The 72,089-nt window shown below is 41.7% G+C and overlaps 2 protein-coding genes across 3 annotated transcripts; both read left to right on the plus strand.

Moving 5' to 3' along the window:
- Positions 1–25,882: 25,882 nt before the first annotated feature.
- Positions 25,883–51,715, plus strand: LOC136679263 (macrophage mannose receptor 1-like). Of its 2 annotated transcripts, XM_066657699.1 has the most exons (3): positions 25,883–26,015; positions 49,794–50,180; positions 51,263–51,715. In XM_066657699.1, exons 2-3 carry the CDS (start codon positions 49,838–49,840, stop codon positions 51,589–51,591), a joined length of 672 nt encoding a protein of 223 aa, XP_066513796.1. In that variant the 5' UTR covers positions 25,883–26,015; positions 49,794–49,837; the 3' UTR covers positions 51,592–51,715. The 2 variants fall into 2 exon arrangements, with proteins under 2 accessions (XP_066513796.1, XP_066513795.1); XM_066657698.1 differs by lacking the exon at positions 25,883–26,015 and having other exon boundaries at positions 46,587–50,180.
- Positions 51,716–54,263: 2,548 nt separating this feature from the next.
- On the plus strand, positions 54,264–56,852 carry LOC136678507 (C-type mannose receptor 2-like). Its single transcript, XM_066656555.1, has 5 exons — positions 54,264–54,268; positions 54,611–54,732; positions 55,350–55,700; positions 55,800–56,138; positions 56,261–56,852. Exons 1-5 carry the CDS (start codon positions 54,264–54,266, stop codon positions 56,563–56,565), a joined length of 1,122 nt encoding a protein of 373 aa, XP_066512652.1. The 3' UTR covers positions 56,566–56,852.
- Positions 56,853–72,089: the final 15,237 nt, after the last annotated feature.

The following is a 72,089-nucleotide window of genomic DNA, read 5'->3' on the forward strand; positions in this document are numbered from 1 at the left end:
TGTGACAAAACAACACAGTCATGATCATCTTCACCCTCATTACAAGTATCAGACAATGCAGTCATCATTAATGACGAGGGATTAGTGATCTGTGCCCTTTGCGGGCAAATGTTAGGAGCTGAGAGTGCAGAGAGCCAGTTACCCCATCTCTGAGTAGTAACTGTAATTACACAAGCTGAAGACAATAGAGATTTAACAGCATGTGGACAACGCACTGTGAGTGACTGTGATAAGACCACTGGAGTACACATAGTAATGGCTAAATATGTTGCTTGCACGGCACGCAAACATGGACCAAACCCAGTTGTATTTATATCCAATTTAGCTGAACAGTACTTTACAGGCTGTAACTGACCACCATGATCTTGCATGAGGCAAGCTGTCATAAAACCATCATTTTCATGAACATACAATGTGAAGGGCACATCGGGTTGAACAAAACCTAATGCTGGGGCAGATGTCAGAGCATCCTTAAGCTCTTTAATTGCTATTTCAGCCGTGTTGGAAACCTGAACATTATCTGTTTCTTTGGGGCTTCCCTTCAACATATCATATAATGGCTGAGCAATTTGAGCATAATTTTCAGTCCATGGACGACAATAATTGCACAAGCCCAAGAATGACCTAAGCCCTTTGATGGTGGTTGGTACAGGGAGTGCACGCACTGCAGAAGCACGGTCAGGAAGAATGGACCTTTGTCCAGCAGTTACTTACTGCCCTAAATAATGCACTGAAGGTGTGGCTAACTGTGCTTTGGCCAGACTAGCTTTGTGACCATGTGCACTGAGATGTGTTAGTAATGCCACAAGTTCATTGATGTGCACTTCCTTATTAGGTGAAGCAAGCATGACATCATCAATGTATTGAACTAGTGTGGAATTTTTAACAGGACATTGTGGTTCTGCCAAATGCCGCCTTAGTGCCTGGTGATAAATAGTTGGACTATTGTGTAGGCCCTGTGTAGACCACTGAAACATTTCACCATCAAAAGAAAATGCCAACCATGGTCGACTGTCTGGGTGAAGTGGAACAGGCCAAAATCCATTAGACATATCAATAACAGAGAAGACTGTGTGTGTGTTTGGCACTCCATCAAAAATGCTGCTAGGATCTGCAACCATAGGTGTTGTACGATCTATGCACGTGTTAGAAATGCGATAATCTACTGTGAGACGCCATGCCCCTGAAGCCTCTTTTACAGGCCAAATTGGTGCGCATGACTCACTCTGTGCCTTAATTAATATACCTTTATCAACCAATTCTTGTATAATTGGTCGAACACCTTCAATTGCTTCCCTGGCTAGCGGATATTGCTTAGTCACAGGTGGAGGTTTTCCTGTGAGCTTTACTGGTTCAATGTCCAACAGTCCACATTCATCCTTGTTTTTTGACCAGATAGGATGATCTTTAATTTGAGGATCAAACACTTGAACTGGATGGACAGATAGCCTAGGATTCCCAGCTCCAAACTCCAATTGCATTTTCAATTGAGAAATGGCATCAATACCCAAAATTGGAGGTGACTTAATTGGAGCTACTATGAGGGAGAGAGAAACAGATTTAGGACCAAACCTTAAACACACAGGCTCTGTTTGATATGTATTGTAGCTTCCACCTGTTACACCTGTAATCACAGTACCAGTATTAACCAAAGACAGTTTGAATTTTTTAGCCATTGCAGTGGGTAGTAACATAGCTTGTGCTCCAGTGTCAATCAAAAAATCACATTCATTATCATTCACAGTGGTTCTCAAATACAATCTATTGTCATTATTTTGGAGAATTGGCTCCAAATACACTCTCACAGCTGATATCTCTAGTTTAAATGTTCTGACTCTGTTGAAAGAGCAGAAATCCGAGTGGGGGCAGCCAGCTGAGTAGCCTGTTGTATAAGTTTTAACAGCTGTCCTGCTACCTCTGGGGTGAGAGGACTATCTGACTGAGACTGTAATTCTTCTGGACTAGACTTGTATTTATAATTTTGCCATCTCCTCTTTTTACAATCTCGTTTCAAATGTCCCTTTTCCCCACAAAAGTGACACACGTTGTTATGTTTATTCTGGAGGACCTGACTACTTGTCAGCTGGGGAACAGTTTGCAAAACAGAGGCAACATGTAGTTTAACATGGGCATCTCTCTCGTATGCTGTTAAACACTCAGACAACTCGGTCAGTGTAATAGTGCGCCAGTTGGGCTTCAACAGTGGCAAAACCTTCCTCATTTCCTGAGATAAGCCATCAGCCCACTGGGCCACTGACACCCGAGAATTCAGAACGTCTGCTAGTGATACAAACTCTGAACTTCCCCCATGGAGCAAAAACACCTCAGCAAACCTCTGTGTGTACGGACTCACAGGCTCATTTTTCCCCTGATGACATTCCACAACTTTTTGCCAGCAAACAGTAGACCCTAAACTGTTTCTAAGTACTGTAAGCAACCCCATATTACAGTCCTGCACTGCTTTTCTAGATTTCAACTTATCTATCTGTGTCTCATAATATTCCTCCATGACTTCAATCTCAACTGGCAGGAGTATTTGTGAGCACACAGATATGATGTCTAATGGATGGAGAGAGTACAGTTTGATTTTACGTGTCATTTGTGTTAAGAAAGGACCAGTGCCCATTTCCTAGGGTGCTTAAACTCTTTAGACAGGCGATCTATCTGTTCTGGATTTAGTGGGTTGTTTAACTGAAATTTTATCCTCCCCCTCTCTAGATTTTACTTGTTTTACTGCAACTGGAGCAGCTTCTAACATTGTTAGATCATAACTTTCTTCATCAGTGCTGTCACTAGAATCTGAGCTGGAAGACTTCTCTTCTAGACTTTGAAATTTTGTAAGAGATGGATACAGCTTCACCACCTTTTTTGCAGCTAATTCCTGAAGGTCCCTTTTCTCTTTTACAAGTTTATCTACTTTAACTTGTAGTGCATTGAGAGTGCGTTGAGTGTGTTCACATGTGTTCTGTGCACTAATAGCTGCACGTTTATGATTAGCACACTCCTGTAACAGTTGTGCATTTTGTTCCTTCTGTTCATTCATTAGTAAAGAATGCCACTGTCTGAACACCTGAACACACTCCTCAAGGTCCTTCTTTTTCACACATTTTGCTAAGACTGTAAAACACTGCTCCTGATTCCAGTCTGACTCTACTGGAATATTAAATTTCTTACATATCTTAGCCTTCCTTTTGGAGCATAATTTGTCTAACATTTTTGTCAGACCAGCCTCAAATGAAGCTCTGTCTACAAATGATGTTGTCATGTTAACATCTGATGTAGACATTTTAACACAAAACACAAATTAAACAAACAAACACACCCTAGAGAAAATTCCGTTTTACCCTTGCGTCTATGTGACCAGGAACTCTAGTGCACCCTTGTATCTTTCAACTAGGGAAAGTTTAAGCACACCTCTATGGGCACGAGAAACACTCTGTCCCACCGTGTCTTCTGTCTTAAGGAAACACACTTAAGAATATTGCAGTGTCGCAACAGACCTTTGGCATATAATTCCTGCACCTGTTGTCCTAATGAAACACAATTAGGAAAAATACCTGCACGTAGCAAAAGACTGGAAACTGGATTTGATCACATTCAAATCCCACTAAATCCTAATAAACCCAATTAGGAGCGACTGTGTGCTAAGGCCAGGAAAACACCCTGCCTCACTTCTTAGACTAGTACTAAGAAGCCAAAAACTATACAAAGACAAAACATAGACTCTCTTAATTTAACAGCTCTTCTTCTCCATAAATGGACTCATAAGGTTCTAGTGGCTCACCGCTTGCATGTAGTTGGTTGTCGTCAGAGGGAGAATCACCACCCCATCCGGATTTAGGGAGCTGATTCTGCTTCTGGGATGATCTGTAGCACAACTTCAGTTGTCTTCTTGGTGAGCAGTCAAAACCGTCATAAAGAGCCACCAGGAGTGTTCGGAAACCAACTGTTGTAAACTTGTCTTCTGGTGGTTTCAAAGTGAAGAGAGGAGACCAGTCTGGATATAATGCTGTTTATTGAACGCTCTGGTTGATCCTCAGACTTATCTCAGAATGATCTGGTCACAGGCTGAATCTCAGACTGATCTAATGGTTTGTTAGAGGCACACATCTTTATACCCATTTTACAACTTCACACATGGATTGATCTTTACCTAAAACAGGATCTGGAAGCACCAGGAACTGTCGTAACACATCACTGTCGTGAACAAGCCATAAACAACCTAGGCCATAAACATCATCTGAGTTCCTGGTGCACTGTCGTAAAGTTATCAATCAGTTCTTATCAAAGGTGTTTAAAACAGGGAATGTGTGATCTCTAAAACAGTCCAAAATGTTATAGGAGAAATGGTACAATTAAGATCCAAAGGGAAAAAAACAATACAACATTATTCAAGAGTGAGTAACTTTAATCAGACATAAAAATGAGTTAGGGTTTCCTCAATGTCCTTTACAGTTTTAAACAACTGGAGCACCGGCAAAGTGTGTTTATTTACAACTTACTATCTCCGTGTTGAGGTATTGTTCTGTTTAAACAAAACGTGACGAATAACGACGTGGGACAGACGTGACGTTCAGTCAAAAAAAGGGCTGTGTCTCTTTACAATTGCTCCAACAAGATATGATGTTTTGCTCATGCACAGTCCAAATCGGTCAATCTAAAATGGAGCTTGTCGTTTCTATTTACATTTTTTCACAAACTCAGTTTCCCGTGTAGAGGTCAAGTTTAGCAGATTTAAAATTCCAAGGTCACGACTCTTCCCCACATAGACATCAAATAAACAATAAATAAATTAATAATAATAACAACTGTTATGGTGAGTTTGATGTGCTCTCTCCGTGTCCGCGTGGGTTTCCTCCGGGTGACTGTCTGTAAGGAGTGTGGTGTGTTCTCCCTGTGTCTGTGGGTTTCCTCCGGGTGATTGTCTGTGAGGAGAGTGTGGTGTGTTCTCTCTTGAATTTCCCTTGGGGATCAATAAAGTAAGTATCTATCTATCTATCTATCTATCTATCTATCTATCTATCTATCTACCTATCTATCTATCTCTCTATCTCTCTCTCTCTCTCTCTCTCTCTCTCTCTCTCTCTCTCTCTCTGTCTGTATGGGTTTTTTTCCGGGTGACTGTCTGTGAGGAGTGTGGTGTGTTCTCTCTGTGTCTGTGTGGGTTTCCTCCGGGTGACTGTCTTTGAGGAGTGTGGTGTGTTCTCCCTGTTTCTGCATGGGTTTCCTCTGGGTACTCCGGTTTCCTCCTACGCTCGAAAAATATACATTGGTGGAATGTGTGTGTGTGTTGCCCTGCGACGGACTGGCATCCTCTCCTTTGTGTATTCCCACCTTGCACCCAATGATTCCAGGTAGGCTCTGGACCCACTGCGACCCTGAACTGGATAAGCGCTTACAGATAATGAATGAATGAATGAATGAATGAAGAACTGTTTTTTTTCTATCTTTATTCTTTATTTAAGCTTGCATTTTACGTTGAGAACCCTCATTTAATCTGAAAGTCAAATTTAAAATAACCCTAGGAGATAGTGGTGAGTTGAGCTTTAGAGCAGCAGTTCACAATGAATAATAACTGTTTTATTGCTAGCAACATGCTCAGAATATTCAGGTTCTACTTAAATCTATAAAATCCCCATTTTGGTCATTTTTATCCTAGTTATCAATTTACTAAAGACACAGTGCACAAAAGAAGAATAAACTGCAGGCAAATACAATCAAAATACATGTTACACCTACACCTGTCATTTCAGTTCTGCTTCATTAACTAGAGAGCACTTTTACAGACTTTTCATCTGCAGACCAGAGAATGTTCAAGACTTTCCACCTCATTGAGAAGATGATGAATCAGTCTGAGGCTCGAGCGGCGTGCAGAACAAACTACACTGACCTGGTCACTGTGTATAGTGATAAAGACAATACTGCACTTAGTGATCTGGCCAAGAAGTTAACTGAGGGATATTGGAATGGTCTGAACTGCAATCAGCCCAGTTTTAAATGGTTTAATGGTAATGATGTTAAATTCAGTGATCTGACATGGGACTGTGGGGCAGGGCTCTGCTGTGCTGCTGTGAAGGTGGATGGGTCATGGGAAAGTCGTAATTGCACAGAGAAGAAAGCTTTCATGTGCTGTGAACAAGGTAATTACTGACTGTTAATTGTATGAACTGTATATTAATATACTCACTGATATTTCTGATAAAAATCAAGCTCTAATTCTGAGTGTCACTTTTATAAGCATCAGTTTCTGAAGCTTCTGAACAGTGACTGTGATACAGTGGTAGGAACAGCTGTGCAATAGTGTAATAAACTGATCTGCAGTTTGAAACATCAGTGTGGACTGGTCACACAGCAGTTCTCAGATATGAATTATGGTGATTGTATATCATTGCTGTCCAATATAAATTATGTATCTCTAAAACTAGTAATTTACAGTCGACGTCATGAGTGTTTCTAGCCTCTTTTTTAAGTTTTGAGTCCAAGCACCTGTAAAAATATGAGGAAAATGTCTTTTTTATTGTTATCTCTCATAAATTAAAAAAAATAGTGTGCACGCACACACACTCGAGTGCAGGTTTTCTGACGACTTGTGCTACTTGTCGAAATGTGCTACTATGCAGCTCTGCGAATGCTCAGACCCAAAATATTCATGCTTTTTATGTGATAAATCTTTTTTTAGTCTGTGTTATAGTCTGTGAGTCTGTCATATCCCCAGAATCTGCATATGATCTTCATAATATTGATAACAGATTATTAGAATCAGGGTGTGATTTGAAAAAGACTAGCCCACAGCAGCTCAGTATTTTAGGAAAAAATGCTATAAGTTGATATTAATCTATTTATTTGTCTGTTATTAGTTTAAAATACTCATTATTTGTGTTATTTTTGTCAGTTGTTTGGCAGCAGAAAGAGGGAAATTGTGAGAAGAATGGACAGCAAAAAGCAGGTGAGAAAGTTGACAGTTAAAGTTAGTGAAGAGCACATTAGTGATAAAGCCATGACAGCTTTTGTTTTCCACGTGTCTGTGTGGGTTTCCTCCGGGTGACTGTCTGTGAGGAGTATGGTGTGTTCTCCCTGTGTCTGCGTGGGTTTCCTCCAGGTGCTCCGGTTTCTTCCAATGCTCCAAAAACACATGTTGGTAGGTGGGTTGGAGACTCAAAGGTTTCCATAGGTGTGAGTGTATGATTGAATGTGTGTGTGTGTTGCCTGTGAAGGACTGGCGCCCCCTCCAGGGTTTGTTTCTGCCTTGTGCCCAGTGATTCTAGGCTCCCGACCCACCGCAATCCTGAACTGGATAAGGGTTACAAATAATGAATGAATGAATGAATAATCCTGCTGTATAATATGTGAAGATGGCCTAATTGTCCAAGATAAAACTGGACTGTGTGAGTGAATGTGTGTGTGAATGTGTGTGTTGCCTGTGAAGGACTTCTAGTATTTCTGCCTTGCGCCATGTGATTCCAAGTAGGCTCCGGACCCACCGCGACCCTGAACTGGATAAGGGTTACAGATAATGAATGAATGAATGAATGAATGAATGAATGAATGAATGAAGAACTAGATGCTTCTCTCCACGACTCTGCTGTAAAAACAAACCCCTACACAGCTCTACAACTAACTACAAATAACAAATACAGCAGAAGAGTCGGTTACCAAACAGTGAACTTTGGACAGAGCCCCTTCTTCAGCAGCACTGCTGTGTCTGATCCTCTCCTACCAGTGCAGCACACACTAACACACCACAACAGTGGCAGAGTCACCACAGCGCTGAGCATGATCCTCCACCTAAATCACACCTGCTCTGTGGGGGTCCTGAAGAACAGGGTGAAAGGGGATAAACTAAGGGGGCAGAGCAACAGGTGGACTCCATCACTCAACACAACACACAACCTGCTGCTGAATGTGTGGCAAAACAGCGCGGTCTAAAATCAAATCAAATCAAATCAAATTTATTTATATAGCGCTTTTCACAACTGATGTTGTCACAAAGCAGCTTCACAGAATTCCAGTAAGACAAAGATTTGACATGAAATGTAAAAACAAATGTAAAACCCTCAAGTGAGCAAGCCAGGGGCGACAGTGGCAAGGAAAAACTCCCCCAGCTGAGGAAGAAACCTTGGGAGGAACCAAGGCTCACAAGGGGTGACCCATCCTCCTCTAGTAAATCTACTGGTGATAATAGTTAGTAGTCCATAAGAACTTCAGTGTATGGACAGCTTCGAGGCACTTGGTCGTTGCTGGAGAGTGGGCAGCTGGTCTGGAGCGTGGGCAGCTGGTCTGGAGCGTGGAGGAGGGTCTCGACAGTCATCCATCAGTGTCCAGACAGACAGGTGGGAAGTTGTTTACTCGGAAAGATGTAAAGGGATGGAATTAGTTTTGAACTGTTTTGTGTTTGTAAAGTAGAAAATATGAAAATTTCCAGAGTGTGGCTAATGACTCCGGCAGATATGACTATGACAGCTTCAACTAAAAGGAGAGAACCAGGAGGACACACAGACACGGGAGCATCCTGAAACACTGGCATCCCTCCGCTCCACCGTCAACAAACCTGAGTGATCGCGAGAAGCAGCGGGACGACAGCACCAGCGTCTCAGTTTACTATAATTCCCTGTGTCCATGGACCCCCCGGATCTGCCGCCTTTATCTATGGGGGAGTATTAGCTACCAAAAGATAAACTAAACAAATGTGTTTTTAGCCTAGATTTGAAGATTGCGACTGTGTCTGAGTCCCGAACATTTTCTGGAAGATCATTCCAGAGTCTGGGGGCTTTATAAGAAAAGGCTCTTCCCCCAGCTGAGGCCTTCTGAATTCTGGGAACAATTAAAAATCCAGTATTCTGTGATCTGAGTGAACGTGGAGGCTCATAATAGGAAATTGTATCTTGAAGATATTCAGGAGCAAGCCCATGTAGAGCTTTATATGTTAATAACAAAATTTTGTAGTCAATGCGGAATTTAACAGGCAGCCAATGAAGTGATGATAAAACTGGGCTGATATGTTCAAATTTTCTAGTTTTAGTGAGGACCCTAGCTGCAGCATTTTGAACTAGTTGAAGTTTTCTTAAATTGCTGCTGGTGCATCCTGACAGTAGTGCGTTACAGTAGTCAAGCCTTGAAGTAATAAAGGCATGTACTAATGTTTCTGCGTCCTGAGGGGATAAGGCATTTCTAATATTAGCAATATTGCGAAGATGTAAAAAAGCTGTCCTAGTGATACTACCTATGTGTTGATCAAATGATAAATCCGGGTCAATTATGACACCAAGATTTTTTGCTGCTGAACCAGGTTTAACTGGAAAGTCAGCTAGATTTAAAATTAAATCTGATAATTTATTTCTTGCCACTTTTGGACCCAAAAGCAGGACCTCTGTTTTGTTTCTGTTTAGAAGGAGGAAGTTACGCAACATCCAGCCTTTCACGTCTTTTACACAGTCCTCTATTTTCTTTAATCTGTGTTTGTCATCGGGCTTGGCTGAAATATACAATTGTGTGTCGTCTGCGTAACAGTGAAAGTTAATGTCATGGTTTCTTATAACTGTGCCTAGCGGTAACATGTATAATGTAAATAATAATGGTCCTAAAATAGAGCCTTGTGGAATTCCAAATCTTACTTTAGAATAATTTGAATTTAAATTGTTTACTTTTACGAATTGATAACGTTCCGTTAAGTAAGATTTGAACCATAATAGGGCTGTCCCTGTGATTCCAACCATGTTTTCTAACCTTTCTATGAGAATATTGTGGTCTATTGTATCGAAGGCTGCGCTTAGGTCAAGAAGCACCAACAGGGATACGTGGCCTTGATCAGAGGCAAGAAGAAGATCATTTGTTATCTTGACTAGGGCTGTCTCTGTACTATGATGTTGCCTGAATCCAGATTGGAATTTTTCATATATATCATTCTTATGTAGATATGAACTAAGTTGTTGGGCCACAGCTCTTTCTAAGATATTGGACAGAAATGGCAAATTAGAAATAGGCCTGTAATTAGACAGTGTACTAGCATCAAGATTTGGTTTCTTGATCATAGGTTTAATAACTGCTAGTTTAAAAGCTTTGGGTACATGGCCCAGACTAAGGGATGAGTTTACTATATTTAAAAGAGGATCAATAATAGCTGGTAGTACTTCTTTGAGCAACTTTGTGGGAATTGCATCAAGTGTGCAAGTTGTACAGTTTGTGGAGGTGATAATCTTCTCTAGTTCTAATTGTGGGAGTGGGTAAAAGGTTTCAAGTCTTTCTTTTACAGTTATATTATGTTTTATATCATTCACATCGGGTGGCAGCCAGGATGGATTTGATCCTGTGGCTTGAGTTTGTTGTCTAATATTCTCAATTTTATTATTAAAAAAGTCCATAAAATCTTTACTGGTGAGAGTTGCTGGAATTAGTTGTTCAGAACCTGCTTGATTTTTTGTAATTCTAGAAAACACACTAAACAGTGCTCTCGGATTATTTTTATTATTGGAGATCAGCGAGGCCAGATATGCTGAGCGAGCTTTAGTGAGGGCATTTCTATACTCTATAAGGCTGTCCTTCCAGGCAGAATGGAACACTTCAAGCTTGGTTGATCGCCATTTCCGTTCTAGTTTTCGTAATGTTTGTTTTAAAGTACGGGTCTTATCATTATACCAGGGTGCGAGCTTTTTCTGTCTTATACTTTTATGTTTAAGTGGTGCTACCTTTTCTAAAGTAGATCAACAGGTATTTTCTAGGTAATCAGTTAGTACATCTAGGTCCATTGGGTCTGATGGAGTTGGAACTGGGGTCGATAGTTCTGGTAGGTTTTCTATAAATTGTAGGGCGGTAGATGGTTTTATTATACGCCTTGTAGAATAGCGAGGGTTCTTACATATATTATGGCTAAAACGTAGCTCATATGAAATTAAGTAATGATCGGAGATTGCTGGGGATTGCGGTAAGATATTAATTTTATCAATGTTAAGACCTAGTGTCAGAACTAAGTCTAAAGTGTGGCTGCAGTAGTGTGTAGGCCCTGTTACATTTTGAGTAATACCAATAGAGTCTAAGATTGAGGTAAATGCCTTTTTTAGTGGGTCACTTTCCTTCTCAAAATGGATATTGAAATCTCCAACAATTATAACTTTATGATTGCACACTGCTAGGTTTGTAGCAAAAACGCTGAATTCTTTCAGAAATTCTAAGTAAGGCCCTGTTGGTCTGTAAATGTTGCATAATAAAAATGCGTCCTTTTTTGTGACCGGATTTGTAATAATAGTGGAGAGAACCTCAAAAGAAGAGAAGGTGTCACATTGTTTAAGACTAATTTCTAGGGTATTTTGGTAAATTACACATACTCCACCTCCTTTGCCTGATATTATTGGGCTATGTGCATAATTATAGCCTAGGGGGGTGGCTTCATTTAGTGCTAAATATTCATTTGGTCTAACCCACGTTTCCGTGAGACAGAAAACATTGAATTTATGATCACTTATAATATCATTTGCCTCAAGACAGTTCGCAGACGGTCGGTTTAGCCTGTCTGTCTGTGGCCTGGTCCTGGCTCTGGATTGTCAGCAGCTATATACACTACTCTGCTGACTAACTAAAAGACTATGTGCTATGCTGCAAGAAAGTAAGGCAGCACCCTCCCGCGTGGGGTGGATACCATCCCTACCTATAAGACCAGGCTTGCCCTCAAAACGTAATCAATTGTCTATGAAGCCCACTTGATTTTCGGAACACCACTTGGACATCCAGCAGTTTAACGCCGAAAGTCTGCTGTAAGCTTCGTCGCCACGCCGCATTGGTATGGGGCCAGAGCAGATTACGGCATCGGACATCGTCTGGGCCAGTTTAATCACCTCTGTAATATTACCCTTAGTTACCTCAGACTGCCGCAGACGAATATCATTGGCCCCTACATGAATGACTACCCTCGAATATCTCCTATTAGCTAACAGTCTAAGGTTGCCACTAATATCCGGCGCTCTGGCTCCCGATAAACAGCTAACTGTTACTGCCGGCGCCCCTAAAGGAGTAGCTAATTTTACGTGTCGAACAATAGAGTCTCCTATAACCAGAGCACTCTTAACAGGCTCCTCAGCGGGTGCTTCGCTGAGCAGGGCAAACCTGTTTGACACGCGAATCGGAGGAGCGTGGTGTCCCGGTGGGCTAGCTTTGGCCTCAGCGTTAGCATCAGCCTTAGCTTTCCGGCTATGACGCCGAGACGTCACCCATTCGCCCCGCTGTGAGGGCTCTAACGCCGGAGTCGTGGGGGTGCTAACTCTCCCTAAGGCACCCGGAGTTGCTAACACTGAATCTCGCTGTTTATCCCTTAACAATAATAAGCTCCGGATGCGCACTTCTAACTGGTCCACTTTATCCACCAGAGAGCTAACTAGCTGACACTTAGCACAAACACAACCACTATCATTATCGCTAGAGGTGGAAAAGGGGATTAAACTAAACATGCCACACTCTGAGCAGACAAAACAGCCAGTAGTAGCCATGGAATTGCAGGTACTTACCGCTTTTAGTTGATTTTAGTAACTTACACCAGGAACGTTACTCCAGGGTCCGGTGGCAGTTTTAGTGCCTCTGTAATGAATATTCCTGCGGAGACAATCTAAAAGATAGATCTAAGCTTTACATGCCTGTAGCACTTTTAACAGCCTGTTTTTAGTCCTGTTTTTAGTGTGTGTGTGTGTGTGTGTGTGTGTTCCTTACTCTCGCCTCCAGGGAAAACAAATCAATTGGTCACATCACATTTAGCCTCAATGATGTGCTTCAACATTTTTATTTCTTGATGAATTTGGCTTGTAGGCTGTCTCTGTCACTTCAGAGAGTTTGTATCTTGTTTTAAAATCCAATCCAATCCCTAAAGTCCTCAAAACCATATAAAATATTAAAAATATATATTAGTGCGACATTAACAATGAGCGTTATTTTCAAAACACAAAGCTCACACATCAGTCTGCCCTCAGGACGACGGGTCTCAGAGTCTGTGATCGAATGTGTATTTATTTATAAGATAACAACATATTAAAGTAACACAAATACATATTTCACCTTAAAATTACAGCTTCAAAATCACTGTGATGCTCCACTGAGCTGTAACATGGAGAACAGAGCCTCTGTCATTGCTTCTCCAGGCTCAGCACGGCAGAAAGTGCACTGTGTAACTTTTGGAGGAGGGTAGTAAACCATCCCCTGCTCTGTTCCTTATGTTACACAACAGACATTAGGTTTAGATATTAACAGAATCCGTTTTTAATATGGCTGCCTCCATGTGGGGGACCCATGCTTCAGAGAATAAACTGTATTTATCAGACTTTACAAATCAATTTGGTTGTTGTTCCAGTTCTTTAACAAATTCTAAAAATGATAAATAATCACTTCCATAAATAAATATAGTGGAATTATAGAGTGGGAAAAATAACATACTGCTACTTTAATTATCCACAAGTGACAGGAATCTTATTGAAGATTCTCTAAGTTTGAGCTTCACAGACGGCTCTGAGTTGAGAAATCTCTGTCTTCTGTTTAAATGCTCTCTCTTTGCTGCTGTTGGTCCAGGTCCCTGGGGGCAGTTTAATGGACTTCATCAGCTCAGTGAGTCAATTCTGTCCAATCCTCACCCACAAAGGCCCAGAGACACGCCTCCTTTTCAGCTCAAACCCCACCTCTTTCTGGTCCAGCTCAGACTCAATGCTCAGGAGGATTTATCAGAAACTGATGTGTGTGCGTGTGTGTGTGTGTGTATGAATGCTGAAAGTGAGTGATTGTGAAGTCTTGACTTACTGCGGTAGCACAGAGACGACTGATTATTATTGCATGGCGCTGAGTACCATTTCCCATTGCTCAGATGTGTACAGTTTGATGATGATAATGCTCGAGGCTGATTCTTCCCCCAGTTCCTGTAGGCAGAGCGTCCTCCATCACTCCACTCCCAGTCGTCCCTCAGCAGACCGATCCAGAACGATCCACTGCTGTTCCTCCCTTCTTTCTTCACTTCTTCATTTTGGGTCTGATCTCTGATGCTGACCAGATCATTGTAGTTGTCCTGGAAGTGACTCTGAGCTTCGTACCAGGTCAGATTCTTCAGAACTAAACTATAGCTGAAGGTGGGGTCAGTAGCATCTGTGGAGGTTAAGGAATATAAAGATAGGAATAAATAATTAACAGACTGTGGTAGAATTAATTTGGCTGATGTCTCTGTAGTTAATGATCAGTAGTTACCTTGTTTATAGCACATGAAAGTTCTGTTCACTGTGCACTTAAGACTTTCCCATGATCCATCAGGCTTCACAGCAGCACAGCAGGGCCCTGTCCCAAAGTCCCCTGTCAGATCACTGAATGTAACATCATCACCATTAGACCATTTAGCTCTGGGCTGACTGCGGTACAAACCAATCCAAGGTGAATCAGTCGAGTTCTTGGCCAGATCACTGAGTGCAGCATTGTCTTCCTCACTGTACACAGTGACCAGGTCAGTGTAGTTTGTTCTGCAATTGTCTTGAGCATCAGACTGAGTCAACCACTTCTCAATGAGGTGGAAAGTCCTGAGACGACTTTGATCTGCAGGAAGAAGACCTGGAAACACATTCTCTGGTTAATGTACTAGAACAGAACTGACTTCCTGTTTTCTAAAAATTACTGTTAAAACTTTGTATATTATGAACTTAAAAAAAAAAGTACAAGTTACAAACTTATGTACATTTTTTAACTGCCCCCAGGACATTGAGGCATTACTGAAGTCTTAAAAAGTCTAAAGCACTGTCGTTGTGTGTAGTTAGAGTTAAATAATGACCCATTCCACAAGAGACAAACAAATAAATTGTCATTTTAAAGCACTTGTATGTTTCTTCCTCCTGTGTCAGAATGATTGACTCTGCGTGGGTTGTTCATTATTAAAACACATCTCCACATTTACTTATGGCAAGAATGTGGATGTACCATTCACATGGAGCCAATGTAAACTAGATCTTTGTCTGCAGTGCACATGGGGTTTGTTAATATAATCAATAACGACAGCCCTAATCTTCCTGTTTATGTCCAGTGCATGTTATTAGACCATATTTATTTAGAATGGAAGGAAAATGGTCTCCTGAAGAGACTCCTGGAGAGACATTGTGGCCTTGCCCTTAAGCGAGGTAATGCCTCACACTGCAGAACTGGAATCTCAGTCTCAAAAGACAACCTTCAACTCGCCAGATGTGAGAGTGTGAGACACTCCCTCGCTTTAGGGCAAGGCCTCCCTGTCTCTCCTCTGGGAAGAGGAAACTCCAGGCAGGAGTCTCACTCGAGTGTGGGAGGCTGGATCTATGGGAGCACAAGCAGAACAGTGGTCCCCCCTATGACACATAGACATTCACCTTTAAATCCTTAAGGGAAACTAAAATATAGTTTTAATGTTGGGTTTATATCAATATAAATTCTATTAATGTGGCTCTTTAGCCTCTGAATGATGGGGAAAGTGTAAATTTAGCATTAGATCTTTTAAATAACCTCTGTTTTATTATCTATATCAGGTGTGTAACAAATAGTGATCATTGATTGGCTATTGATTCTGTACTTTTACATACTGTACTTGAAGTACTCACAGCTGCATTAACATCCTTTATTTTATTAATATTTCCCTGTGTACTCTCTAGCATTAGAGCAACTTTAATCTGGTAAAATCACCCCTAGATAGATGTAGCACACTGAGAAAGTAGAGCATTACTACACTGTAAAGGACATGGTCATTTACGATTTGATGTTTATTTCATCATTTCTTCTTGATATTAATGATGTCTACACAGTAATAGTTCATAAAGTCTGGATATTTACCAGAAAGCAGGAAGAGCAGGACAGAGATGAAAGTCATGGTAATGCCACGTCCCTCCGGTGCTAAGCTGGTGCCCGACTGGATTCAGAAAGATTGACAGAGGCAGGAGCACAGCTGCAGTCTTCGTGACGGGCTGCTGTCGCTGAATCAGTAGCTAATATTTAATCCATAAAAATGACATTTATTATGGTGATATTACATATTCATGAGTGGGCGGGGTGTTCAGGAGCACACTGTTGTCGTTGTTAGTGGGTAATAAAAGCTTTAAGCAAAACTCAGAGTCCAAAACAAAGACAGTCTCCGAGTTAAATGTAAATGAAACCCATGACGCAAACGAACACAGAAAGAGGGCCTTCTAGAGAAGTGCAAAAACAAGAAAAAACTGCAGACGATGACTTACAACAACCAACAAACATCTAGAAACTGGATAATCTTATAATAACGTCACACAAACCTAAGATACATGTTCGTGTGTGAACTATGACAATATTCTGGATCTTCTCTTCCAACAAACATGCATCAAAGATGAGGTTAAACCTTACAGGCCTGGTATCATTGCCCATGCCAGTGAAATATATTATAATATTACGGATGGTTTCTGTGATGCAAATCTATTTACGGTTGTGGTGATGTTTCTATGAGCAGCCTTTGTTTTTACAGGACACACATTTGCCTTCAGTTACCACAGCTCTCCTCTTCTTTCATAATTTTACAGGCTCCAAACCGCTCCCATGTAAATCATCGACACTGAAACTACAGCTTGTGTTTACAAAGCAGTGAGCTTAGATTAGAAGCATATTTCTTTATATATTCATCATATACCTTCACATATCCCAGCAGCAGCAAGGTGACCTTTACTCGTTTTTAGAAGCACTTGATTAGATTCTTCTCCTCATGTTACGTTGTATGTTATTGGACTGAGCAAGTGTGTGTTTGTTGATTTTAAAGGTTTGTTTACTAGTACAGTCTCAGAAATAAACTGTGACTGTGTTGGTACCTTGTTCTGTCACTTGAGGTTTATACAGGTACCACATTTATACCACTGTTGTACCTTTAGTGACAAAAACGTACCTGTACAATGCCTTATTTTCTGACAGTTGTGTTACTTTTTGTGCTTTTCTAACGATTGCAGTCAGAAATAAAGAGTGGTGACCATTTAGTCACAGCCCTAAACAATCACTAGATCTGTGAATATTTTCTTTTTAGTGCAGTGCACAATACTTTAAATAGTAAGTTATTTTTAAGTAAAAAATGTTGTATATTTTCTGTAGTAAATGTCATTTATGTAGATTTCAGTATCTACTTGAGCACAAACATCTAACATAAAGTAATCATAAATGTTATATGTGTAGTGGAAATAAGCACTACCTAGCAGAGTCAAAGATAATTAATTATTATTTGATTAATCATTAATTATTTAATTAATTTTGCTAAGCTCTATGTTTGTGAGTCATTAAATAATATGTAGTGTCTTTACCTGTCCAATTTTAGCTTGGAGAAATAGGTCATCACGTTAAATGACTTACTACATATTATACAGCAGGATTAACTAGAGTTAATTATTATTAATTAATTATGCTCATTGACCCGCCGTAGGTTCTTGGCTCTGAAATTGAATCTGAACTAGAAGGAATAATTCCGTACAACAAAAGTGCACACACAAACGACCAAGGATTGGTTTTATCACATAACTGGTTCATTAATAATAATATCAAATGATGAATATTGATTATACATTCATGTAATGAAATGGATTACAGCGATACATGAGGGAACAGGGAGATTAATATATGAGGGAATTTCTCTATGATAATTACCCTAAATTCTAGAAAGGTTATTGTTTATCCCAGCAAGCATTCAGCACCATCCTCTTGGGCTATGAAAGGAATAAAACCATGTGACCGTATGTATCCTGGGAGATGGACTGGGAGCATGTCACTGACTCCCAGTGCTTTCCAGCGTGGGCTTTCTGCCATGGGCCTTGTAGCATTGTAGTCGTGGGCGTTCCTTTTCTCCCCCTTTTCAGACATGCTGACCCCACCATCAGAGCGTGTGGCGTCTTGTGAGAGATATGTTCATGCAGGTCTCTCCTGGGCCTCATCTCAGAAGGTCATTCTGAGGGTGCGTGTGGCTGTCTTTGTCGCTGGTCTGGAAGCTTTTGTTATCACCTTGAAGGTCTGAGGTCTCCTTTATGCTTTATGTTCTTAAACTATAGTTTTCTACAAGAGATACAATTTAAATAGAACTTCTGTTCTATCTGGACCACGCTTGAGGGTTCAAAGACCATTCAAGAAAGCCATGAGAGTCTGACGCCTGCAGAGTCATTTCAAAATCCGAGTCATTTCTCTCTTTAGCCTTAGCCTAGGCTAAAAGAGAAAAAGTGTGAAGTGAAGCGAAGGTGTGTGAAAAGAGGAGGCGAAGTGGGGAAAAGAAAAACTCTCAAAAAGAAAACTCATTTGGCGCCACTGGGTTTTTAACCAGAGTTTAGAAAACCCGCCCTGAAGACCTGATTGGTCGTCAGAGATTGAGAATTGGTGCCTGCTCCTGATTGGCTGCTTCATGTACCTTGGTAGTGACATCACATAAAATGTATGACCCTTGACAAGACAAAGACTTGAAGACGGTTCCTGACAACCCCAGAATTCTGGATCATACTATAAAAGATTATATGTTAACACAAAGTAATATCATTCAGACAGCCATGTTTTACACAATTCTTAACCAAATACACACATAGTATGTGGCTACTTTGGTTCTACATAAGTTCATAAAAAAGAAATGAATTTAAACACATGTAAACAAATTCTATCTGTTTTGATTGTCCAAATGGAATTAATTTCAAACAGTTGTGCCCATATACAACTTCTTTTCCATGTAAGATCCTTGGGATGTTTGAGTCTCTTAGAGTTAACATTCTCTAAAAAGGTGTAAGAGGACATAGAATCAAAGTGGAGTATTATCCGAGTCTGTGTGTCTCTCTGCATTCTGCAAAGATTCTTCTCTTGACACTGTGTGGCCTTGGGCCATAAAAAAGGTCCCTGGAGAGTGGTTTACGAGCCTGCTCTGTGTTATCTGAAATTTCCATCTGTGCTTGTGTGGCTTGGAGATGTCTCTGAAACAAGCTAAAGTGAACTTTTTAAGGGTATTAAAATCAGGGTGACCAGACGTCCTCTTTTACCCGGACATGTCCTCTTTTTTAGACTTAAAAAAATGTCCGGGCAGAATTTCACAAACGTCCAGGATTTTGTTTTTCTAGAGCTTACGTAGAACTTCGATAAGCGTTTTGTTCACAAACTAGTCCCGCCCTCCCTACTCCGTTTGGTTCGCTTGAGTGAGAAGGGGGCGTGGTGAAGTAGCCTACAATCTTCTGATTGGATGGTCTGACTGTAGAGCTACTGTTATTGGTCGATAACCTTCTCTGTAAACATTTAATTGGTCAGTCTGCACGTCGGTAGTCCTTTTTTACGTCAGGCAACGCTCATGTACCTACCCTCATCTCGAGCAGCTATGCCCGAAACGTAAATGTAAGTTCTCGGATGAGTTAAAAAATAAATTCCCATGTTTTGTGTAGCAAATAAAGGTATAAGGGACCTAAGAGCATACATAGGTTCAGCTAAGAATACAATGGCAGCGAGGGGCGAGACCTAATCCCCCCCCCCAAGGCATGTCCTCTTTTTCACCATCCCAGATCTGGTCACCCTAATTAAAATCAAATCTCAGAAAGTCAACTTTCTTATTAGAAATGAATACACATTCATCATATCACACTACATATCCCCCTTTTGGTTTGATATTTTCCCTCAGAAAACATCGGACCAACAATATGGCGATGAATGGAGATCGTCAGTGGAGACATTCTTTCATACACTCAGGGCTGATACCTTTCTGGGAACATTTAATATGGGAATAAACCTTTATTGGATTTGATCCAATCTGCTGGCGTGAGTGTTCACCTTATGTTAAAAGTGTCTGTTAACTAGGAAATATTATTGTTATCAAAAGGAATTTTCAGGGGTAGTTACCCATGTAAATGCTTTTAATAATGTTTGCCTTAGTGATAATTACTGGATAAGCAGAGTGTTCCTCTATAGCTGAGCTGACTACTAAGAACACTGATTTAACCTAACTAGTGGGCATAAACCTGTTCGGCATTGAATGTGAGTGTTGTCACCTTAGATTACTGAAGAAACAAAGAAAAATTAATTTTCAGAAAAAATTAAAACCCCCTTTTGAATAGTTTTTCGTGGATTAATGAATTAGCTGTGCATAGCGACGGACGGCAATTCACAAGTTAGAATGGAATACAATGCTTAAAGTAGAAATTAGAATTATTTTTACTTCTAGATCGATATACCACGGATTACTTTATCAGACGGACACAACATAACTACAGATGAAATTTTGTTCGTTTTTTTTTTGTGTTTGTTTTTTTATACTCTGTTGTGGAAGCTGATGATTAATACAATTAAAGGTATTCTTGGTGTCTGCTGCTCTTTTATGTCTTAACAAGGGTGTTGTTGTTCCCTACAAGTCCCATGGTGATTTGGTGAAGTTCCATCTGGTTGTGAGGAACCCATTTGAAGTCAGCGCTTTGCTGATCTTTATTCACATTCCTGGATAAAGGATGAATGGTGGGGGAAAGATTTAGGACCCTGTGTGGGTCTGACCCATGTGGCAGGAGCTTACAAACTTGTTTCTCACTTTTCATGGACTTTTAGGGCAGCAAAAGAGTTGTACTTTTGCAACTTGTCCCCCCTTTTCAGCCTTTCATGGAACACATTTTGGTCATAACCATTTTTGCATCCCCTTTTTGCTCTTTTCCAGCCTTTGTTGGCTGACTGCAAATGCGGCTCTGAGTTTTGCAAACTGTCCCTATACTGTTGTGTGTTGCAGTTGGCTAAGGAACTTTCTCACAGACCGTGTACAAAGAGTTAGAGTTGGCTCACATCTCTCCACAGCCCTCACCATCAACACTGGGTCTCCACAGGTTTGTGTGCTGAGCCCACTCCTCTATACACTGTACACGTATGACTGCATCAGCAGCCACTCAGACAACGTCACAATCAAGTTCACTGACGACACTACTCTGGTCGGACTGATCACTGAGGGCGATGAAACGTCATACAGGGGAGAGGTTCAAAGGCTAGTGGAGTGATGCTCAGTGAACAACCTGGACATTAACACCTCCAAGACCAAAGAACTGATTGTAGACTTCAGAAGGAAGAAGTCCAACCTGAAATCAATCTGTATCAATGGACAGGTTGTGGAGAGGGTGTCCTGCTTCAAGTTCTTTGGGGTGTATATGGACGCAGAACACTTCAGTGGTGGTGAAAAACGCCCAGCAACGTCTTTATTTCCTGAGGATCCTTAAGAGGCTGAATCTGGATAAGAAATTGCTGACTGTCTTCTACCGCTGCTCCGTGAATAGCGTTCTGACATACTGCATCTCTGCATAGTTCTCCAGCTGTACCACAGCGCATAAAAAAACCTTACAGAGGATCATCAACACGACACTCTCTCCCCTCCATGGAGAACCTCTACAGCACTCGCTGCCTTAGGAGGGCTTACACCATTATCAAGGACTGTACATACCCAGGACACCAGATGTTTGAAATGCTGCTCTCAGACAGATGTTACAGACAACTTAAAACAAGGACAAACTATTTGAGGGACAGTTTTTACAACAGGGCCATATAGAGGGTCATCAACATGGCACTTGATTGATATTTAAATGTTTATTAGCAGTTATCCTAATATGGTGTGGTCTGATGGACTAAGCTGATGGTTTTGGATGTTACAAGCCCATTTGATTTACACAGGTTGTACTTGTAGGACACGGACACGTTTGTTTGAATATTGTATGCCGTATATTACTAAGAATGAGCAAATGTGTTCTAAACAGAGATAGATGCAGATAGAAATGGTGATATGTCTTTGTTGTTATTGTTTCAGTGCACAGAAACAAGCTGCAAATCAGTTGTGGTTTTCATACCCCTGCCAGGGACTTTTTATCCCCACGCCGTGCCCTGTCCCTCGTTTAAAAGGCACTAAACTGAGAAGTTTACCGAAAAGAATAGGCTCCATTTTAAATGCACCGACACCAAACCTGCGCTGGAGGGAGGGGTTTTGTCACCATGGCAGCCGTCCTCATCTTCCTCATCGTCTTCACAAGTAAGTTTATTTACATAATGAAAATGATGTGTAATAAACCTAATCCTGCTCCACCAGCCAGTCACTCACACACCCGAAGAGTTTGATGAAATTAACGTAGCACCATAAATACAATGACGTAGGTCGGGGGTGGTGGTGAGATTTTGGGCGGCGCATGCGCAGACCTTCGTGCGTGTAGTTTTTAGCAGCAAGGACTGTTTTACAAAGCAAAGAGATGCTTTATATTCAAGAGTGAGTAACTTTAATCAGACATAAAAATGAGTTAGCGTTTCCTCACTGTCCTTTACAGTTTTAAACAACGGGAACACCGGCAAAATTTGTTTATTTACAACTTACTATCTCCGTGTTGAGGTACTGTTCTGTTTAAACAAAATGTACCGAATAACGACGTGGGACAGACGTGACGTTCAGACAAAAAGGCCCTGTCTCTTTACAATTATGCTCGAACAAGATATGATGTTTTGCTCATGCGCAGTCCAAATCGGTCAATCTAAAATGGATCTTGTCGTTTCTATTTACATTTTTTCACAAACTCAGTTTCCCATCCAGAGGTCAAGTTTAGCAGATTCAAAATTCCAAGGTCAAGAATCTTCCCCACATAGACGTCAAATAAACAATAAACAAATTAATAATAATAACTTCTGACTGTTATGGTGAGTTTGGTGTGTTCTATCAGTTTTCGCGTGGGTTTCCTCTGGGTGACTGTCTGTGAGGAGTGTGGTGTGTTCTCCCTGTGTCTGCGTGGGTTTCCTCCGGGTGACTGTCTGTGAGGAGTGTGGTGTGTTCTCCGTGTTTCTGTGTGGGCTTCCTCTGGGTGATTGGGTTTCCTCCCACGCTCCAAAAACACACATTGGTAGGTGGATTGGAGACTCAAAAGTGTCCGTAGGTGTGAGTGTGTGAGTGAATGTGTGTGTGTTTGTTTGTTGCCTGTGAAGGACTGGCGCCCCCTCGAGGGTGTGTTTCTGCCTTGCACCCAGTGATTCCAGGTAGGCCCCGGACCCACCGTGACCCTGAACTGGATAAGGGTTACAAATAATGAATGAATGAATGAATGAATGAATGAATGAAGAGGTAGATGCTTCTCTCCATGGCTCTGCTGTAAAAACAAACCTCTACACAGCTCTACAACTAACTACAAATAACAAATACAGCAGAAGAGTCGGTTACCAAACAGTGAACTTTGGACAGAGCCCCTTCTTCAGCAGCACTGCTGTGTCTGATCCTCTCCTACCAGTGCAGCACACACTAACACACCACAACAGTGGCAGAGTCACTGCAGCGCTGAGCATGATCCTCCACCTAAATCACACCTGCTCTTTGGGGGTCCTGACCTTTGAAGAACAGGGTGAAAGAGGGTAAACAAAGGGGGCAGAGCAACAGGTGGACTCCATCACTCAACACAACACACTACCTGCTGCTGAATGTGTGGCAAAACAACGCGGTCTAAAAGCATCTACCAGACAAGCTTTACATGTCTGTAGCAATTTTAACATCCTGTTTTTAGTGTGTGTGTGTAAAAATATATATTAGTGTAAAAATATATATTAGTGCCACATTAACAATGAGTGTTATTTTCAAAACACAAAGCTCACACATCAGTCTGCCCTCAGGACGACGGGTCTCAGAGTCTGTGATCGAATGTGTATTTATTTATAAGATAACAACATATTAAAGTAACACAAATACATATTTCACCTTAAAATTACAGCTTCAAAATCACTGTGATGCTCCTCTGAGCTGTAACATGGAGAACAGAGCCTCTGTCATTGCTTCTCCAGGCTCAGCACGGCAGAAAGTGCACTGTGTAACTTTTGGAGGAGGGTAGTAAACCATCCCCTGCTCTGTTCCTTATGTTACAAAACAGACTTTAGGTTTAGATATTAACAGAATCCGTTTTTAATATGGCTGCCTCCATGTGGGGGACCCATGCTTCAGAGAATAAACTCTATTTATCAGACATTTGAAATCAATTTGATTGTTGTTCCTGTTCATTAACAAATTCTAAAAATGATACATAATCACTTCCATAAATAAATACAGTGGAATTATAGAGTGGTAAAATCACATACTGCTACTTTAATGATCCACAAGTGACAGGAATCTTATTGAAGATTCTCTAAGTTTGAGCTTCACAGACGGCTCTGAGTTGAGAAATCTCCGTCTTCTGTTTAAATGCTCTCTCTTTGCTGCTGTTGGTCCAGGTCCCTGGGGGCAGTTTAATGGACTTCATCAGCTCAGTGAGTCGATTCTGTCCAATCCTCACCCACAAAGGCCCGGAGACACGCCTCCTTTTCAGCTCAAACCCCACCTCTTTCTGGTCCAGCTCAGACTCAATGCTCAGGAGATCTTTCCTGTTCTCTTTCTTGCAGTAGTCCAGAGCAGAGCTCCAGCTCATAGGCTCAGCACTCACATGGATGGACGCTGACGGAGGAATAAGAGCAGAAATGAATTTATCAGAAACTGATTTGTGTGTGTGTGTGTGTGTGTGTGTGTGTGTATGAATGCTGAAAGTGAGTGATTGTGACATCTTCACTTACTGCGGTAGCACAGAGCAGGGTCAGAATTATCGCATGGCCATGAGTACCATTTCCCATAGCTCAGAACTATACAGTTTGATGATGATGTTGATGACGCCCAAGGCTGACCACTCCACCAGTTCCTGTAGGCAGAGCGTCCTCCATCACTCCACTCCCAGTCGTCCCTCAGCAGACCGATCCAGAATGATCCACTGCTGTACCTCCCTTCTTTCCTCACTTCTTCATTTTGGGTCTGATCTCTGATGCTGACCAGATCAGTGTAGAACTTCCTGCAGTGACTTTGAGCTTCGTACCAGGTCAGACTCTTCAGAACTAAACTATATCTGAAGGTGAGGTCAGTAACATCTGTGGAGGTTAAGAAATGGTAGAATTAACCATTTTTATGCAGAGGCTAGACATGTTTATTCTGTTTATATTATTGTTTTATTCTGTAGAGACATCACTGAGAAGTGGGGAGCTAATCTACTGGACGTTTATACAGGCCATAGTTTACCTTGTTTATAGCACATGAAACTTCTGTTCACTGTGCACTTAAGACTTTCCCATGATCCATCAGCCTTCAGAGCAGCACAGCAGGGCCCTGGCCCGCAGTCCCCTCTCAGATCACTGAATGTAACATTATCACCATTAGACCATTTAGCTCTGGGCTGACTGTGGTACAGACCAATCCAAGGTGGACCAGTCGAGTTCTTGGCCAGATCACTGAGTGCAGCATTGTCTTCCTCACTGTACACAGTGACCAGGTCAGTGTAGTTTGTTCTGCACGCCGCTCGAGCCTCAGACTGATTCATCTTCTCAATGAGGTGGAAAGTCCTGAGACGACTTTGATCTGCAGGATGAAGACCTGGAAACACAATCTCTGGTTAATGTACTAGAACAGAACTGACTTCCTGTTTTTTGAAATTTCCTGTTAAAACTTTGTATATTATGAACTTAAAAAAAAAGTACAAGTTTTTTTAACAGCCCCCAGGATACTGAGGCATTACTGAAGTCTTAAAAAGGCTAAAGCACTGTCGTTGTGTGTAGTTAGAGTTAAATAATGACCCATTTAATAAGAGACAAACAAATAAATTGTCATTTTAAAGCACTTGTATGTTTCTTCCTCCTGTGTCAGAATGATTGACTCTGCGTGGGTTGTTCATTATTAAAACACATCTCCACATTTACTCATGGCGAGAATGTGGATGTACCTGTGGCATGGCTAAATGCCTAATAGTTCTGTATAGGAAAAACATGGACTCTTGCAGCTTTTAAAGACAAGTAACGGTCTTATAGGGACACACCCACTATAGAGTGGGTGGAACCCAGGTAGGGAGCATGTGATCCCTAGGGGAAGATAAAAGGGAGCGCACCTAAGTTAGTTCACTTCCACTTTGTCTAAACGGTGGGACGGCGGTAGTTGTCTGGTGCGTTGCGGCCGCTACTAGGAGAACTTGGTCTGTGTACGTGTACGTGTGCTGGTGCCTGGAGCCAATCGCTTGAGAACTAGAGAAGCGCAGGTAGCTGGATCAACGGTAGGTCGCTGGTTATTATTGCTCTGTTGGGAAATGGGGCCTATCCGGTGAGAGTTTCTTAAGCTGTGGGTGAATGTGACTACTTCAGTGCAGGTTGGTGTGCAGTGACATTAGCAGCGGCTAACTGGTGCTGGGCTAATGCCGCTTGTATGCCACTTAGGTTTATTGTGCTCCCTACCGTTGTTCATCTGTTTTATTAGTGTCTATGTATCATGCAGGTCGGAGGCGTTCGTGTTGCTTGACTGCCGCCTACTCAGACATTGTGTCAACAGAACGTTGGTATATCAATCATATTTACAACAGCAGTGTCTTTTTACTCGGGTATGTCACTTAAAATTGGGGTACCATGGTGGTAGCATATGGATTTACATGCATGAACGTGTGGATTTATTGATATGGTGAAGTACTGACACTGTTGAATATGTTTGTGATTGTGTATTTTAATATACTGAATTATGTTTTGTTATTTCTTTTATAGAGTGGGGCTGCAGCCAGAAGTGCTGCAGGCCACTGTTTTTCTCTCCCCTGTGTATTGTGTTTTTTTTACATATGTGGACATTGTTTTAACTGAGCCACTTGTTACTATTTTACACATTAAAGGGTTTTATTAATACTGTTTTTGGGGTTTAGGCCTTAATGCTGCTAGCTGTAACGTTTTGTGATAACATATCATAGGCCGTATTTTATTATCTATATCAGGTGTGTAACAAATAGTGATCATTGATTGACCATTGATTCTGTACTTTTACACACTGTACTTGAAGTACTCACAGCTGCATTAACATCCTTTATTTTATTAATATTTCCCTGTGTACTCTCTAGCATTAGAGCAACTTTAATCTGGTAAAATCACCCCTAGATAGATGTAGCACACTGAGAAAGTAGAGCATTACTACACTGTAAAGGACATGGTCATTTAAGATTTGATGTTTATTCCATCATTTCTTCTTGATATTAATGATGTCTACACAGTAATAGTTCATAAAGTCTGGATATTTACCAGAAAGCAGGAGGAGCAGGACAGAGATGAAAGTCATGGTAATGCCACGTCCCTCCGGTGCTAAGCTGGTTCCCGACTGGATTCAGAAAGATTGACAGAGGCAGGAGCACAGCTGCAGTCTTCGTGATGGGCTGCTGTCGCTGAATCAGTAGCATATATTTAATCCATAAAAATGACATTTATTATGGTGATATTACATATTAATGAGTGGGCGGGGTGTTCAGGAGCACACTGTTTTCGTTGTTAGTGGGTAATAAAAGCTTTAAGCAAAACTCAGAGTCCAAAACAAAGACAGTCTCCGAGTTAAATGTAAATGAAACCCATGACTGTGTGAACTATGACCAGTCTGGATCTTCTCTTCCAACAAACATGCATCAAAGATGAGGTTAAACCTTACAGGCCTGGTATCATTGCTCATGGCAGTGAAATATATTATAATATTACGGATGGTTTCCGTGATGCAAATCTATTTACGGTCGTGATGTTTCTATGAGCAGCCCTTGTTTTTACAGGACACACACTTGCCTTCAGTTACCACAGCTCTCCTCTTCTTTCATAATTTTACAGGCTCCAAACCGCTCCCATGTAAATCATCGACACTGAAACTACAGCTTGTGTTTACGAAGCAGTGAGCTTAGATTAGAAGCAGATGTAGTGGAAACAGTAAAGCACACGTTGTGGTGGCAGAAACACTACATTGACAGGGTCAATGATTATTAATCATTATTTAATTAATAATTAATTATTGTATTCATTTTGCTAAACTCCTTGTTTGGGAGCCATTAAATAATATGTAGTGTCTTTACCTGTCCAGTTTTAGCTTGGACAATTAGGCCATCTTCACATATTATACAGCAGAATTAGTTACAATTTATTATGTTTATTAATGAATTATGCTCATTGACCAGCTGTGGGTTCTTGGCTCTGAAACTGAATCTGAACTAGAAGGAATAATTCTATACAAGAAAGGTGCACACACACAAACAAATAACCAAGGATTGGTTTTATCTGTCACGCCCTCGTCTCGTTTGTTTTCCCAATCTCAGCACATGGCTTTGTTTTGTTGTCGTTCATGCCCCGCCTTTGTTCCGCCTCCTTGTCTTTACCCTCGTTATCTGTTTCAGGTGTTTCTCGTTTGTTGTATTTAAGCCCCCTTGTCTCACGTCCTCTTGTCGAACATTTCACCTTTGTTTCGTTGTGTTCCGTCATACTCGTTCTCCTTTGATTCCAGTTCGCAGCCTCGTTGTTTTGCTCACTTTGTCTAGCGTTATCTAGTCTGTCTGTCTCTGCAGTTTCCCCATGTCTAGTTTAGCCTGCTTGGCTCCCTGTTTGTTTTCCTTCTGTTAATGTTTCTATGTTTTGTTATATTTCGTAAATAAAATCTATCTGTGTTTTAGCGAGTGCGTCCGCCTACGTCAGTCCGCACCCCATGATCCTAACAATGTTCGACCTAACTAAGGACGCAGCTAGCACAAAGACTCTGTTTGACAGGGCGGTGGAGTGGAGTAGCCGGCTCCAGCTCATGCCCCCTCGATGGTGGATTACCCCCTCAGTTCCGGGGAAATGTTTTGGGGGGGGTTAAGGGTAGGGGCTGTTAGCCTCCAACTTCAGGACAAGGGAAGTGAGGCAAACAGGGGTGCACCTCTGGGGGATTCATGGATAAAGAAATCCCTTTAGAGTGCTCCCTAAACCCTTAACAGCGCCAGTGTAGGACGTCGCCACAGGGCCCCCTGCCGCCGTGGACGGCGTTGAAGGGCCTCCTGTTTCCGTGGCCATTGTCACAGCACCCCCAGTTCCCAAGCACCTCTCTGCACTCCCTCCTGAGATCCAGGAGAAGCTTGCAAGCCTCTGGGCAAGTCTGGAGGTCTCCTTGAAGGCAGCCACCCAGGCCGCTCCTGTCCCCGAGAAGGCGGCTTCCACGGCCGCTCCTGTCCTCGTGAAAGCGGCGCAGCCGGCCGCTCCTGTCCTCGTGAAAGCGGCGCCCCCGGCCGCTCCAGTCCCTGTGAAAGCGGCGGCGCCCCCGGCCGCTCCAGTCCCTGTGAAAGCGGCGGCGCCCCCGGCCGCTCCAGTCCCTGTGAAAGCGGCGGCGCCCCCGGCCGCTCCAGTCCCTGTGAAAGCGGTGGCGCCCCCGGCCGCTCCAGTCCCTGTGAAAGCGGCGGCTCCCTCGGCCGCTCCAGTCCCTGTGAAAGCGGCGGCTCCCTCGGCCGTGGGCACCCCCATGTTATCTTGGTTCCTATGTCTGTCCCTGTCCCTGTACCTGTGTCTACGTTTGTCTCTGTCCCAGTCACTGTATTCATGTCTGTTCCCCTAAATGTTCTGGTCCCTGTTCCCCTGCCAAGCCCTGCCCAGTCCCCTGTTAGTCCATTCCAGCACCCAGCCTCTGTCCAGTCACATACCCCTGTCCAATCTTCTGTCTCCAGTTCTGTCCTGTCCTCAGTTATGTCCCCTGTTTCTTCACCAGTCTTTGCTCCTGTTCGGTCCCAGCACCCAGCCCCAGTCCAGTTACCTGTCTTGTCCCAAGTCCCGTCTCATGTCTCTGCTCCTGTGCTGCCTCAGTCCCCGTTTCAACCCTCTGTCCTGCCTCTAGCTCAGTCCCAGTACCCGGCCTCGGTCCCGTCGTCTGTCCTGTCTCCCGTCCAGTCCTTGTTCCCTTCCAGTGTCTTGTCCAATGTTAAGCACCCCATTCAGTCTAGTTCTTTCCAGTCGCCGTATCCGCCCAGTGTTCAGTCACCTGTCTTGTCTCCGTTCTAGTCTCTTGTTCAGTCTCCTGTCACCCTCCTTTGTCAGTCTACTGTCCTGTCCCAGTTTCCAGTCCTGTCAAGTTCCCAGCTCCATTTCCTGTGTCTGTTCCCGTCCTGTCCTGAGTCCTGTATCCCTCGGTTCCTTGTCTTAGGCTGTCTTGTTTTCCGTGCTCCCTCCTGCGCCAGCTTCGGGGGGGTCTAGGTTATGCGCCCCGGGAGTTGCGCGTTCAGGAGGGGGCATCTGTCACGCCCTCGTCTCGTTTGTTTTCCTGATCTCAGCACATGGCTTTGTTTTGTTGTCGTTCATGCCCTGCCTTTGTTCCGCCTCATTGTCTTTACCCTCATTATCCGTTTCAGGTGTTTCACGTTTGTTGTATTTAAGCCCCCTTGTCTTAAATACAGGGAACAGGGAGATTAATATATGAGGGAATTTCTCTATGATAATTACCCTAAATTTTAGAAAGGCTAATGTTTATCCCAGCAAGCACTCAGCACCACTCCTGAGCTATGAAAGAAATGAAACCATGTGACCTTACGTATCCCGGGAGATGGACTGGAGATAGCTGGGAGTATGTTGCTGATGCGCGGTGCTTTCCGGCACAACTTCCTGGAGAATTGCAGACGCGGGCCTGGTAGGTTGCAGCCGCTGGCGTTCCTTTTCAGACACGGCGACCCCTCTGTCAGAGCTGGTGGCGTTCTGAAGTTCTCTGTGGGGATCCTCCGTCATCGCTGATCTGCCGCCTTGTGAGAGACAGTCCAAGCAGGTCTCTCCTGGGCCTCATCTCAGAAGGTCATTCAGAGGGTGCGTGTGGCCGTCTTTGTCCTTGCCGGTCCGGAAGCTTTGTCGTCCTTTTGAGGGTCAGAGGTCTGAGGTCTTCTCATGCTCTGGGTGTCGCTTTGAATTTTTGCTGGGGTTAAACTATAGCTCTTCTTAACCTATAGTTTTCTACAAGAGATAAAATTAAAATAGAACTTCTGTTCTGGGCCCAAGACTGTTTAATGAAGCCTTGGGAGTCCGACGCCTGCAGAGTCATTTCAAAACCCGAATTATTTTCCTCTTTAGCCTTGAAAAAGGCTAAAAGAGAAAAAGTGTGAAGTGAAGCAAAGAACTTCTTCCTTCTCTCTTCTTCTCTATCTTTTTTTTCTCGAGATTCCGAGCCTTTGTTTTTTAACCAGAGTTTAGAAAACCCACCTTTAATCTCTGATTGGATAAGATTGGAGCCTCTCTTGCTCCTGACTGGCTTCCTGTACCTTGGTAGTGACATCACATAAAATGTATGACCCTTGACAAGACAAAGGTTTGAAGACCATCACTTTTTGAACGAATGTCCCAGGATTCTGAATCCTACTTTTGCAATATAAAAGATTAGATGTTAACACAAAGTAATATCATTAAGACAACAGTGTTTTACATAATTATTAACCAACTACACACAGTACGTGGCTACCTTGGTTCTACACAAATTCATATAAACCAAAAATGACTTTAAACACATGTAAATTAATCCCACTCATTTTGATCGTCCAAATGGAATTAATTTCAAACAGTTGTGCACATATGTAACTTCAAATAGTTTTAAACCAATGGGAATTAAGGTTTAATTCTATAGTTTGAGAAGTTCTTCATTAAGCAGTTTTATACAGAGCATAAACTGATCCTCAGGAGTGTCTCTTTGCATTCTGCATTTGAGAAGAGTTCCATGATCCTCCAAGACCCTGTGTCATAAACTTTCCATGAAAAGCTTATCTCAAATTCCAATCTTGGCTTGGTGTGGCTCGGAGATGTCTCTGAGCTAAGAGAGGTCTGTCAACATAATAAGGTAACTCTGGCATATTGAGTCCCCAAAAAGTATAATATATTTTATTAAAATTAATAATCTGTTCATCTCCGCTACACAGATTTCTTTATATATTCATCATAAACCTTTACATATCCCAGCAGCAGCAAGGTGACCTTTACTCGTTTATAGAGGCACTTGATTAGATTCTTCTCCTCATGTTACGTTGTACATTATTGGACTGAGCAAGTGTGTGTTTGTTGATTTTAAAGGTTTGTTTACTAGTACAGTCTCAGAAATAAACTGTGACTGTGTTGGTACCTTTTGCTGTCACTTGAGGTTTATACAGGTACCACATTTATACCACTGTTGTACCTTTAGTGACAAATACGTACCTGTACCCTGCCTTATTTTCTGGCAGTAGTGTTACTTTTTGTGCTTTTCTAACGATTGCAGTCAGAAATAGTGGTGACCATTTAGTCACAGCCATAAACAATCACTAGATCGGTGAATATTTTCTTTTAGTGCAGTGCACAATACTTTAAACAGTAAATAATTTTTTAAGTAAAAAATGTTGTATATTTTCTGTAGTAAATATCATTTATGTAAATTTCAGTATCTACTTGAGCACAAACATCTAACAAAGTAATCATAAATGTTATATGACTCTGAACTAAAATAAACCAAACGTCACACTCCTTTGAGAAGCGCAGCCCGTCTTGTCTCTGCTCTGAATGTGGTGAAGTGATAAACTCTGGTGTGGTTCAGATGTAATGTGAACATGTAACAATGGGCAGATGAAGATGATTTATCACTGAATTTTCATGAGTAATAATAATAATAATAATAATAATAATAATAGGTGTTGTAGGAAACAATTTTATTACTTTGTTTGTGGACAAATATCTTTAAATGATGATTAGAAATTATAACTACATATTCATTGTGTGAAAACTTGTATCTTATATGCTCTCATATGAATGACTAACCAGTATTTACACATGTAGTAAACATTTTAGATTCTGCACGGCTAACTGGCATGATGACTCACCTTCTTAAATTCTTAAACGTTTAACCTTGAACACATGTGCACTATAGGCTTTTAGCATGCTTACATTAATCATAAGCGTTGGTCAGCACGGCTGAAGTGTAGGGGCAGGCTTATGACCCTGAAGTCCATTACCACTCTCCCTAAATTTTCCTCCAGGAGAGGGAGGTATGGGAAGAAAAGGTCCATTGTCAAGACTGCATGATGAATGTTTTTGGGGTCACGGGTGCATGTGAAAATTGCACGCGAAAAACCTGAGTACTAACATGTGAAAATATGCATATTAATATATGCTAATAAGCCAGAAATGCCTTGCCAGCAGGAGACACGTCATATGGGGTATAACTGTGGAGTCAGATCTGGGAGAGGTCAGAACTTTACTTGGGAAGGGCATTAGACTGTTTTCATGTATTAGTTCTCCTGGATCCAGTATTGTTAAATGAATACTTTGATTTGCTTTGAACTTCACTCGACTGGTTTCTGCGACTCTTCTGGAACAAACACGTCTCCCCGAAGAGGGAGGGTGTATTTTGGACCTTTTGGATATTTTTCTAAATTTTAATTACTTTGAGAACGGTCCAAAAGAACATTTTAATCTTCAATTGGTGACCCCGACGTGCGGAAGGTCCAGACGGCGGACGACATATACTAAGGTGGGTGCGCAGACCCTGTTATATTCAAATTCTGCTTATTGGATTTTCTAAATTGGAGTGGTGCGGAGGCCCGACGCCGGTCCCGAGTGGGGCATAGAGCAGATCGATTTATTTATATATTTGGGGTTGTTTGTTTAAAAAAAAATAATAATAACAATAAAAAATAAATAAATAATAACAAAATAATTAAAAATATATTAAGATGGAAGCTGTTCCCATCTGAGACAGAGAGGTGGCATCCTCCACTCGGAACCTGAAGAGGTTTCGAGTTTATTGCCTGGTCGAAAGGTTCGTCCATGAGAGTTCGTCTCCTCTAAAGTATAATCACGCGGACGCTGTTCCCGCGATTTGATAATGAGCGGAAGCTGTTCCCGCAACAGGTGTATTTTAATTAAACTTGTGTATTCATATTTTCTATGTTCCAAGAGGCTGTGCTATTTTTAGGGGTTGTTTACATGACTGTTGAGTACGTTTCTGCCCGCTAGAGGGAGGTAGAGGATTGCATTAACTGGTCTATCTATTTGAATTAGAGCACCTGCTCAGATTCAGAATTCAGTTTCTTTGTTCTTGGGGTGATTTGGACAGTTGTGGATAAAATATATTTTGTATTTTGCTTACTACTTACTGTACAAATCTTATTTTTCCGGTTCTGTTTGTATCTTTTTTAACTGTGGTAGATTGTGTTAAAAATTTATTTTCTGCCTTGGTTTCAATTTTTCGTTCATCATAACATATATTTTGTAACCTGCTTGCTATTTCAGTAGTTCGTTAAAAGGCAGTCAAATTACAAGATATAACAATTGAAAGCAAAATTTTGAGGTGTGCTGATGTTCGTTTTGTTTGGTTGGAACTCTTCCTCCATATATTAGACACTTTTGTGGCTTGTTGACTGTTAAGTGTGTCCGGTAACTAGTTTTCGTTCCTGACATAGTCTTTGGTTTAATTCTGTATTGTGAGATAATTGTCCTGCTTTTCTAGCTTTTTCCACCTACTATAAACTCTATTTCATATATTGGCGTGTAATTTGCTTCTGACTAATAAGCTTTTTCGGTCCGTGGGCCGGTTTGATAATTAATGTAAATTAGGCTTTGCTTGCTTTTAGATTGAATACTGTGTTTGTAGACACGCTTATGTTTTTTATCACCTGTGAAATTCTTTACAGGGCTGAGGTGGTATTGTTTTTCTTGGCTGAGTTTGAAAACTTGACTCTAAACCTTGGCTTTTTCTTTTTTATAAACTGAGGTGGAGAGTGCTAAGTGCAGTTGCCTGGGCACTGTGTGGGGGTGACCCTGGGAAACTGTTTAATTCACTCTGAATTGTGATGAAACCTTGCGGTGTTAATTGATTTGCAATTAAAGAGTGAACTAGAACGAAGACCCAGTAATTCCTACATCATTTTCGACTTTGAGACACGCTTTGAAAATGGAAAGCATGAAGCTAATTTTGTCTGCGCTATTACATATGATGGTACAGAATTCACTGCAGAAGGGTCTGACTGCATAGAAAGGCTTATGAGAAAGTTTAGACAGCTCAAATATCAAGGGTACACATGGTTAGCACACAATGCGGCCGGTTTTGACAATTTTCTATTATTGGAATATTTTTCTAGTGTGGGTGTCGCTGTCAAAATCACCATGATGGGGTGTAGACTGATCTCCATGTATGATGAAACATACAAACAACGTTACATAGACTCATTCATTCATTCCAATGTGTTTGGCTAAAACATCAGCCTTAAATCTAACATGCTCCGAGAAAGGACATTTCCCACACAAATTCAATTTAAAACAAAATGAGAACTATGTGGGGCCATACCCTGAAAAGGGTTTTTATGGTTATGACACTATGAACGACAAAGACAAAAAAGAGTTTGACGAATGGTACGACACAGTCTCAAACGGTGTTTTTGACTTCCAAAAGGAGTTGTATGTTTATGGCAGGAACGACATTGTTTTACTGCGCGAAGCATGTATAAAGTATCGCGAAGAATTCATTCAGTGCACAAAGCTAGACCCGTTTAATTATACGACATTAGCATCATGTTGTATGGCAGTATACAAAACACATTTTCTACCAAAAGACACGCTGGCGTTGACACACAACGCATACATTAACCAGCACAAGACATTCTCTAACGTCTCTATTGAATGGCTTGAGTATGTTAAGCATGTAAGAGATGTTGATGTGCACCACGCTTTAACTCACGGGGAAATGAAGTTTGGCGCATATTATGTGGATGGTTATTATGAAAAAGATGGTGTGCGAAAAGTTGCATGCATTATGGTCATGAATGTCGTTACAACCCGAACCAGTGCCATCCTATGTCAAAGGTCTTGTATGGAGATTTGTGAATGCGGTTTGATACCAAGGTGGAGACGCTTGTTCGAGCATATGGTCTAGAAGTTGAAGTGATGTGGGAATGTCAGTGGGCATCTGCTAAGAGGGATGATTTGGATGTTGCCATGTTCATTTCTAATTACACAGCTCCTGAAAGGCTCAAACCAAGAGACGCACTTTTTGGTGGTCGAACAAATGCGTATAATTTGTATTACAAAGCAGAGGAGGGTGAGAAAATTAGATATTTGGACTTCACCAGCTTGTACCCATTCTGCCAGGCCCGGAAGAAATACCCGGTAGGGCACCCCCAAATGTTTTTCAAAGACTTTCAACCTCTTGAGGATTACTATGGTCTAGTCAAGGCAACAGTATATCCGCCAAGAAAACTCCTCCACCCTGTTTTACCATACCATTGTAATGGAAAGTTAATGTTCCCGCTGTGCCGCACATGTGCCGAGCACGAAAACCAGTTGCGTTCGTGTATGCATAGTGATGAAGAGAGATCTATAACGGGGTCATGGGTCAGTATTGAACTAGTGAAGGCTGTTGAGAAAGGGTATGTAGTTGCAAAAATCCACGAAGTTTGGCATTTCCCAGACAGTTCAGAGACATTGTTCTGCGAGTATGTAAAGACGTTTTTTACAGTACAAGCAGGAGGCCAGTGGTTATCCAGCACATGCTGTCACAGAGGAAGAGAGGGCCGAATACATCAGGGATTATTTTGAAAAGGAAAATATCCAACTGAATCCTGACAAGATATGCCTTAACCAGGCGCTATTAACAAATTGTTGTTAAACAGCTTGTGGGGGCGTTTTTCAATGAGGGAAAACCTGCCCGTGTCTGAAGTGTTAACGGACCCTGAACAGTTTTCACAACACATCTTTGGTGACGGCTATGAGGTTAAACACTTTTCATTTGTGTCCGACACCGCAGCATTGATTCAGTGGTGCTATTCGGCTGGAGACAGCTGTCCAACACGTGATATTAATGTATTCCTCGGCGCATTTACAACAGCTCACGCTCGTTTAGAATTATATAATCTAATGGATAAATTGGGAGACAGGTTGTTGTATAGCGACGCTGACAGTGTTATTTTTGTTTCTCGTGAAGGTGATTGGGAACCCCCTCTGGGGCCTTATTTAGGTGATTTGACAGACGAGATTGGTGGTGATTACATTAGAGTTCTGCTCGGGAGGTCCTAAGACGTACGGTTATCTTACAGCTGGCGGTAAAACATGCATGAAAGCAAAGGGCATTACGCTAAATTCTGAAAACTCAAAAGTTATTAGACTCGACACACTTATTGACCTTGTTGATAATTATGTGACGAATCGCGATACTAGCCGACACATACTTGCTCGCGCTGACGGCATTGTGAGAAATAAAAAGAACCTCACGCTGAAAAACAAATCAGTAGTGAAGCGGTTTAAAGTTGTGTACAACAAACGTGTCCTGTTGCCTGATTTTTCAACACTTCCTTATGGGTACTAAAGACGGTCGAGGTGTGATAGATGTTGACGGGTTTGATTTTAGATTACAACACCCATTTTCGTGTGTAATAAGCGGATCATCAAATTCCGGAAAAACTTTTTTTGTAAAACAGTTGATTGAGCGTTCTGATGAGTTGATTTCAAATAAAATAGAAAACATAGTATACATTTGACTGCTGGCCACCCCTTTATGATGAAATGTTAAAGATAAGAAATATTATTTTTGTTCAAGGGATACCAACGTCGGTATGTGACGACACACTTTTACCGCTTAACAGAAATAATTTGTTAATAATTGATGATGTTATGAAAGATGCCAGCAATAATGCCGAAGTGGAAAAGGTGTTTACACAGTATGTACATCACAGAAATTTAAGTGCCATTTACTTAATGCAAAATTTGTTTTTTCAAGGAAAGTCTAGTAGGACAATTAGTTTGAACACAAAAAAAAAAAAAAAAAAATCTCATATTTAAAAATCCTAGAGACAACAATCAGGTTTGTGTATTAGGTAGACAGATGTACCCCGGCAACACCAAATTTTTCATGGAATGTTTTCAAAATGCTGTTAGCAAGCCGTTCGGTCACCTTTTAATTGATTATAAAGCTAAGACTCCTGAAAACTTTCGTCTCAGAACAGATCTGCTATCAAACACGGCTGTTTACATTCCGAAAATACGCAGATAGATCAGTATGTCGGACAGACTATATAGAAACCTACCGCTTCTTAAACTTTTATTTAAAGCCACACCAGCACAGAGATGTGTTATTTTACAAACGGTGTCTAATGAACTTATCTTAACTCTGTGTGAGGTTGCCCTTAATGTTCTCAATGGAACCGTACCTCTCACATCAACACAATATCGTGAGTTAAAGAAGAAGTCTGAAATTAAATTTATTGCAGATAAAAAGGTTGGTGTTTCACGGAAAAAGAAAATAATTAATCAGAAAGGCGGCTTTCTTTTACCATTGTTAAGCGTTGCTTTACCATTTATAGCAAGCTTGATAGCGGGGAGATAAACTGAACTGAAGACATGGAGTACGCTGAAATTATTTTTGGTACCTCACCAGTTGGATAAGTTAAAGAGTGATAACAGTCGGGGCGCTGTCCGACGAATTGTAGAAAATGATTTGGACATGTCGATCAGAGATATTTTGGCCAGGAGGGATCTCGACCCCCACGAGAAGGCCAAACTTTATACATCCGTGTTACAGAGATATTTAACCATCGCTAAACATGGTGATATGGAGACCAATACTTTAACATTGTCATTGCCGCCTGCGGATACTGTTAATAAGGAAATAAATGTTGTCGATCAGACTGGTAACAAACATTCCATAACCGATGATTTTTTTAGAAATGTATCTTCGCGAAGCAGACAGAATGTTCAGTATGTTTTAGATACAATGTCTAAATCAAAAGATGTGTCTTCCTGGAATGAATTGGGAGAATTTGTCTTAAATGGACGTAGGATCCTAGGGTCACATATTCTGGACTTGGTGAAAAGCATCACCGCCGCACACCGTGTTAGCGATGATCAGAGACCTCGGGGGTGGAGCGAGTTTCTAGAGGCTTTTGCTGTTTTAAACATCCCTCTTTCTACCATACCAAATAAGTTTGTCAGACAAAAAATTAATTTGTTAAAAAATTTTAAAAAAGTCTGCTGATTATGCTACACCAGTGAAAGACACTTTGCAATCACCTGTTAAGAGTGTTGAACACCCCAGATTTCTCTCCCCATTTTAGACAGTGTTTGGTTAAACTTCTAATTGTTATATATTTTATTTTTATTTTATCTGATGTGTGATTGTTTTGAATATTTTTCACATTTTTTGAAAAACTGTCATTTGTTGTTTTATTATTGTTACATGTATATTTGTAAATAAAAAAACCAGAGTTGAAAATCTTTTTGAAAATCAGTGTTTTTATTCGTCAGCTTTACACTACACAGGGCTATACAATAAACATCTCTCCTTTTTGAACATGTTGTATACAAATAAACGACCTGTTCTTACAAACACACGGATACAAATGTTTCACAAAGGCTGAAACCATATTGTCATTTTTAGTTAAATTAAAACCATATTTTGACATCACTTCATAATTACACAGTCTAACCATGTGGTATAGAAAAAACACACAATGCTGACCGCATGTGGTCAAAGTCGTGCATGTTGTTTTAAGGAAATCACTAATAATTTTAGGGAACTTGTCATAGGTAGGTGCATTTCCAAAACTGTCAAAAAAACACCCGACACGGTCTTCACTTATGTAGATAGCAAGCCAATGTTCGCCAGGAAGATCAGATGAGTGTGTATTGACAATAGCCGTCACAGGTAATTTCCATATACCATTTGTTGGTAATTGGTCACATGTTAACACCGAGAAAATGTGTGTTAACAGCCACTTTGTCCATTACAACAGACAGCTCCAACGTATTCATTAGTACAAATCCACTAAAACTTGTCTTCGGTTAGAGATTTCAATGATGCTGTCAAAAACAGCGTACACAACCAAATTTACAGTATGCGGGAGCGGCTGTCTGAAACGGGCCTCCAGTCTAATATTACCTAATTTGACCAAAGAAACGTGTTGACCGCATTCTTCATCAGGTGTGAGATTAAACGCATACAGAGTGTAGCCCTGTAGGAAATCCTGCCTATCAATTGGCAATGCCTGGTTTTTCAGATGTCTTCCAGATGCAAGCGCTAACTGGAAGAATTCGCGCACGGCGGAACCAGTGTGGAAATCGGGTTGGTGTGGTTTGGCTGGAAATTGCTGGCCGTCTAAATAGACCGCAAGAAACTCCAAGTTGTAATGTTTAAACGCGAAGGGGTTTTTATTATAGGTGCCTGTGAATGCATCATTATCAACCATGGCTATTATCATAGACTTAGGTAGAGTCCCCAAGAACAAATTTTCTTGGTTAGAAACACGTGTTCCAGCAGGTATGGAAAAATTTTTTAGACACACTCTGTCAATGGGGTATTTAGCCGTTGCTGACAACAATGTCTGGGCATGACCCAACCTTACAGCTGGTGACACAGATACTTTTGACAAATAATGATGCAGAGAGAATATTCACTTTGTATGCTAACGCGTCATGCCGCATTAGAGAGAAATCATCCTTATTACGTGTCATGCGCATTTTTATATCAACACCGTTAAGCATCAATTTCTCCTGAAAAAATATGTCGCTATGAATCGGGGTCAGCAGTTCTACCACATTACTAGCGTTTGTAAATGCGGCCCTCTTTGCCAAACTGCGATTGTTCCTTGCGGGGTTTGTTTCATCCATATGCCCTGCAGTGTCCAGATAAAAGAGGCCTGCAGAGAAGACAGTTTCCAGGGTGTCCCGACCATAGTTGGCGAGACATTCTATCATGCTACGGTATGGGTAGGTACTTGAACTCTGTGATACCAGCCTGTCTCCTAGGGACACGTCGACCTGTGATAATATTGTAGCTCCAGAATAGTTTATCAACCCCACAGCGGCTCCGTCATCAATGTCGCTTCCGTCAGGTTTTGTGATTTTAAGACGAAGGTATAATAGTGTGTTATTTAGATCCATATAATCTTCACCATGGCCGGCTATGAAAAACTCCAGTGGGGCAGTGTCGGATATTGCTGACAGCGGCGGAATTTCGACATAAGTGTTTTTCTCAATAGCAGTTTGTGTTAAAGGTACTGTAAACAAGTTCAGTTCTGATTTAATACACTCCTCAGACATGCGATGAAGTAGAGCCATGATCAGAAAATGGTTTTAACAGGTTTCCTACAGGTCGAGGTTGTTGTCTGCTTCCCCTTACTCCTTCTTTTTGACACTGTGTTTTTTCATCTCAAGCTTGGTTTTCTTAGCAGGACGGCCACGCCTCTTACCAGGGGGTCGTTTCACAGATTTTCGAGCCATCACCAACATGCCTGACCCATCTTGATTGTGTGCCATCATATGCGTCAGACCGTTACTGACAACATCGCTTACAATGTTTTTAGCAGCTGTTTTTAGATGTATCTAACTGTGACAATATCATGGTTGTTCCCTGATATATGTACACATCTTAACAGGGGTACAAAACTGTCTCCAATTAATTGGTAATCAACAATGTCTGTGTAAACAAACATTGAGTAGAAACCACCATAGATGTCGACAGGGTGTGGCGCGTACTCTTTCTGTACGACATCCGGGTCATTTGTTTTAACTACACACTCTAGCATCACACCCGGTTTAAAACCCAAGATGATGGCTAGTTTACCATTAAATATCAAACCGGTATCAGATAACGTCTTAATAAACAACCTGTGACTTATTTGGTCATAAACAAGACCTATTGAATGGTCTGCTAGATGGATATTAATCTCAGCAACTAATGTCGGTATATGGTTATAATACCCTGTAGGTAGAGTTATTTGTGTTGTTTTGCCCGATTTTTTATCAATTACGCTAAATGTGGTATCTAGCTCACAAAAGTTGTCCACGTTCGTGGGTATTGAAACTCTATCACCCCTACTTCCCAGTCACCTTTTAGATCGATTGGTTTCGCTAGTTTTGTTCTATAATTAGAAATTTGATTATCGGGGTACACTGACATAGACGAATTGCTCGGCAGTGTGACGCAAAAACCATTGTCCCCCATATTTGTCCTTTGATGTAAATGAACTAGTTCACAAAGTACAACACCTTTTAAGGCCTTTGTATGTCCACAACATCATTTTCAGGAACCCAGCTGTTAAATTTTGATGGCCAACCTAACCATTTCACTAAAACCATTGTTTTTTTACCCTGTTTTTTTTTATCCAAAATTTTTTCAAATTTGAACGCTTTTTCTGTAGACATGCGGATTTTTTGCAACTCTTCTTCATAGAAACAGCCGTGTATAATGTCACCGTCATAATCTTTCAATTTCTAAACGGGTGGTTGTCATCGGATACAGTCTGATATAGTGAAAAACTCCTGTGTATAGTTCTCCTCATACCCCTTTGTAAACGGACCCCTGACTTTAGAAATACGCACAACGTCACCAGCCTTGTACTTAAATATGGTTTTCTTGTCTAATTTGTTTCTCACACCATACAGCGTTTTAAACACGCTAGATTCGTTTTCTTTCGTCACATCAGCTGGCTTGGTTTTGATACTACGGTGGTAACTATTATTGTAACCGCTCATAATATCTTGTAAAACATCAATGTACCTTTTGGAGTTTACAGCTGTTAGATAACGCCACATACGACTTTTTAGCGTTCTATTAAACCGCTCTATGACACTGGCTTTTAGCTCACTACCTGTAGCAAAATGTTTGATTTTGTTTTTTGATACTAAATTTTGAAAATGTTTTTATGAAAAACTCTTTACCCCTGTCAGTCTGTAACTTTTGAGGAACTCTGCCTTCTTCTAATATGTTCGCAAATGCCTTTGAGACTTCTATACCAGACTTATTTTTTAACAGTCTAGCCCACGCATATTTGCTGAACACGTCAATACATGTCAACATATATTTATATCCGTCATTTTCCCTAGAATACGCACTCATATCAACAAGATCAGCTTGGAATTGAGTGTCAATGCCTTATACTATAACCCGGTTTCTTTTGTAATTATGTTGTATGGGTTTGTGGAGTGTGTATGCATCCTCTCCAGCTAACCAGTCTGAAACCTGTTGATCAGACAGACACAATCCTGTATACTCTAAAACACCCCGTTTTCAAACTATTTTTACCGCCTAATGAACCAGAATTAGACGGCGTGTAATATACCGTTCTCATAAGATTTGATGTGTCGATAGATGACATTGTTGAAAATAATGACCCCAGATTTGTTCGTTTGACTGTTTTATTCACAATGCATCGATGAAATCTAAAAAGTTTGCACACACATCTACATTTTTCTCAACTAGATATTCAACAAATGTTTCAATCACTTTACAAACATCAATTGGTTTCTTTGTTGAAAGTTTTATCACACAGGGTTCGCAGCCGGACAGGGGCGTGCCTAAGATGTGGAGCCTTGGACCACTGGGCAGCACAATGTAGAGCACCACTTTTTACAGACACCGGCTATCCACACCAGGCACCACACCCACAGGCGGCACCAAAACCGGAGCCATCACATCTTCCTGCTGGCCAATACAGCATGGAGCCGTGGGGTGGACATTGACGGGGCCCAGAGGAGCACCAGGACAGCAGGGCCAGGGCAGAACCCATGCTGTCATTAACTGCGGGGGCCTCCGAAATCCTTTTTCTGGTAGACACGGGAGCCACATGGTCAGCCATCAACACAGTATTACCCGCACATCTGATGAGCGAACACACTGTGCAAGTAAGGGGCTTCTTGGGGAAATCTACATCACTGCCAAAAACAAGACATTTGCCAGTCAGTACTGGTACACAGACTGTGTCATATTCATTTCTAATTGAACCACAAGCACCCTTGAACATTTGTGTTAGAGACTTGTTGATGAAAATGGGAGTCACTATTTTATGCCAACCAGATGGGATTACACTTACGTGGTTGGACGGACACAAAACTGTGGCAGTGGTGGGGTGCACTGATGGTATGTACCTGATGAGACCTCAGCAGGATGAGTCGGTAGACATTTACTGGGGTTTAGTGACTGGACAGACGGACCCGTCACCACGACTCATTGCCTTGTTCCACCAGTGGTCGCCTTGAATTACAGCCATGGCACCCTACGTCCCTCCGCCCGACCCATTCCATGTCACCCTGTTCTATGATGTAGGGGGAGATTTAACTTACTATGAAGCTTTTCAAACAGAATTAGAGGGCACACAGTGGTCAGTTGACACCACAGGGATTTATGTGGGTCCTGAAGGGATGGCATCTCCTGTCTCACTAACACCACAACAATATAATTGGTACAAACTGTCTGACACGGCGGCACCACACATTTCACTAGCTCTCCATCCGAGACACGAGGCCAAGTAGTTGGGCCCTATGGTAAAAAGAGCAAATGAGGCCACAGATTGGGTCCGGACCCAGCTGCCTGGCGTCATGTTTTCACAGTCAACACAGACATATCACATCACTGATAACTCACCCATCCAAGTCACATTGCATCATCAATTGCTGCCTAGACACCATGGTTGTGAGGACTCTGATCATCCACTGACGGAGGCATTATTGGCATCACTACCTGACACATTGTGGTCCACAGGCCCAGATGATGTAGGATACACTAATCAAACACCTGTCTCTTTTTGTATGAATATTACACAACCAATTTGGATTCCCCAATATAAACACAAGCCAGATGCTGTTGAATCCTTGGATAAAACGGTCCAGGCTTTGGTGGAGGCCGGAGTTCTGGAACCGTGTCAATCAGAATGGAACACACCGATTCTGCCGGTTCCAAAAAAGGAGCCTGGCCAATATCGGATGGCCCATGATTTAAGAGCCGTGAATGCAGCTTTGGCTACTGCCACTGTTCCGGTTCCTAACCCGTACACCGCTCTGTCGGAACTAGGTCCAGACATGAAATGGTTCACTTGCATTGATTTGGCTAACGCATTTTTCTGTATTCCGCTGGCAGAACACTGCAGAGATATATGTGCATTCACACATAAAGGCATACAATACAGATACACTAGATAACCTCAAGGTTTTGCTCTGTCTCCAGGATTGTTTAATCAGGCCCTGAGGCGGAGTCTGGACTCATGCCAACTGCCTGAATGCTCCTTATTGATACAATATGTTGATGATCTTGCTTTGGCGGCTAAAACACCGGAAATCTGCCTTGAAGCAACCAAGGCGGTTCTTCAATGCTTAGCAGACGCGGGGTACAAAGTATCCAAACAGTAATTACAGTGCTGCAGATCTAGAGTTACTATAGTAACACAGGGTTCCACGGGCTTGTCCGCAACACACCGGTCCGCTATACTGTCACACACAAAACCAGAAACTGTGAAAGACATGTTAGCATTTTTAGGACTCACTGGCTATAGCAGACAATACATTGCTGACTTTGTCGGACGTACACAACCTCTTAGAGACATGGTGAAATCTCTAGGGATGAGAAATTTGTCTGGTAAGCTCACCTGGACGGTGGAGTCAGAACAGGCGTTTATAGATGTTAAACAAGCCTTATCCGTTGCAGTTGACTTAGCCAGACCTGACTATTCACTACCTTTTTACATGGATGTGTCTGAAACAGACACTGTGATAAATGGTGTACTGTTTCAGAAAAAGGGGGAAGGTAGAGCAGTACTAATGTACTTAAGTGTCCCATTGGACCTTATAGAGAGGAGACAACCACAGTGCACAGACATGTAGCAGGACTGACCAAATTAGTCCAGAAAACAGCACATCTGGTAGCAGGATACCCATTGCGCATTTTAACCACACACTGAGTAGTAGCATACATAAACTCACAGATGTTCACACTCACTCCATTGCGACAGAGACGCATTCACAAAGCATTGACTGCACCCAACATCACTTACACACACGGAGGAGTCAACATGGCAGATGGGATGCTGGAAGGCCCACCACATGAGTGTGAGGAACAGGTAGAAAGGCAAGGAAAAGTAAGACCACACTTACAAGCCACACCCATTCCAGGGTCATGGAATTTATGGACAGATGGGTGTGGGTACAGGGCAGATACAGGTGAAGTCAGAGCAGGATACGCAGTAGTTCAGGAAGCAAAGGGGGAAACATATGAGTTTCAGACAGTTATAGCAGAGGAGGTGAAATAAAACCCATCAGCACAAAAGGCAGAACTACTAGCAGTAATATCAGCATTAGAAGTGGCAGAAGGAAGGGACGTCACTATTTATAGTGACTCAGCGTACGTAGTCACAGCTGCGCATGTAGACCTTCCACACTGGAAGCAGGTTGGATATGTCACAAGCACAGGGAAACCAGTCAAACACAAGACGGAACTGATGCGATTAGAAGCAGCTAGAAGCAAGCGGGCTCGCCTGGGACCAACACAGATGTGTATCGTCAACTGTTTTTGAAACTAAAATCAGTGTGTGAGGAACTATCTGTGCAGGTACGGAGAAACAGAGGAGGAGACGAGGAGCATGAGATACCTCCTGAGGTGGCCGTCGCTCCATGGGTGTATCTGAGAGCCATTAAGCAAAAGTGGTCAGAACCTCGCTGGACAGGCCCATTCCGGGTGACAGAGAGAACCAGCCACGCGGTACGACTCAAGGGTAAAGGCAGCTCATGGTACCACCTGTCTCAGTGCAAGCCAGCACTGCCACCCGAGGAGCACCAGACGCAGAAGCAAGCATCTAATTAGTAACAAGTGCCAGCTGGACACTCTGCGAACAACAGGTGTCACCGGAGAGCTGTCTGAAGCTGTTGAAGATCCAGAACACATTACTATTTTTCTTTACAGGTTGTCGTGGACTCTTCTTTTTTACAGGTTGCTTGGACTCTTAATTTTTTTTTTTCCTTCCTTGCAGGTTGAACTTTCTAAACAAATTGTAAAAAAAAAACCTTGTAACTTTAACATTTACACATATAAGAGTATAGATAATACTTTATTAAGTAGAAGGAAACTTAGTGGGGAAACACATTGATTGTTTAATAATGGCTTGGTATGGAAAAAGGGGGTGGGACAGGACAAAATACAGACACCAGTACCAACCAGTACTTCCTCCAGATATTCCGATATGGCTCCAGGTAACCATAACCATTATTCTATTGGGTATAATGATAATAACACTGGCCATTGTCTCCACGCAGGAACAATTAACAACGGTAGAGGGAACAGTTGTCAATATTTCAGCGATCATACGCCCGGCAAACGCGACAATTAAAGACCCGACATCACAGCCAAATAGAACTAAACGATCAACCATCTCTCAGCCTAAATCAAAATGCATCAGACGCTGGGGAGGTATAGAATTAGACTATTATTGGGGTGAGACAACCGCATGAGCAGTGAACTTATGTGAAGTGGTTAAATGTGGTACAAATCAACTGGGGTATAAGGGGGAGCCGGTGTATTTGTGTTGGTCTCGTGATGACAATATCAAATGTAATCAAAACACTGACCAAGCAGCTTATAAGGCTAGACCCTGTAACAAGTGGGAAGATGTGATGAGGTCAACACATGTTAATTGGAATCCGACTACACGTTGGGCGACTCGTGAACAGGAGAAATGGGAAAAACTTAACATACAGAGGGATAATGGTCCAATAACCAATTTAATAACTATTGCATTGGAGTGGCAAGTCGACCCTAATGGGGAAAAGTCTTCAGCATTTTTCATAGGGGTCGGGGTAGATGTAAGTGGTAATGACCCTGTGGGATGGATTAAGGTCAGAGTTAGAAATAGACCAACAGCCGATACCGTTGAGGACACAAAAAACATGACAGACAGCAGTGGGGGGAATCAGTCTATACTGGGAACAGATTATTCTACATGGACAACCGAACAAATCGTAAAATTAAGCACAGGGTTTGAAGGGAGTTACTTATGGATTAAATGGATAAATGCGCAAGCCAGAGAAGCTAACATTGACGGGTGCATAGCATGTGCTGCAGCCAGACCAACATTGTTTTTAGGTCCAGCCCCATTATTTCCGAGGGAAGGCCCAATAGGGTTTAAGTGTATGATTAACTTAAAACATATGGCCAATCCCGCTAACATACAGCAGGTGACGTGACACGGAGTGCAAAACACTTAGGTAACATAAATCCTAAATGCTGCCACACTATATTCAATCATGACTCCGGTAAGTCTATAGGGCCATGGGCTAGAGCAGGACTGTATTATTATTGCGGAGGGATAAATCTATTGCTAAGACTACCTACGGATAGTCACGGCCTCTGTGCTATGGTCAGATTAATTTCCCCAATCACTATGTATGGCACGCACAAACCCACTCCTAATCACAATATGCCTAGACGATCAGGTGACTATGACTTCGACTTAACTAAGAACACGCCCACTTATATAGACGCGATAGGAATTCCTCGCGGAGTGCCAGACGAACATAAATTGGTAGATCAGATGGCGGCAGGATGGGAAAGTATTTTCATTTGGATCACACCAAACAAGAACGTTGATAGAATTAATTACGTAAATTATCAAGTAATGAGACTGGCTAACATCACTGGAGCAGCAATAACTGGTTTATCAGAACAACTATCTGCAACTTCACTAATGACCATACAAAATCGTATAGCTTTAGATATGGTACTCGCTAATCAGGGTGGCGTTTGTCATATGTTCGGAGATGTATGCTGTACTGTAATTCCAAATAATACGGCCCCAGATGGGAAGGTGACTAAAGCCTTAATAGCCCTAAAATATCTGTCGAGAGAGATGGCAGAAAACACGGGAGTAGACAATCCAATCACTAAGTGGCTAGAGAAAACTTTCGGACAATGGAAAGGCGTGTTCATATCTATGGCTTCAACCGTAGCGGTATTCGCTGCTATTCTAGTCACGTGCGGATGCTGCTGTGTACCCTGTATTAGGTCCCTGATAGAGAGAACAATAACACGTATGATGGAGGGCAAAGATCCTCCACCACCATATATGTTACCCATATTGGAGTGTGAGGAAGAGCAGGAGGAACTACTGTTGTAGAACAAGTAGTCTGGGAGATAACAAACAGGGAAATAATGTTACTTCCTCCTGTTGACATGGTTAAAATTTTGGCCGCCTGGGGGCAGAAGGGGCAAGTGGGAGAATTTTTCCTGTCAAAAATTGGTTGGTTGGCTGCCCGACAGGTTTTCGCTCTCACGGGTTAAACACATGTCAAAAATATGTTTGGAGGATTTAGAGTGTGATGACGTGTCTTGGGACACGTCATAAGGGGGAATTGTTGTAGGAAACAATTTTATTACTTTGTTTGTGGACAAATATCTTTAAATGATGATTAGAAATTATAACTACATATTCATTGTGTGAAAACTTGTATCTTATATGCTCTCATATGAATGACTAACCAGTATTTACACATGTAGTAAACATTTTAGATTCTGCACGGCTAACTGGCATGATGACTCACCTTCTTAAATTCTTAAACGTTTAACCTTGAACACATGTGCACTATAGGCTTTTAGCATGCTTACATTAATCATAAGCGTTGGTCAGCACGGCTGAAGTGTAGGGGCAGGCTTATGACCCTGAAGTCCATTACCACTCTCCCTAAATTTTCCTCCAGGAGAGGGAGGTATGGGAAGAAAAGGTCCATTGTCAAGACTGCATGATGAATGTTTTTGGGGTCACGGGTGCATGTGAAAATTGCACGCGAAAAACCTGAGTACTAACATGTGAAAATATGCATATTAATATATGCTAATAAGCCAGAAACGCCTTGCCAGCAGGAGACACGTCATATGGGGTATAACTGTGGAGTCAGATCTGGGAGAGGTCAGAACTTTACTTGATTTGCTTTGAACTTCACTTGACTGGTTTCTGCGACTCTTCTGGAATGAACACGTCTCCCCGAAGAGGGAGGCTGTATTTTGGACCTTTTGGATATTTTTCTAAATTTTAATTACTTTGAGAACGGTCCAAAAGAACATTTTAATCTTCATAGGTTACATGTATATAGCTCTTTTCTAATACCCATGATTTACTCGATGTTGTTTGAGGTTTGAAAGGTTTAGATGAACATTGGTGTGAGTGTGTCGCCCTGTTAAGTGATTCCAGGTATGTTCCAGACCCACTGCGACCCTGTACTGGATAAGGGTTACAGACAATGAATGAATATTCAGTATTACTCTTTCCATCCTTACATTTCCACAGATGTTGCTGCCCATTTCATTATTTACCAGTTAATCCCTAAGAGTATGCCCCATTGTGAAGCTCAGAGACACTGCAGGAAGCTCAACAAAGATCTGGTCCACATCAAAGATCAGAACAGCAACGGATCGTTCTGGATCTGTCTGCTGAGGGACGACTGGGAGTGGAGCGATGGAGGATGCTCTGCCTGCAGGAACTGGACGTGTGGTCAGCCTCGGCCATCATCATCATCATCATCATCACCACCATCATCATCATCATCATCACCACCATCATCATCATCATCACCACCATCATCATCATCATCATCATCAAACTGTACACATCTGAATAATGGGAAATGGGAAGCAGTGCCATGCCCTAATGCTCAGCCTGCTCTGTGCTACCGCAGTAAGTCGTAAACACACACACCCTCATTCTCAGCAGCTTCCAGAATAAAACACACCTCAGTGCATCATTTTATATTTTTACATTGATCTAAATCTTACAAACCAGGCCCAGTAGCTCTCTCCCTCCGTTGCCTGCTCAGCCACAGCTGAGAAACAGCATCCGGAGGCATTTGGGCGATGGAGAGACCTCAGAACATTAAAAAGCATGAACTTTAAACTTCAAACTGCACACGGTGTACACAGGACAGTGAATGTGAAATGAGAGCTCAGATTCAGTAGAGTTAGTCTTCCTCGGTTCATAGTTAATAATTTATCACAAAATGTTTCAGAAGTAAACTGGGTCCCTCTTGTGGTGCTGGATCGGTGTGTCATTTTGGTGCCAGTTCAAATCGACCCAGCTCAGACGAACAGTATTTTGATCAATCAGTCAATCAATGAATTAATTAAAACTGAAATTCTACATAAAATTCAAATTCAAAATCCTTATTGTCCCTAATTTGGCCAAAATGTAAAAATAATCCAATTTTACCCCAAATGTAGTCAAATCAGACAACACATATTTGGCATCTGAAGTTCTCTTCACTAATAGTTTACAGTGATGTGATGTTTATAGCGTTGAGCAAACCACAAACCTAAATTATTACTTCATTGTGCATCAGCTTGTAAAATGATGTCTAACAGATTTGGTCGTGTAGTTTCTGACACTGTAGGACACAGTGTTATCTACAAAAACTGGCTTAGATTCATAGTGAGCTCAGGGTCGTGGCTGTTGTTACCATCATCGCTTTTTGCCACTACTTTAGCAAGTTTACTTCAGAAAACCCAACACTGTTTGTGGCAGGTCTATGTTCATTAATGCACTTTACACAGTGAAGTAATTGTTGGGGGTGGATCTGTCTCAAAACATTCATAGCTCCAGTAGAAAATGAAGGAATCACATTTCACACCTGTGTTTAGAATAAAGGAAATATTTCAATATTTCTGAAACACCAAGTGCCAAGAATAACCACAAACATCACATCCAGCCTTGTGACTGTTCTCTTACTGAATTAAATAAATATTTTTTTATTTTATTTTCCACAGCCTTCGACAGGAGACTCCGAACTTTCTACATCATTGAGAAGCAGATGAATCGGTCTGAGGCTCAAACAGCTTGCAGAGCCTACTACACTGACCTGGTCACTGTGTACAGCGAGGAAGAGAACACTGTGCTGAGTGGTATATGCTCTGCCTGGATCGGTCTCTATCGGAATCAGTCGAATTGGAGTGGGAAATGGTCTAATGGAGATGATGTTACATTCAATAACATAACAAACAGGTGTGGATCAGAGCCCTGCTGTGCTACAGTGAAGGCTGATGGTCAGTGGGATTGTCTTCAGTGCACGGAGAACAGAAATTTCATGTGCTATTAATTAAAATATTAACTTCATTGTCTCTCTGTAATAATTACATTTCTGTAAATGACTGAAGTTTATTGATCAAAATAAGAAAGAAAAATGTGGAAAAATCTGCTTCTTTTCTTTACAGCCAATGTTTTCTGTGAATTTATTAAATAAACTTTGTCTGAGTCTGAAAGTTGTTGCAGGAATCAGAAATAAAAGTCAGGAATAATAAAGACCACTCAAACTCATACAAAACCAAAACTTTAATATAAAAAAATATTTATTACCTTTTGTACCTTTATCTTTTGTGCTTGTGGTGGACGTAATGAAAGTGGAAATGTAGAGTTCACAAAATGTTTGTGAAAAAAAAAAAAAAAAAAACAGAAAATGAACAGAGTTATTATTTCGCGGCGTGTCATAAAACACCTCAGTTTCTGAACATGGTTCTCATTAATGAAACATCATTAAACAACTGTTTGTAGTGTGGTGTTTATCACCTGCTGCAGTGAAGGTCTGCGGACACTAGACGGTCACATTCACAAACTGCTGCAAGAGAACACACCACTTCATTATAGTGTCACTCTTCATTATAAAGCCTTATAAATGGTTAATGAAATGTGCACAAATATAAACCACCTAAAATACACATTAATAACCCTAACTAATTAGTAACCCTACTCCGGGCGAGGGAGGCTGTGTCCCTGTTCTTGATCTCTTCATCTGTGTCTTTATGGATCACTCTTTGTCTGGTCCATCACCTAGGACCAATTTGCCTTGGGAGACCCTACCAGGGGCTATTGCCCCCGACAACACAGCCCCTAGGCTCACGCAGGCACGCAAACCCCTCCACCACGTTAAGGTGGTGATCCAGGGAGGGGAAAGTCCTTATGATGAGTTATATTTGATTATTTTGTAACATAAGCAAGTGTCACTCTTCATTATAAAGCCTTATAAATGGTTAATGAAATGTGCACAAATATAAACCACCTAAAATACACATTAATGACTTAAACACATTATAAATGTTTAAAATTACATCATTGAGTGTAAAGTTATTGCTTATGTTTTTCTAATAAATAATAATGTAAACCATCAGTGACTTGAAGCCCACAGTGAGGACATTTTCAATAATGTATTCACATTTGATACTATGTATTACAGGCGTTTTATAATGATGCACATGTCATTATCCATTTAAAAGGCTTTATAATGAATAGTGATAAATGTATAAGTTAAAAATAACCAATTATAGCTCAGTATAACAGTCTTATGAGGCATTAGTAGAGTTTAGTACAAAGTATTATTACCAAGTTACAAAAAGCTATAACCTCATACGCGCTTCATAGAAAGTGTTACTTTTTATTTTATTTTTTTCAGTGTACAGTACCAGTCAAAAGTTTGTACACACCTCCTCATCAGTGATTGGTGGAGTAGAGCTAGTCACTGTATAGAACTGTGTACCAGCCCCTACCTCTGCACAACCCCAGTTACAGTCTCAGACACATTCAGAAGAGAGCGGTTCTACAGATGAACTCTCGACGAGGCCACAGCTGTTCACTGAAAACCGTTCCAGGTGACGACCTCATGAAGCCGACTGAGAGAACGGAGAGAGTGTGTGAAGCTGTCATCAAAGCTACAGGGGGCTACTGTGAAGAGTCTAAAGTATTAAACATATTCTGCTTTCTTTAACACTTCTCTGTTTACTACGTCACTCCATATGTGTTCCTTCAGAGTTTTAATGTCTTCCACATTCATTTACAACGTAGAAAATAATAAAACACAAAGAGAAACCCCTGAATGAGAAGATGTTCAAAGTTCTGACTGGTGCTGTACATTCACAACATGTGGAAAACGGCCCCAGACAAAGGAAACCCTCCCTGAGTGGGTGTGTCCAAACATTTGATGGGTGCTGTATGCAAAGCATTTATTTGTTTTAGCCTTCTGTCCCTGGGTTTTTATGACTCCAGAGCGGTAAAACTGATTAAATATGCAAAGTAAAGAACAATGGGCCCACTCTGTGATCAAGAAAAAACAAACAGACCGAGATAAACATGAACCTTACCATTTACATATTTTTTTCTTAATATATCTTTGACCACACGCACAGCCAACTGCACCCCACCTGCTCTTCACAAGCCCCACTGGAGCATGATACAGTTTTACAAGGCCAAAAGTTTGGGGACACTGCACTGTTCATGCTGAATGTAGGGTATTAATTGTGTATCTGCACTTTTTATTGTGATCTTCGGGGAAAGGCTTTAGATGTTGAAACATTGCTGTGAGCTTCTGATCACAGTCACAGAGCTTTAGTGAAGTCAGGAGCTGATGTTGGATTAGTTCCAGCGCTCCTCATCATCCCAAAGCTTTCAGATGGAGCCCCAGGTTCACACTTGGCGATGGGCAAAGTTACTATTTCATTTCATGCTCTTCTCTAGAGGTAAAACAAGCTGTGTGTACAACATCTGACAGACGTCACCTTGTAGAAACATATTCATTTCATTGTTTATTCATGAAAACATTTGTTAGAAAAAGATTTCTCTCCATATTCTTCATTTAAACGTATTGTTGGCTTCAGATCATTGGTTCCTCCAACACATTTGTTTACTGGGTCCTGCCCACGTTCCTCCTGAGGCTGTGACATCAGAGGATCCCTTTATAGCTGTAGTTTGGATATTTCTGATTTATTCAAGGACTGGTTCTTCATGAGGTAAGACTGGTGTCACTGCATCTTTCTGGACTTTACCTGTTCAACATCATTGATTAGTTATTAGTAAAATTAACTTCAGCACGAAGCAAACTGTTCACTGAGAGATGTTTCATAGAGTGTTTGTTTTTACACATTTTCTAACATCGTTGCTGTAAAATTAAAAACACTTATCTCCATTTTTGTCCATTCATTTGAACACTGTGTGAAACATTAATGAAGAATGGACCAATATAAATGCTCCAAAATAGATTCATCTTTCATTGTTATTACATTGACTTGAGAAGGTTTTTTCCTTCTCCTATGATCATTAATATTTGGGAGATACGTGTTTTTCTTGCACAGTGCCGACATTTTAACACCCCTCCTCCCCACTTTCCGTGGACAGCGCATCTATTCAGCACCTGTGGGAGTTTTTGGCATTACCATGGCAACCACCCTCACCTTCCTCCTCCTCCTCCTCTCAGGTAAAGACCTTTTCTTAAAACGATTGATATCTAAACTTCAGATAAGTGCATGAATGTTTATTGAGGAGCACTGTGTATTTCTACAGTTACAGAGTGTGCTTCATCTGTTGCTCTTTATACGTTTCACTTGTTACTCCCCTTTCGCCCTGTTCTTCAGCGGTCAGGACCCCCACAGGGCAGGTGTGAGTTGGGTTGTGGTTATTTTGGTTGAAGGGCTATTCTCAGTCCAGCAGTGACACTGAGTGTTTAAAAACTCCAGCAGCACTGCTGTGTCTGATCCACTCATAACAGCGTAACACACACTAACCACATTGTAACTGCCACTACAGCAGTGAAAATGATGCACCACCCCCATCATACCTGCTGTGGGGGTCCTGACTGTTGAAGGGCAGGGGGCAGCAAAGTATGGACTGCAGTCCTACAATGTGCACATATACAGCAAGTGTACAATGATTGTAGAAATAGTAATGGTAGTAATGTTGCGGCTGGTCGGTGTCCACCTGCTTATACAGAGTTTCTTCTGAAATGAAAAGGATTAATAGGAAGGTTGTCACCTTTGGGCTGCTGTAATGGTCTTTACTCGTCTACTATCTACTAACTCCTGAATATGTTTCCAGGTTTTTCTCCTGCAGATCAAAGCCATCTCAGGACTTTCCACCTCATTGAGAGGATGACTCAGTCTGAGGCTCGAGCGGCGTGCAGAACAAACTACACTGACCTGGTCACTGTGTACAGTGAGGAAGACAATGCTGCACTCAGTGATCTGGTCAAGAACTCGACTGATCCACTTTGGATTGGTCTGTACCGCAGTCAGCCCAGAGCTAAATGGTCTAATGGTGATGATGTTACATTCAGTGATCTGACAGGGGACTGTGGGACAGGGCCCTGCTGTGCTGCTCTGAAGGCTGATGGATCATGGGAAAGTCTTAAGTGCACAGAGACCAGAACTTTCATGTGCTATAAACAAGGTAACTACTGATCATTAACTACAGAGACATCAGCCAAATTAATTCTACCACAGTCTATTACTTATTTATTCCTATCTTTATATTCCTTAACCTCCACAGATGCTACTGACCTCACCTTCAGCTATAGTTTAGTTCTGAAGAATCTGACCTGGTACGAAGCTCAGAGTCACTGCAGGAAGTTCCACACTGATCTGGTCAGCATCAGAGATCAGACCCAAAATGAAGAAGTGAAGAAAGAAGGGAGGTACAGCAGTGGATCGTTCTGGATCGGTCTGTTGAGGGACGACTGGGAGTGGAGTGATGGAGGATACTCTGCCTACAGGAACTGGGGGATGTATCAGCCTCGAGCATCATCAACAACAAACTGTACACATCTGAGCAATGGGAAATGGGTCTCAGCGCCATGCGGTAATTCTCTGCCTTCTCTGTGCTACCGCAGTAAGTCAAGACTTCACAATCACTCATTTTCAGCATTCACACACACACACACACACACACACACACACACACACACAAATCAGTTTCTGATAAATCCATTTCTGCTCTTATACCTCCTTCAGCGTCCATCCATGTGAGTGCTGAGCCTATGAGCTGGAGCTCTGCTCTGGACTACTGCAAGAAAGAGAACAGGAAAGATCTCCTGAGCATTGAGTCTGAGCTGGACCAGAAAGAGTTGGGGTTTGAGCTGAAAAGGGGGCATGTCTCCGGGCCTTTGTGGGTGAGGATTGGACAGAATCGACTCACTGAGCTGATGAAGTCCATTAAACTGCCCCCAGGGTCCTGGACCAACAGCAGCAAAGAGAGAGCATTTAAACAGAAGACGGAGATTTGTCAACTCAGAGCCGTCTGTGAAGCTCAAACTTAGAGAATCTTCAATAAGATTCCTGTCACTTGTGGATCATTAAAGTAGCAGTATGTTATTTTTACCACTCTATAATTCCACTGTATTTATTTATGGAAGTGATTATTTATTATTTTTAGAATTTGTTAATGAACTGGAACAACAATCAAGTTGATTTGTAATTTCTGATAAATACAGTTTATTCTCTGAAGCATGGGTCCCCCACATGGAGGCAGCCATATTAAAAACGGATTCTGTTAATATCTAAACCTAAAGTCTGTTTTGTAACATAAGGAACAGAGCAGGGGATGGTTTACTACCCTCCTCCAAAAGTTACACAGTGCACTTTCTGCCGTGCTGAGCCTGGAGAAGCAATGACAGAGGCTGTGTTCTCCATGTTACAGCTCAGTGGAGCATCACAGTGATTTTGAAGCTGTAATTTTAAGGTGAAATATGTATTTGTGTTACTTTAATATGTTGTTATCTTATAAATAAATACACATTCGATCACAGACTCTGAGACCCGTCGTCCTGAGGGCAGACTGATGTGTGGGCTTTGTGTTTTGAAAATAACACTCATTGTTAATGTGGGACTAATATATTTTTTATATTTTATATGGTTTTGAGGACTTTAGGGTTTGGATTGGATTTTAAAACAAGATATAAACTCTCTGAAGTGACAGAGACAGCCTACAAGCCAAATTCAGCAAGAAATAAAAAGGTTGAAGCACATCATTGAGGCTAAATGTGATGTGACCAATTGGTTTGTCTTCCCCGGAGGCGAGAGTAAGGAACACACACACACACACACACACACACACACACACTAAAAACAGGCTGTTAAAAGTTCTACAGACATGTAAAGCTTGTCTGGTAGATGCTTTTAGACCGCGCTGTTTTGCCACACATTCAGCAGCAGGTTGTGTGTTGTGTTGAGTGATGGAGTCCACCTGTTGCTCTGCCCCCTTTGTTTACCCCCTTTACCCTGTTCTTCAAAGGTCAGGCCCCCCACAGAGCAGGTGTGATTTAGATGGAGGATCATGCTCAGTGCAGCGGTGACTCTGCCACTGTTGTGGTGTGTTAGTGTGTGCTGCACTGGTAGGAGAGGATCAGACACAGCAGTGCAGCTGAAGAAGCGGCTCTGTCCAAAGTTCACTGTTTGGTAACCGACTCTTCTGCTGTATTTGTTATTTGTAGTTAGTTGTAGAGCTGTGTAGGGGTTTGTTTTTACAGCAGAGCCATGGAGAGGAGCATCTACTTCTTCATTCATTCATTTATTCATTCATTATTTGCCACCCTTATCCAGTTCAGGGTCACGGTGGGACCGGAGCGTACTTTGAATCACTGGGCACAAGGCAGAAACACACCCTGGAGGGAGCGCACACACACACACACACACACACACACACACACCTACAGACAATTTTGAGTCTCCAATCCACCTACCAATGTATGTTCTTGGAGCGTGGGAGGAAACTGGTGCACCCAGAGGAAACCCATGCAGACACAGGGAGAACACACCACACTCCTCACAGACAGTCACCAGGAAGAAACCCACGCAGACACAGGGAGAACACACCACACTCCTCACAGACAGTCACCCGGAGGAAACCCACGCAGACACAGGGAGAACATACCACACTCCTCACAGACAGTCACCCGGAGGAAACCCACACAGAGACACAGCCCTTTTTGGCCTAACGTCATGTCTGTCCCACGTCGTTATTTGTCGCGTTTTGTTTAAACAGAACAATACCTCAACACGGAGATAGTAAGTTGTAAATAAACACACTGAATAGAATAGAATAGAATAGAATAGCTTTTTATTGTTGCTGAGAAAACAATGTTCAGAACAGCGTTAAAACAGTGAAATACAGTTTTAGCATCCTCTCTCAGTCAGCAGTTAAAATATAAAATCTATACATGTGCAAAATAGCAAATTGTTCAGAGCATTAACACAGAATATATATACAGGTTTAATTTAAAAGTGCTGTGTGCAATTTCTTGTCCATTTGAATGGGTGGTAGTCTGTTGATTCTAATGATTGTCAATCAGGATGGGTTGGTTAAGGTAGTGGGTTGGTTAAGGTAGTGGGGTGGGGGGTGGGGGATTGATGGCTTGATGGCTGATGGGTTGATGGCTTTCATAGCCTGGGGAAAGAAGCTGTATTCAACCTGTTTGTTTTTGCTTTTAATTGTCTGAATCTCTAATTGGAGGGGAGGGGGGAAAACAGAGTGTGTCCAGGGTCTGTGATGCCCATTGAAATGCTGGTAGCCTTTTTCTGGAGTCAGCTGTTGTAGATGTCGCTGAGGGGGGGTAGTGAAGTTCCTATGATTTTTTCCACCTCTCTCACCACTTGCTGTAGGTGTCTCCTGTTCTGTACTGTGCAACTGGTGAACCAGACTGTGCAGCAGTATGTCAGGATGCTCTCGATGGTGGCTCCATAAAAGTTCACCAGCAGGTGTTGAGGGAGGTGGGAGTGCTTCAGCTTCCTGAGGAAGTAGAGTCTCTGTTGTGCCTTCCGCACTAGGTGTTGGGTGTTGAAGGCCTATATGAGGTCAGCAGAGATGTGTACTCCCAGGAACTTGAAGTGCTCCGCTCTCTCAACCTCCACTCCATTGATGAGGAGGGCCGTGGTCTCTGTGCGGGTGGATCTTCTGAAATCCACGACCATCTCCTTGGTTTGCCGGTGGTCCAGTTGTTTAAAACTGTAAAGGACATTGAGGACACGCTAACTCATTTTTTTGTCTGAAAGTTACTCACTCTTGAATATAAAGCATCTCTTTGCTTTGGAAAACAGTCCTTGCTGCTGAAAACTTCGCGCATGAAGGTCTGCGCATGCGCCGCCCAAAATCAGGTAGCGACCACCACCGCCCCCAAGCTACGTCATTGTATTTATGGTGCTACGTTAATTTCATCAAACTCTTCGGGTGTGTGAGTGACTGGCTGGTGGAGCAGGATTAGGTTTATTACACATCATTTTCATTATGTAAATAAACTTACTTGAGAAGACGATGAGGAAGATGAGGACGGCTGCCATGGTGACAAAACCCCTCCCTCCAGCGCAGGTTTGGTGTCTGTGCATTTGAAATGGAGCCTGTTCTTTTTTCAAAAACTTCTCAGTTTAGTGTCTTTTAAACGAGGGACAGGGCACGGCGTGGGGATAAAAAGTCCCTGGCAGGGGTATGAAAACCACAACTGATTTGCAGCTTCTTTCTGTGCACTGAAACAATAACAACAAAGACATATCACCACTTCTATCTGCATCTATCTCTGTTTAGAATACATTTGCTCATTCTTAGTAATATACGGCATACAATATTCAAACAAACGTGTCAGTGTCCTACAAGTACAACCTGTGTAAATCAAATGGGCTTGTAACATCACTCCAAAACCATCAGTTTAGTTCATCAGACCACACCATATTATGATAACTGCTAATAAACTTATTTAAATATCAATCAACACTGTTATTTCACTGCTATTTGTTTATTTTTGCATATGTCTCTCCTATAATATTATAATAGTAGTTTACCAAGATGGACGTCACTGTTTTAAAACCTGTAGCACATGATGTACTGTATCAGACTGAATGTTCAGAGGATTTAGCTCACAGCCGTAACTATTTTGTCAAATGCAGATTAAAAATAGTGAGTTCACTAATAACATCCTAATTATTTTATAACGGATCAGTAGCAGAGACATTTCCAGAAAGACAAAGGTAAACAAGACTCTCACCTGATGAAGAGCGTGTCACTGAATGAGGTGGAAATATTCAAATGCTGAAGATAATGCTCGTGAAGCAGTCAGGCCTAGTGTGGGCAGGAGCTGGTAAACAAATTTATGAAAGTTGACAGAACCACGCTGTAAATATCTGCACTAGTTTTGTGTTTGGTTTAAAGTGTTTACCCTCCTAAGAGAGTGAAATGTAAATGGTTTTAAAAAGCAACATCCAAACCTTTCAAACCTCAAACAACATCGAGTAAATCATGGGTATTAGAAAGGAGCTATATACATGTAACCTATTACTATTATTATAATTATTATTATTACTATTACTCATGAAAATTCAGTGATAAATCATCTTCATCTGCCCATTGTTCCATGTTCACATTACATCTGAACCACACCAAAGTTTATCACTTCACCACATTCAGAGCAGAGACACGACGGGCTGCGCTTCTCAAGGGAGTGTGACGTTTGTTTTATTTAATTTAATTTCTTTATTTTGAGCAGGGGCCCATTTTCCTTATGTTATTTACTGCAGATTAAGAAAGTTCAGAGTCATATAACATTTATGATTACTTTATGTTAGATGTTTGTGCTCAAGTAGATACTGAAATCTACATAAATGACATTTACTACAGAAAATATACAACATTTTTTATTTAAAAATAATTTACTGTTTAAAGTATTGTGCACTGCACTACAAAGAAAATATCCACAGATCTAGTGATTGTTTAGGGCTGTGACTAAATGGTCACCACTCTTTATTTCTGACTGTAATCGTTAGAAAAGCACAAAAAGTAACACCACTGTCAGAAAATAAGGCAGTGTACAGGTACGTTTTTGTCACTAAAGGTACAACAGTGGTATAAATGTGGTACCTGTATAAACCTCAAGTGACAGCAAAAGGTACAAACACAGCGTGAGACTGTACTAGTAAACAAACCTTTAAAATCAACAAACACACACTTGCTCAGTCCAATAATGTACAACGTAACATGAGGAGAAAAATCTAATCAAGTGCCTCTATAAATGAGTAAAGGTCACCTTGCTGCTGCTGGTATGTGTGAAGGTTTATGATGAATATATGAAGAAATCTGCTTCTAATCTAAGCTCACTGCTTTGTAAACACAAGCTGTAGTTTCAGTGTCGATGATTTACATGGGAGCGGTTTGGAGCCTGTTAAATTATGAAAGAAGAGGAGAGCTGTGGTAACTGAAGGCAAATGTGTGTCCTGTAAAAACAAGGGCTGCTCATAGAAACATCATCACGACCGTAAATAGATTTGCATCACGGAAACCATCCGTAATATTATAATATATTTCCCTGGCATGAGCAATGATACCAGGTCTGTAAGTTTTAACCTCATGTTTGATGCATGTTTGTTGAAAGAGAAGATCCAGAATATTGTCATAGTTCACACAAGAACATGTATCTTAGTTTTGTGTGACGTTATTATGAGATTATCCAGTTTCTAGATGTTTGTTGGTTGTTGTAAGTCATCGTCTGCATTTTTTTCTTGTTTTTGCACTTCTCTAGAAGGCCTTCTTTCTGTGTTTGTTTTGAAGATAAAAATGTTCTTTTGGACCGTTCTCAAAGTAATTAAAATTTAGAAAATATCAAAAAGGTCCAAAATACACCCTCCCTCTTCAGGGAGGTGTGTTCGTTACGGAAGAGTCGCAGACACCAGTCGAGTGAAGTTCAAAGCAAATCAAAGTATTTATTTAACAATACTGGATCCAGGAGAACAATACATCAAGAACAGTTTAATACCCCTCCTAAGTAAAAGCTCTGACCTCTCTAGATCTGACTCCGACAATTATACCCCATATGATGTAAACCCTGCCGGTGAGGCGTTTTCTGGCTGATTAGCGTATATTAATATGCATAATTTCACGTGTTAGTACTCAGCTCTTCACGTGCAAGATTCAAGTGCATGCCGTGACCCCGAAAACATTCGTTATGGCCAGGCTGACAATGGGCCTCTCTTCCCAAGACTCCTCTCCCATGAGGCCGAAATTTAGGGAGTCCTAAATGCACTTTCAAGGTCAACAACATGCCCCTACACTTCAGCCCTCCTGAGCCAACACTATGATTGATGTCAGTGTGCTAAAGGCCTGGAGTGCACATCTGTTCAAGGTTAGACGTTTAAGAATTAAGAATGTGTAAATATCACGTGAGTTATCATGCCATATAGTTAGTCGTGCAGGATCAAAAAATGTTTAACTACATGTGTAAATGCTGGTTAGTCATTCATATAAATGCATATAAGGTACAAGATTTCACACAATGAGTATGTAGTTATAAATGCTAATTTTAACTAATCATCGTTTAAGGATATTTGTCCACAAACACAAAGTAATAAAATAGTTTCCCACGACAGTTCCCCCTTATTGGGGGCACGTCATCACACTCTAGGTCCTCCAAACATGTTTTTGACATGTGTTTAACCTGTGAGAGAGAAAACCTGTCCGGCAGCCAACCAACCAATTTTTTTGACAGAAAAAATTCTCTTACTGCCCCTTCTGCCCCCAGGCGGCCAAAATTTTAACCATGTCAACGGGAGGAAGTAACATTATTTCCCTGTTTGTTATCTCCCAGACTACTTGTTCTACAACAGTAATTCCTCCTGCTCTTCCTCACACTCCAATATGGGTAACATATATGGTGGTGGAGAATCTTTGCCCTCCATCATACGTGTTATTGTTCTTTCTATCTTGGACCTAATATAGGGCACACAGCAGCATCCGCACGTGAAATAGCGGCGAATACCGCTACTGCTGAAGCCATAGATATGAACACGCCTTTCCATTGTCCGAAAGTTTTCTCTAGCCACTTAGTGATTGGATTAGCCAGCCTGATTAGCGAGTACCATATCTAAAGCTATACGATTTTGTATGGTCATTAGTGAAGTTGCAGATAGTTGTTCTGATAAACCAGTTATTGCTGCTCCAGTGATGTTAGCAAGTCTCATTACTTGATAATTTACGTAATTAATTCTATCAACGTTCTTGTTTGGTGTGATCCAAATGAAAATACTTTCCCATCCGGCCGCTATCTGATCTACCAATTTATGTTCGTCTGGCACTCCGCGGGGAATTCCTATCGTGTCTAAATAAGTGGGTGTGTTTTTAGTTAAGTCGAAGTCATAGTCACCTGATCGTCTAAGCCTATTGTGATTAGGTGTGGGTTTGTGTGTGCCATACATAGTGATTGGGGAAATTAGTCTGACCATTGCACAGAGGCCGCAACTATCCGTGGGTAGTCTTAGCAATAGAGTTAACCCTCCGCAATAATAATACAGTCCTGCTCTAGCCCATGGCCCTATAGAGTTACCGGAGTCATGATTGAATATAGTGTGGCACCATTTAGGATTTATGTTACCTAAGTGTATTGCACTCCGTGTCTCGTCAAGTGAAAAGCAAGTGAAGTTACCTGAGTCAGGAATCTTGAATGGCCCTGAGCCGGTGTTGTTTGCTGTGACTGGAAAAATGTTTACCAAGGCAGTACAATTAGCGGGATTGGCCATACGTGTTAAGTTAATCATACACTTAAACCCTATTGGGTCTTCCCTCGGGAATAATGGGGCTGGACCTAAAAACAATGTTGGTCTGGCTGCAGCACATGCTATGCACCCGTCCATGTTAGCTTCTCTGGCTTGCTCATTTATCCATCTAATCCATAAGTTACTCCCTTCAAACCCTGTGCTTAATTTTACGATTTGTTCGGTTGTGCATGTAGAATAATCTGTTCCCAATATAGACTGATTCCCCCCACTGTTGTCTGTCATATTTTTTGTGTCCTCAACGGTATCGGCTGTTGGTCTATTTCTAACTCTGACCTTAATCCATCCCACAGGGTCATTACCACTTACATCTACCCCGACCCCTATGAAAAATGCTGAAGACTTTTCCCCATTAGGGTCGGCTCGCCACTCCAATGCAATAGTTATTAAATTGGTTATTGGACCATTATCCCTCTGTATGTTAAGTTTTTCCCATTTCTCCCGTTCACGAGTCGCCCAACGTGTAGTCGGATTCCAATTAACATGTGTTGACCTCATCACATCTTCCCACTTGTTACAGGGTCTAGCCTTATAAGCTGCTTGGTCAGTGTTTTGATTACATTTGATATTGTCATCACGAGACCAACACAAATACACCGCCTCCCCCTTATACCCCAGCTTATTTGTACCACAATTAACCACTTCACATAAGTTCACTGTCCATGCGATTGTCTCACCCCAATAATAGTCTAATTCTATACCTCCCCAGCGTCTGATGCATTTTGATTTAGGCTGAGAGATGGTTGATCGTTTGGTTCTGTTTAGCTGTGATGTCGGGTCTTTAATTGTCGCGTTTGCCGGGCGTATGATCGCTGAAATATTGACAACTGTTCCCTCTACCATTGTTAATTGTTCCTGCGTGGAGACAATGGCCAGTGTTATTATCATTATACCCAATAGAGTAATGGTTATGGTTACCCGGAGCCATATCGGAATATCTGGAGGAAGTACTGGTTGGTACTGGTGTCTGTATTTTGTCCTGTCCCACCCCCTTTTTCCATACCAAGCCATTATTAAACAATCAATGTGTTTCCCCACTAAGTTTCCTTCTACTTAATAAAGTATTATCTATACTCTTATATGTGTAAATGTTAAAGTTACAAGGTGCTTTTTTTTTTTTTTTTTTTTTTTTTACAAATTCGTTTAGAAAGTTCAACCTGCAAGGAAAGAAGAAGAAAAAAAAATGTAAGAGTCCAAGCAACCTGTAAAGAAGAAGAGTCCACGACAACCATGGCTCTCCGGTGACACCTGTAGTTCGCAGAGTGTCCAGCTGGCACTTGTTACTAATTAGATGCTTGCTTCTGCATCTGGTGCTCCTCTGGTGACAGTGCTGGCTTGCACTGAGACAGGTGGTACCATGAGCTGCCTTTACCCTTGAGTCGTACCGCGTGGCTGGTTCTCTCTGTCACCCGGAATGGGCCTGTCCAGCGAGGTTCTGACCACTTTCGCTTAATGGCTCTCAGATACACCCATGGAGCCACGGCCACCTCAGGAGGTATCTCATGCTCCTCGTCTCCTCTTCTGTTTCTCCGTACCTGCACAGATAGTTCCTCAGACACTGATTTTAGTTTCAAAAACAGTTGACGATACTCATCTGTGTTCGTCCCAGGCGAGCCCGCATCAGGACTCAGTCTTGTTTTTGGGGCCTGGGAATGCTATGTCTCTGACCAGTTCAAATGGGAGAAGCCCGTGCTTCTATTAATAGAGCTCCGAATACTGATCAGGGCAATTGGTAGGGCATCTAGCCAATTCATGCCCGTGGTCAGTGTAATCTTAGCTAATTTAGATTTCAAATTTTGATTCATCCTCTCCTCCTGACCTTGTGAGGCAGGATGATACACACAACCATAGCTATGGCGCAGCCCCAACGACTGCTCCACCCACTGCATTGTTTTGCTCGTGAAATGACTCCCGTTATCTGAGAAAAGTTTCCTAGGAAACCCATGGTTTGGAATCCAACAATTAATCAGAAACTTACAGACTGATTTTGCATCTTCCCTCAGAGTGGGGAGTGCCTCCACCCACCCCGAGAATCGATCTACAACGACCAGGAGATATCTATATATCCTAATAGGGTCAATCATATCTGTGTAATCCATTTGAATCTCGTGTCCATGAGAATCTGGCAATGGAAACCTTCCTGTAGTTAGTTTAAATGCTTTTGCTATGTTCTGAGTGTTACAAATCTGACATTTAGTGATGTAATCTACCACTAATGCTGACATGAATGGGTGCCACCATTGTTTTAGATTTTCCAGTGTTTGTTGTCTTCCTACGTGCACCACTGTGTGTGCTTCCTCTAAAACTGCTTCTGCTAGTGACATTGGTAAAACTACTTGTCCTTCTTGTGACGTCCACACCTGACTGTTTGGGCTAGCCCCCTTTGCTAGCCATACTGATTTTCTTCTGGACTTGCCTGATCCTGTATGTGTCTAAGCTCTTGTCCTGTGGGAATCGGTTCCCAGGGTACACTGGAGTCCAACACAAACATGTTGTTGGGTTCCGTGTATCCTGCTGCTCTTTTTGCTGCCTCATCTGCAGCTTCATTCCCTCTGTTTATTATTGTGTCTCCCTTTTGATGTCCTTTACACTTCACAATTCCTACCTTATTTGGTTTGTGTATAGCTGCTTCTAATCGCATCAGTTCTGTCTTGTGTTTGACTGGTTTCCCTGTGCTTGTGACATATCCAACCTGCTTCTAGTGTGGAATGTCTACATGTGTGTCTGTCACTACGTACGCTGAGTCACTATAAATAGTGACGTCCCTTCCTTCTGCCACTTCTAGTGCTGAAATTACTGCTAGTAGTTCTGCCTTCTGTGCTGATGGATTTTGTTTCACTTCCTCTGCTATGATTGTCTGAAACTCATGTGTTTCCCCCTTCGCTTCCTGAACTACTGTGTATCCTGCTCTGACTTCACCTGTATCTGCCCTGTACCCACACCCATCTGTCTATAAATTCCATGACCCTGGAATAGGTGTGGCTTGTAAGTGTGGTCTTACTTTTCCTTGCCTTTCTACCTGTTCCTCACACTCATGTGGTGGACCTTCCAGCATCCCATCTGGCATGTTGACTCCTTCGTGTGTGTAGGTGATGTTGGGTGCAGTCAATGCTTTGTGAATGCGTCTCTGTCGCAATGGAGTGAGTGTGAACATCTGTGAGTTTATGTATGCTACTACTCCGTGTGTGGTTAGAATGCGCAATGGGTATCCTGCTACCAGATGTGCTGTTTTCTGGACTAATTTGGTCAGTCCTGCTACATGTCTTGTGCACTGTGGTTGTCTCCTCTCTATAAGGTCCAATGGGACACTTAATTACATTAGTACTGCTCTACCTTCCCCCTTTTTCTGAAACAGTACACCATTAATCACAGTGTCTGTTTCAGAAACATGTAAAAAGGTAGTGAATAGTCAGGTCTGGCTAAGTCAACTGCAGCAGATAAGGCTTGTTTAACATCTATAAACGCCTGTTCTGACTCCACCGTCCAATTGAGCTTACCAGACAAATTTCTCATCCCTAGAGATTTCACCATGTCTCTAAGAGGTTGTGTTTGTCCGACAAATCAGGAATGTATTGTCTGCTGTAGCCAGTCAGTCCTAAAAATGCTAACATGTCTTTCACCGTTTCTGGTCTTGTGTGTGACAGTATAGCGGACCGGTGTGTGGCGGACATGCCCGTGGAACCCTGAGTCACTACTCTCCCTAAGATAGTAACTCTAGATCTGCAGCACTGTAATTTCTGTTTGGATACTTTGTACCCCACGTCTGCTAAGCATTGAAGAACCGCCTTGGTGGCTTCAAGGTAGATTTCCGGTGTTTTAGCCGCCAAAGCAAGATCATCAACATATTGTATCAATAAGGAGCCTTCTGGCAGTTGGCATGAGTTCAGACTCTGCCTCAGGGCCTGATTAAACAATCCTGGAGACAGAGCAAAACCTTGAGGTAATCTAGTGTATCTGTATTGTATGCCTTTATGTGTGAATGCACATATATCTCTGCAGTGTTCCGCCAGCAGAATACAGAAAAATGCGTTAGCCAAATCAATGCAAGTGAACCATTTCATGTCTGGACCTAGTTCCGACAGAGCGGTGTTAGGGTTAGGAACCGGAACAGTGGCAGTAGCCAAAGCTGCATTCACGGCTCTTAGATCATGGGTAATATTCATACAAAAAGAGACAGGTGTCTGATTAGTGTATCCTACATCATCTGGGCCTGTGGACCACAATGTGTCAGGTAGTGATCAAATCAAATCAAATCAATTTTATTTATATAGCGCTTTTCACAACTGATGTTGTCACAAAGCAGCTTCACAGAATTCCAGTAAGACAAAGATTTGACATGAAATGTAAAGACAAATGTAAAACCCTCAAGTGAGCAAGCCAGGGGCGACAGTGGCAAGGAAAATCTCCCCCAGCTGAGGAAGAAACCTTGGGAGGAACCAAAGCTCACAAGGGGTGACCCATCCTCCTCTGGTCAATCTACAGGTGATGATAGTTCGTAGTCCATGAGAACTTCAGTGTAGGGACAGCTTCAAGGCACTTGGTGGTTGCTGGAGCGTGGGCAGCTGGTCTGAAGCGTGGAGGAGGATCTCGACAGTCATCCATCAGTGTCCAGACAGACAGGTGGGCAGTTGTTTACTCGGAAAGATGTAAAGGGATGGAATTAGTTTTGAACTGTTTTGTGTTTGTAAAGTAGAAAATATGAAAATTTCCAGAGTGTGGCTAATGACTCCGGCAGATCTGACTATGACAGCTTTAACTAAAAGGAGAGAACCAGGAGGACACACAGACACGGGAGCATCCTGAAACACTGGCATCCCTCCGCTCCACCGTCAACAAACCTGAGTGATCGCGAGAAGCGGCGGGACGACGGCACCAGCGTCTCAGTTTACTATAATTCCCTGTGTCCATGGACCCCCCGGATCTGCCGCCTTTATCTATGGGGGAGCATTAGCTACCAAAAGATAAACTAAACAAATGTGTTTTTAGCCTACATTTGAAGATTGCGACTGTGTCTGAGTCCCGAACATTTTCTGGAAGATCATTCCAGAGTCTGGGGGCTTTATAAGAAAAGGCTCTTCCCCCAGCTGAGGCCTTCTGAATTCTGGGAACAATTAAAAATCCAGTATTCTGTGATCTGAGTGAACGTGGAGGCTCATAATAGGAAATTGTATCTTGAAGGTATTCAGGAGCGAGCCCATGTAGAGCTTTATATGTTAATAACAAAATTTTGTAGTCAATGCGGAATTTAACAGGCAGCCAATGAAGTGATGATAAAACTGGGCTGATATGTTCAAATTTTCTAGTTTTAGTGAGGACCCTAGCTGCAGCATTTTGAACTAGTTGAAGTTTTCTTAAATTGCTGCTGGTGCATCCTGACAGTAGTGCGTTACAGTAGTCAAGCCTTGAAGTAATAAAGGCATGTACTAATGTTTCTGCGTCCTGGAGGGATAAGGCATTTCTAATCTTAGCAATATTGCGAAGATGTAAAAAAGCTGTCCTAGTGATACTACCTATGTGTTGATCAAATGATAAATCCGGGTCAATTATGACACCAAGATTTTTTGCTGCTGAACCAGGTTTAACTGGAAAGTCAGCTAGATTTAAAATGAAATCTGATAATTTATTTCTTGCCACTTTTGGACCCAAAAGCAGGACCTCTGTTTTGTTGCTGTTTAGAAGGAGGAAGTTACGCAACATCCAGCCTTTCACGTCTTTTACACAGTCCTCTATTTTCTTTAATCTGTGTTTGTCATCGGGCTTGGCTGAAATATACAATTGTGTGTCGTCTGCGTAACAGTGGAATTTAATGTCATGGTTTCTTATAACTGTGCCTAGCGGTAACATGTATAATGTAAATAATAATGGTCCTAAAATAGAGCCTTGTGGAATTCCAAATCTTACTTTAGAATAATTTGAATTTAGATTGTTTACTTTTACGAATTGATAACGTTCCATTAAGTAAGATTTGAACCATAATAGGGCTGTCCCTGTGATTCCAACCATGTTTTCTAACCTTTCTATGAGAATATTGTGGTCTATTGTATCGAAGGCTGCGCTTAGGTCAAGAAGCACCAACAGGGATACATGGCCTTGATCAGAGGCAAGAAGAAGATCATTTGTTATCTTGACTAGGGCTGTCTCTGTACTATGATGTTGCCTGAATCCAGATTGGAATTTTTCATATATATGATTCTTATGTAGATATGAACTAAGTTGTTGGGCCACAGCTCTTTCTAAGATCTTAGACAGAAATGGCAAATTAGAAGTAGGCCTGTAATTAGACAGTGTACTAGCATCAAGATTCGGTTTCTTGATCATAGGTTTAATAACTGCTAGTTTAAAAGCTTTGGGTACATAGCCCAGACTAAGCGATGAGTTTACTATAGTTAAAAGAGGATCAATAATAGCTGGTAGTACTTCTTTGAGCAACTTTGTGGGAATTGCATCAAGTGTGCAAGTTGTACAGTTTGCGGAGGTGATAATCTTCTCTAGTTCTAATTGTGGGAGTGGATAAAAGGTTTCAAGTCTTTCTTTTACAGTTACATTATGTTTTATTTCATTCACATCGGGTGGCAGCCAGGATGGATTTAATCCTGTGGCTTGAGTTTGTTGTCTAATATTCTCAATTTTATTATTAAAAAAGTCCATAAAATCTTTACTGGTGAGAGTTGCTGGAATTAGTTGTTCAGAACCTGCTTGATTTTTTGTAATTCTAGAAAACACACTAAACAGTGCTCTCGGATTATTTTTATTATTGGAGATCAGCGAGGCCAGATATGCTGAGCAAGCTTTAGTGAGGGCATTTCTATACTCTATAAGGCTGTCCTTCCAGGCAGAATGGAACACTTCAAGCTTGGTTGATCACCATTTCCGCTCTAGTTTTTGTAATGTTTGTTTTAAAGTACGGGTCTTATCATTATACCATGGTGCGAGCTTTTTCTGTCTTATACTTTTATGTTTAAGTGGTGCTACCTTTTCTAAAGTAGATCGACAGGTATTTTCTAGGTAATCAGTTAGTACATCTAGGTCCATTGGGTCTGATGGAGTTGGAACTGGGGTCGATAGTTCTGGTAAGTTTTCTATAAATTGTAGGGCGGTAGATGGTTTTATTATACGCCTTGTAGAATAGCGAGGGTTCTTACATATATTATGGCTAAAAGGTAGCTCATATGAAATTAAGTAATGATCGGAGATTGCTGAGGATTGCGGTAAGATATTAATTTTGTCAATGTTAAGACCTAGTGTCAGAACTAAGTCTAAAGTGTGGCTGCAGTAGTGTGTAGGCCCTGTTACATTTTGAGTAATACCAATAGAGTCTAAGACTGAGGTAAATGCCTTTTTTAGTGGGTCACTTTCCTTCTCAAAATGGATATTGAAATCTCTATAACTTTATGATTGCACACCGCTAGGTTTGTAGCAAAATTGCTGAATTCTTTCAGAAATTCTAAGTAAGGCCCTGGTGATGCCAATAATGCCTCGGTCAGTGGATGATCAGAGTCCTCACAACCATGGTGTCTAGGCAGCAATTGATGGTGCAATGTGACTTGGATGGGTGAGTTATCAGTGATGTGATATGTCTGTGTTGACTGTGAAAACATGACGCCAGGCAGCTGGGTCCGGACCCAATCCGTGGCCTCATTTGCTCTTTTTACCATAGGGCCCAACTGCTTGGCCTCGTGCCTCAGATGGAGAGCTAGTGAAATGTGTGGTGCCGCCGTGTCAGACAGTTTGTACCAATTGTGTTGTTGTGGTGTTAGTGAAACAGGAGATGCCACCCCTTAAGAACCCACATAAATCCCTGTGGTGTCAACCGACCACTGTGTGCCCTCTAATTCTGTTTGAAAAGTTTCATAGTAAGTTAAATCTCCCCCTACATCATAGAACAGGGTGACATGGAATGGGTCGGGCGGAGGGACGTAGGGTGCCATGGCTGTAATTCAAGGCGACCACTGGTGGAACAAGTCAATTAGTGGTGGTGACGGGTCCGTCTGTCCAGTCACCAAACCCCAGTAAATGTCTACCGACTCATCCTGCTGAGGCCTCATCAGGTACATACCATCAGTGTACCCCACCACCGCCACAGTTTTGTGTCCGTCCAACCACGTAAGTGTAATCCCATCTGGTTGACATAAAATAGTAACTCCCATTTTCATCAACAAGTCTCTACCACAAATGTTCAAGGGTGCAATTGTGGTGCAATTAAAAATTAATGTGACACAGTCTGTGTACCAGTGCTGACTGGCAAATGTCTTGTTTT

This window comes from Hoplias malabaricus, chromosome Y, assembly GCF_029633855.1.
Source record: "Hoplias malabaricus isolate fHopMal1 chromosome Y, fHopMal1.hap1, whole genome shotgun sequence".
Classification (NCBI taxonomy): Eukaryota; Metazoa; Chordata; class Actinopteri; order Characiformes; family Erythrinidae; genus Hoplias; species Hoplias malabaricus.

Excerpts from the sequence above, each read along its gene's own strand:
- LOC136679263 (XM_066657698.1), top strand. The coding sequence starts at position 49,751 with ATGAATATTCAGTATTACTCTTTCCATCCTTACATTTCCACAGATGTT. Across the intron at positions 50,181-51,262 it reads GCCTGCTCTGTGCTACCGCA|CCTTCGACAGGAGACTCCGA; the intron begins GTAAGTCGTAAA and ends TATTTTCCACAG.
- LOC136678507 (XM_066656555.1), top strand. Across the intron at positions 54,733-55,349 it reads CCTCCTCCTCCTCCTCTCAG|GTTTTTCTCCTGCAGATCAA; the intron begins GTAAAGACCTTT and ends ATATGTTTCCAG. Across the intron at positions 56,139-56,260 it reads GCCTTCTCTGTGCTACCGCA|CGTCCATCCATGTGAGTGCT; the intron begins GTAAGTCAAGAC and ends TACCTCCTTCAG.